Here is a 72,089-nt window from a genome sequence, read left to right as displayed (position 1 = left end):
ATAGGTGTGTAGATATTTGCATGTTCATAGAGATAGCGGTGTAGATATTTCCATGTTCATACAGATAGCGGTGTAGATATTTCCATGTTCATACAGATAGCAGTGTAGATATTTCCATGTTCATACAGATAGCGGTGTAGATATTTCCATGTTCATACAGATAGCGGTGTAGATATTTCCATGTTCATACACTTAGCGGTGTAGATATTTCCATGTTCATACAGATGGCGGTGTAGATATTTACATGTTCATACAGATGGCGTTGTAGATATATCCATCTTCGTACGGATGGCAGTGTAGATATTTCCATGTTCGTACAGGTGTCAGTGTAGATATTTCCATGTTTATACAGACAGCAGTGTAGTTATTTCCATGTTTATAGAGATAGCAGTGTAGATATTTTCATTGATATACAGATAGCTGTGTAGATATTTGCATGTTCATACAGATAGCGGGGTAGATATTTCCATGTTCATACAGATAACGGTGTAGATATTTCCATGTTCATGGAGATAGCGGTGAAGATATTTCCATGTTTATACAGTTTGTGGTGTAGATATTTCCATGTTCATACAGATGGCGGTGTAGATATTTACATGTTCATACAGATGGTGGTGTAGATATTTCCATGTTCGTACAGATGGTGGTGTTGATATTTCCATGTTCATAGAGATGGCGGTGTAGGTATTTCTATGTTTATGCAGATAGCGGTATAGGTATTTCCATGTTTATACAGATGGTGGTGTAGATATTTCCATGTTTATAGAGATTGCGGTCTAGATATTTCCATGTTTATAGAGATAGTGGTGTAGTTATTTCCTAGTTTATAGAGACAGCATTGTAGATATTTCCATGTTTATACAGATAGCGGTGAAGATATTTCCATGTTTATACAGATGGCGGTGTAGATATTTCCATGTTCATACAGATGGCGGTGAAGGTATTTACATGTTCAAACAGATGGCGGTGTAGATATTTCCATGTTCATGGAGATCGCGGTGTAGATATTACCATGCTCATAGACATAGCAGTGTAGATGTTTCCATGTTCATACGGATGGCGGTGTAGATATTTCCACTTTTATATATATAGCAGTGAAGTTGTTTCCATGTTTATAGAGATAGCAGTGTAGATATTTCCATTGATATACAGATAGCGGTGTAGATATTTGCATGTTCATACAGATAGTGGTGTAGATATCTCCATGTTCATACATATAGCGGTGTAGATATTTCCATGTTCATACAGATAACGGTGTAGATATTTCTATGTTCATACAGATGGCGGTGTAGATATTTCCATGTTCATGTAGATGGCGGTGAAGATATGTACATGTTCATACAGATGGCGGTGTAGATATTTCTATGTTTATAGTGATGGCGGAGTAGATATTTCCATGTTCATAGAGATGGTGGTGTAAATATTTCCATGTTCATACAGATGGCAGTGTAGATATTTCCATGTTCATACAGATCGCGGTGTAGATATTTCCATGTTTATAATGATGGCGGTGTAGATGTTTCCATGTTTATACAGAGGGCGGTGTAGATATTTCCATGTTCATAGAGATGGTGGCGTAGATATTTCTATGTTTATGCAGATAGCGGTATAGATATTTCCATATTTATACAGATGGTGGTGTAGATATTTCCATGTTTATAGAGATGGCGGTCTAGATATTTCGATGTTTATAGAGATAGTAGTGTAGTTATTTCCAAGTTTATAGAGATGGCATTGTAGATATTTCCATGTTTATACAGATAGCGGTGAAGATATTTCCATGTTTATACAGATATTGGTGTAGATATTTCCATGTTTATACAGATAGCGGTGTAGGTATTTCCATGTTTATGGAGATAGTGGTGTAGATAATTCCAATTATTTACAGATAGCAGTGTAGATATTTCGAAGTTCATACAGATATCGGGGTAGATATTTCCACTTATATAGGGATGGCGGTGTAGATATTTCCATGTTCATACACATGGCAGTGTAGATATTTGCATGTTTATACAGATGGCGGAGTAGATATTTTCATGTTTACACAGATGGTGGTGTAGGTATTTCCATGTTTACACAGATAGAGGTGTAGACATTTCCATGTTTACACAGATAGCGGTGTGGATATTTCCATGTTTATGCAGATAGCGGTGTAGATATTTCCATGTTTTTACAGATAGCGGTGCGGATATTTCCATGTTTATACAGATAGTTGGGCAGATATTTCCATGTTTATACAGATAGCGGTGTAGATATTTCCATCTTAATACAGATGGCGGTGTAGATATGTCCATGTTCGTATAGATTGCGGTGTAGGTATTTCCATGTTCATATAGATGGCGGTGTAGATATTTCGAAGTTTATAGAGATAGCGCTGTAGTTATTTCCATATTTATAGAGAAATCTGTGTAGATATTTCCATGTATATGCATATAGCTGTGTAGATATTTCCATGTTCATGCAGATAGCAGTGTAGATATTTCCATGTTCATCCGGATGCTGGTGTAGAGTTATCCATGTTCATACAGATGGCGGTGAAGATATTTCCATTTTCATACAGATGGAGGTGTACATATTTCCATGTTCATACAAATGGCGGTGTAGGTATTTCCATGTTCATAGAGATGGCGGTGTAGATATTTCCATGTTTATACAGATAGCAGTGTAGTTATTTCCATGGTTATAGAGATAGCAGTGTAGATATTTCCATTGATATACGGATAGCTGTGTAGATATTTGCATGTTCATACAGATAGCGGTGTAGATATTTGCATGTTCATACAGATAGCGGTGTAGATATTTCCATGTTCATACAGATAGCGGTGTAGATATTTCCATGTTCATACAGATAGCGGTGTAGATATTTCCATGTTCATAGAGATAGCGGTGTAGATATTTCCATGTTCATACAGATGGCGGTGTAGATATTTCCATGTTCATACAGATGGCGGTGTAGATATTTCCATGTTCGTATGGATGGCAGTGTAGATATTTCCATGTTTATACAGGTGGCGGTGTAGATATTTCCATGTTTTTACAGATAGCAGTGTAGTTATTTCCATGTTTATAGAGATAGCAGTGTAGAAATTTCCGTTGATATACAGATAGCTTTGTAGATACTTGCATGTTCATACAGATAGCGGTGTAGATATTTCCATGTTCATACAGATAGCAATGTAAATATTTCCATGTTCATGCAGATAGCGGTGTAGATATTTCCATGTTCATACAGATAACGGTGTAGATATTTCCATGTTTATACAGGTAGCGGTGTAGATATTTCCATGTTCATACAGTTAGCGGTGTAGATATTTCCATGTTCATACAGATGGCGGTGCAGATATTTACATGTTCATACAGATGGCGGTGTAGATATTTCCATGTTCGTACAGATGGCGGTGTAGATATTTCCATGTTCATAGAGATGGTGGCGTAGATATTTCTATGTTTATGCAGATAGCGGTATAGATATTTCCATATTTATACAGATGGTGGTGTAGATATTTCCATGTTTATAGAGATAGTGGTGTAGTTATTTCCAAGTTTATATAGATGGCATTGTAGATATTTCCATGTTTATACAGATAGCGGGGAAGATATTTCCATGTTTATACAGATAGCGGTGTAGACATTTAAATGTTTATACAGATAGCAGTGTAGATATTTCCATGTTTATAGAGATAGTGGTGTAGATAATTCCAATTTTATACAGATAGCAGTGTAGATATTTCCAAGTTAATACAGATAGCGTTGTAGATATTTCCACGTTTATACAGATGGCGGTGTAGATATTTCCATGTCCATGCAGATGGCGCTGTAGATATTTCCATGTTTATATCGATGGCGGTGTAGATATTTTCATGTTTACACAGAAGCGGTGTAGATATTTCCATGTTTACACAGAAAGCGGTGTAGACATTTCCGTGTTTACACAGATAGCGGTGTGGATATTTCCATGTTAATGCAGATAGCGGTGTAGATATTTTCATGTTCATACAGATAGCGTTGCGGATATTTCCATGTTTATACAGATAGTTGGGCAGATATTTCCATGTTTATACAGATAGCAGTGTAGATATTTCCATCTTAATACAGATGTCGGTGTAGATATCTCCATGTTTGTACAGATGGCGGTGTAGATATTTCCATGTTCGTACAGATGGCAGTGTAGCTATTTCTTAGTTTATAGAGATAGCGCTGTAGTTATTTCCATATTTATAGAGAAATCTGTGTAGATATTTCCATGTATATGCAGATAGCTGTGTAGATATTTCCATGTTCATGCAGATAGCGGTGTAGATATTTCCATGTTCATCCAGATGCCGCTGTAGATATATTCATGTTCATACAGATGGCGGTGAAGATATTTCCATGTTCATACAGATGGCGGTGTAGATATTTCCAAGTTCATACAGATAACTGTGTAGATATTTCCATGTTCATACAGTTAGCGGTGTAGATATTTCCATGTTTATACAGTTAGCATTGTAGATATTTCCATGTTCATACAGATGGCGGTGTAAATATTTCCATATTCGTACAGATGGCGGTGTAGATATTTCCATGTTCATAGAGATGGCGGTGTAGATATTTCCATGTTTATGTAGATAGCGGTATAGATATTTCCATGTTTATACAGATGGTGGTGTAGATATTTCCATGTTTATAGAGATAATCGTGTAGTTATTTCCAAGTTTATAGAGACAGCGTTGTAGATATTTCCATGTTTATACAGATAGCGGTGAAGATATTTCCATGTTTATACAGATAGCGGTGTAGATATTTAAATGTTCATACAGATAGCCGTGTAGATATTTCCAAGTTTATAGAGATAGTGGTGTAGATAATTCCAATTTTATACAGATAGCGGTGTAGATATTTCCAAGTTCATACAGATAGCGGTGTAGATATTTCCACGTTTATAGAGATGGCGGTGTAGATATTTCCATGTTCATACAGATGGCGGTGTAGATATTTCCATGTTTATAGAGATGGCGGTGTAGATATTTTCATGTTTCCGCAGATGGCGGTGTAGATATTTCCATGTTTACACTGATAGTGGTGTAGACATTTCCGTGTTTACACAGATAGCGGTGTGGATATTTCCATGTTTATGCAGATAGCGGAGTATATATTTCCATGTTTATACAGATAGCGGTGCGGTTATTTCCATGTTATACAGATAGCGGTGCAGATATTTCTATGTTTATACAGATAGCGGTGTAGATATTTCCATCTTAATACAGATGGCGGTGTACATATGTAAATGTTCGTACAGATGGCAGTGTAGATATTTTGATGTTCATACAGATGGCGGTGTAGATATTTCGAAGTTTATAGATATAGCGCTGTAGTTATTTCCATATTTGTAGAGAAATCTGTGTAGATATTTCCATGTATATGCCGATACCTGTGAAGATATTTCCATGTTCATGCAGATAGCGGTGTAGATATTTGCATGTTCATCCAGATGCCGTTGTAGATATATCCATGTTCATACAGATAGCGGTGAAGATATTTCCATGTTCATACAGATGGCGGTGTAGATATTTCCATGTTCATACAAATGGCGGTGTAGATATTTACATGTTCATAGAGATGGCGGTGTAGATATTTCCATGTTCATACAAATGGCGGTGTAGATATTTCCATGTTCATAGAGATGGCGGTGTAGATATTTCCATGTTTATACAGTTAGCTGTGTAGTTATTTCCATGTTTATAGAGATAGCAGTGTAGATATTTCCATTGATATACAGATAGGTGTGTAGATATTTGCATGTTCATAGAGATAGCGGTGTAGATATTTCCATGTTCATACAGATAGCGGTGTAGATATTTCCATGTTCATACAGATAGCAGTGTAGATATTTCCATCTTCATACAGATAGCGGTGTAGATATTTCCATGTTCATACAGATAGCGGTGTAGATATTTCCATGTTCATACACTTAGCGGTGTAGATATTTCCATGTTCATACAGATGGCGGTGTAGATATTTACATGTTCATACAGATGGCGTTGTAGATATATCCATCTTCGTACGGATGGCAGTGTAGATATTTCCATGTTTGTGCAGGTGTCAGTGTAGATATTTCCATGTTTATACAGACAGCAGTGTAGTTATTTCCATGTTTATAGAGATAGCAGTGTAGATAATTTCATTGATATACAGATAGCTGTGTAGATATTTGCATGTTCATACAGATAGCGGGGTAGATATTTCCATGTTCATACAGATAACGGTGTAGATATTTCCATGTTCATGCAGATAGCGGTGAAGATATTTCCATGTTTATACAGTTTGTGGTGTAGATATTTCCATGTTCATACAGATGGCGGTGTAGATATTTACATGTTCATACAGATGGTGGTGTAGATATTTCCATGTTCGTACAGATGGTGGTGTTGATATTTCCATGTTCATAGAGATGGCGGTGTAGGTATTTCTATGTTTATGCAGATAGCGGTATAGGTATTTCCATGTTTATACAGATGGTGGTGTAGATATTTCCATGTTTATAGAGATTGCGGTCTAGATATTTCCATGTTTATAGAGATAGTGGTGTAGTTATTTCCAAGTTTATAGAGACAGCATTGTAGATATTTCCATGTTTATACAGATAGCGGTGAAGATATTTCCATGTTTATACAGATGGCGGTGTAGATATTTCCATGTTCATACAGATGGCGGTGAAGGTATTTACATGTTCAAACAGATGGCGGTGTAGATATTTCCATGTTCATGGAGATCACGGTGTAGATATTACCATGCTCATAGACATAGCAGTGTAGATGTTTCCATGTTCATACGGATGGCGGTGTAGATATTTCCACTTTTATATATATAGCAGTGAAGTTGTTTCCATGTTTATAGAGATAGCAGTGTAGATATTTCCATTGATATACAGATAGCGGTGTAGATATTTGCATGTTCATACAGATAGTGGTGTAGATATCTCCATGTTCATACATATAGCGGTGTAGATATTTCCATGTTCATACAGATAACGGTGTAGATATTTCTATGTTCATACAGATGGCGGTGTAGATATTTCCATGTTCATGTAGATGGCGGTGAAGATATTTACATGTTCATACAGATGGTGGTGTAGATATTTCTATGTTTATAGTGATGGCGGAGTAGATATTTCCATGTTCATAGAGATGGTGGTGTAAATATTTCCATGTTCATACAGATGGCAGTGTAGATATTTCCATGTTCATACAGATCGCGGTGTAGATATTTCCATGTTTATAATGATGGCGGTGTAGATGTTTCCATGTTTATACAGAGGGCGGTTTAGATATTTCCATGTTTACACAGATTGCGGTGTAGATATTTAAATGTTGATACACACAGCAGTGTAGATATTTCCAAATTTATATAGATAGCGGTGTAGATATTTCCATGTTTATAGAGAGAGTGTTGTAGGTATTTCCATGTTTACACACATATCGGTGTGGATAATTGCATGATTATGCTGAGAGTGCTGCAGATATTTCCATGTTTATACAGATAGCGGTGTAAATATTTGCATGTTAATACAGATGGCCGTGTAGATATTTCCATCTTAATACAGTTCGCATTGTAGATATTTCCATGTTGCTACAGATGGCAGTGTAGATGTTTCCATGTTCATACAAATGGCGGTGTAGATATTTCCATGTTTATAGAGAAAGCATTGTAGTTATTTCCTTGTTTGCGGAGAAAGCTGTGTAGATATTTCCATGTATATGCAGTTAGCTGTGTAGATATTTTCATGTTCATACAGATAGCAGTGGAGATATTTCCATGTTCATTCAGATAGCGGTGTAGATATTTCCATGTTCATACAGATAGCATTGTATATATTTCCATCTTCATACTGGAAGGTGTGTACATATTTCCATGTTCATGCAGATGGCGGTATAGATGCTTCCATGTTCATCCAGATGGCGGTGTAGATATTTCCATGTTCATAGAGATGGCGGTGTAGATATTTTCATGTTTATAGAGATAGTGGTGTAGTTATTTCCATGTTTATAGAGATAGAATTGTAGATATTTCCATTTATGTACAGATAGCTTTGTAGAAATTTCCATGTTCTTACAGATAGCGGTGTACATATTTCCATGTTCATACAGATAGCGGTGTAGAAATTTCCATGTTCATACAGATAGCGGTGTAGATATTTCCATGTTCATCCAGATGGCGGTGAAGATATTTCCATGTTCATACAGATAGCGGTGTAGATATTTCCATGTTCATACAGATGGCGGTGAAGATATTTCCTTGTTCATACAGATGGCGGTGTATATATTTCCAGTTTTATAGAGATAGCGGTGTAGTTATTTCCATGTTCATACAGATAGCGATGTAGATATTTCCATGTTCATACAGATAGCGGTGTAGATATTTCCATGTTCATACAGGTAGCGGTGTAGATATTTCCATGTTCATTCAGATAGCGGTGTAGATATTTCCGTGTTCATACAGATAGCAGTGTAGGTATTTCCATGTTCATACAGATGGTGGTGTAGATATTTCCATGTTTATACAGACAGCGGTGTAGATATTTGCATGTTAATACAGATAGCCGTGTAGATATTTCCATCTTAATACAGATGGCGTTGTAGATATTTCCATGTTCCTACAGATGGCAGTGTAGATGTTTCCATGTTCATACAAATGCCGGTGTAGATATTTCCATGTTTATAGAGATAGTGATTTAGTTATTTCCTTGTTTATAGAGAAAGCTGTGTAGATATTTCCATTTATATGCAGTTAGCTGTGTAGATATTTTCATGTTCATACAGATAGCAGTGTAGATATTTCCATGTTCACTCAGATAGCGGTGTAGACATTTCCATGTTCGTACAGATAGCGGTGTATATATTTCCATCTTCATTCTGGTAGGGGTGTACATATTTCCATGTTCATCCAGATGGCGGTGTAGATATTTCCATGTTCATGCAGATGGCGGTGAAGATATTTCCATGTTCATACAGATGGCGGTGTAGATATTTCCATGTTCATACAAATGGCGGTGTAGATATTGCCATGTTCATAGAGATGGCGGTGTAGTTATTTTCATGTTTACAGAGATAGTGGTGTAGTTATTTCCATGTTCATAGAGATAGCAGTGTAGATATTTCCATATATGTACAGATAGCTTTGTAGATATTTCCATGTTCTTACAGATAGCGGTGTAGATATTTCCATCTTTATACAGATAGCGGTGTAGAAATTTCCATGTTCTTACAGATAGCGGTGTACATATTTCCATGTTCATACAGATAGCGGTGTTGACATTTCCATGTACATACAGATAGCGGTGTAGATATTTCCATGTTCATCCAGATGGCGGTGAAGATATTTCCATGTTCATACAGATGGCGGTGAAGACATTTCCATGTTCATACAGATGGCGGTGTAGATATTTCCATGTTCTTACACATGGCGGTGTAGATATTTCGATGTTCATACGGATGGCAATGTAGGTATTTCCATTTCATACTGATGGCGGTGTAGATGTTTCCATGTTTATAGAGATGGCGGTGTAGATCTTTCCATGCTGATACACATAGCGGTGTAGAGATTTCCACGTTTATAGAGATAGTGGTGTGGATATTTCAAAGTTTATAGAGATAGCGGTGTAGATATTTCCATGTTAATAGAGATGGCGGTGTAGATATTTCCATGTTTATACAGATTTCGGTGCGGGTATTTCTATGTTTATACAGATATTGGTGCAGATATTTGCGTGTTTATACAGACAGTGGTGTAGATGTTTCCATCTTAATACAGATGGCGGTGTGGATATTTCCATGTTCATACAGATGGCGGTGTAGATATTTCCATGTTCACACAGATGGCGGTGTAGATATTTCGAAGATTATAGAGATAGTGGTGTAGTTATTTCCACGTTTATAGAGAAATCTGTGTAGATATTTCCATGTATATGCAGATAGCTGTGTAGATATTTCCATGTTCATGCAGATCGCGGTGTAGATATTTCCATATTCATGAAGATGCCGGTGTAGATATGTCCATGTTCATACAGATGGCGGTGAAGATATTTCCATGTTTATACACATGGGGGTGAAGATATTTCCATGTTCATACAGATGGCGGTGAAGATATTTCAATGTTCATACAAATGGCGGTGTAGATATTTCCATGTTCATAGAGATGGCGGTGTAGATATTTCCATTTCATACAAATGGAGGTGTAGATATTACCATGTTATTAGAGATGGCGGTGTAGGTATTTCCATGTTTGTAGAGATAGCAGTGTAGATATTTCCATTGATATATAGATAGCTGTGTAGATATTTGCATGTTCATACAGATAGCGGTGTAGATATTTCCATGTTCATAGAGATAGCGGTGTAGATATTTCCAGGTTCATACAGATAGCTGTGTAGATATTTCCATGTTCATACAGATAGCGGTGTAGATAATTCCATGTTCAAACAGATAGCGGTGTTGATATTTCCATGTCCATATAGATGGCGGTGTAGTTATTTCCACGTTTGTAGAGATGGCGTTGTAGATATTTCTATGTTTATACAGAGGGCGGTTTAGATATTTCCATGTTTACACAGATAGCGGTGTAGATATTTCCATGTTGATACACATAGCGGTGTAGGAATTTCCAAGTTTATAGAGAAAGCGGTGTAGATATTTCTACGTTTATAGAGACAGCATTGTAGATATTTCCATGTTTATACAGATAGAGGTATAGACATTTCCATGTGTATACACTTGGCGGTGTAGTTATTTCCATCTTTATAGAGATGGCAGTGTCGATGTAACCATGTTCATACAAATGACGGTGTAGATATTTCCATGTTTATAGAGATAGCAGTGTAGTTATTTCCTTGTTTATAGAGAAAGCTGTGTAGATATTTCCATGTTCATACAGATGGTGGTGTAGATATTTCCAAGTTTATAGAGATAGCAATGTAGTTATTTCCATGTTTATAGAGAAAGCTGTGTAGATATTTCCATGTATATGCAGATAGCTGTGTAGATATTTCCAAGTTCATACAGATAGCGGTGTAGATAATTCCACCTTTACAGAGATGGCGGTGTAGATATTTCTATGTTCATACAGATGGCGGTGTAGATATTTCCATGTTTATACAGATGGTGGTGTAGATATTTCTATGTTTATAGAGATGGCGGTGTACATATTTCCATGTTTATACAGAAAGCGGTGTAGATATTTCCATGTTTACACAGACAGCGGTGTAGACCTTTCCATGTTTACACAGATAGCGTTGTAGATATTTACGTGTTTATAGAGATAGTTGTGTAGTTATTTCCATGTATATACAGATAGCGCATAAGATATTTCCTTGTTTACACAGATAGCGGTGTGGATATTTCCATGTTTATACAGATAGCGGTGTAGACATTTCCATCTTAATACAGATGGCGGTGCAGATATTTCCATGTTCCTACAGATGGCGGTGTAGGTATTTCCGTGTTCATACAGACGGCGGTGTAGATATTTTGAAGTTTATAGAGATAGCGGTGTATTTATTTCCTTCTTTATAGAGAAAGCTGTGTAGATATTTCCATGTATATGCAGATAGCTGTGTAGATATTTCCATGTTCATGCAGATAGCGGTGTAGATATTTCCATGTTCATCCAGATGCCGGTGTAGATATATCCATGTTCATACAGATGGCGGTGAAGATATTTCCATGTTCATACAGATGGTGCTGTAGATATTTCCATGTTCATACAAATGGCGGTGTAGGTACTTCCATGTTCATAGAGGTGGCGGTGTAGATATTTCCATGTTCATACAAATGGCGGTGTAGGTATTTCCATGTTCATAGAGATGGCAGTGTAGATATTTCCATGTTTATACAGATAGCAGTGTAGTTATTTCCATGTTTATAGAGATAGCAGTGTAGATATTTCCACTGATATACAGATAGCTGTGTAGATATTTGCATGTTCATACAGATAGCGGTGTAGATATTTCCATGTTCATACAGTTAGCTGTGTAGATATTTCCATTTTCATACAGATGGCGGTGTAGGTATTTCCATGTTCATACAGATGGTGGTGAATATATTTCCATGTTCATACAGATGGCGCAGTAGATATTTCCATGTTTATAGAGATAGCGGTGTAGTTATTTCCATGGTTATAGAGATAGCGGTGTAGGTACTTCCATGCATATAGAGATAGCTGTGTAGATATTTCCATGTTGATACAGATAGCGTTGTAGATATTTCCGTATTCATACAGATAGCGGTGTAGATATTTCCATGTTCATGCAGATAGCGGAGTAGGTTTTTCCATGTTCATACAGATTGCGGTGTAGATAATTCCACCTTTATAGAGATGGCGGTGTAGATATTTCCATGTTCATACAGATAACGGTGTAGATAATTCCATGTTCATACAGATAGCGGTGTAGATATTTCCATGTTCATACAGTTAGCGGTGTAGATATTTCCATGTTCATACAGATGGAGGTGTAGATATTTCCATGTTCATACAGATGGCGGTGTAGATACTTCCATGTTCGTACAGATGGCGGTGTAGATATTTCCATGTTCATAGAGATGGCCGTGTAGATATTTCCAATTTTATGCAGATAGCGGTATACCTATTTCCATGTTTATACAGATGGTGGTGTACATATTTCCATGTTTATATACGTGGCGGTCTAGATATTTCCATGTTTATAGAGATAGTGGTGTAGTTCTTTCCAAGTTTATAGAGACAGCGTTGTAGATATTTCCATGTTTATACAGATAGCGGTGAAGATATTTCCATGTTTATACAGATATTGGTGTAGATATTTCCATGTTTACACAGACAGCGGTGTAGACCTTTCCATGTTTACACAGATAGCGTTGTAGATATTTACGTGTTTATAGAGATAGTTGTGTAGTTATTTCCATGTATATACAGATAGCGCATAAGATATTTCCTTGTTTACACAGATAGCGGTGTGGATATTTCCATGTTTATACAGATAGCGGTGTAGACATTTCCATCTTAATACAGATGGCGGTGTAGATATTTCCATGTTCCTACAGATGGCGGTGTAGGTATTTCCGTGTTCATACAGACGGCGGTGTAGATATTTTGAAGTTTATAGAGATAGCGGTGTATTTATTTCCTTCTTTATAGAGAAAGCTGTGTAGATATTTCCATGTATATGCAGATAGCTGTGTAGATATTTCCATGTTCATGCAGATAGCGGTGTAGATATTTCCATGTTCATCCAGATGCCGGTGTAGATATATCCATGTTCATACAGATTGCGGTGTAGATATTTCCATGTTTATAATGATGGCGGTGTAGATGTTTCCATGTTTATACAGAGGGCGGTTTAGATATTTCCATGTTTACACAGATTGCGGTGTAGATATTTAAATGTTGATACACACAGCAGTGTAGATATTTCCAAATTTATATAGATAGCGGTGTAGATATTTCCATGTTTATAGAGAGAGTGTTGTAGGTATTTCCATGTTTACACACATATCGGTGTGGATAATTGCATGATTATGCTGAGAGTGCTGCAGATATTTCCATGTTTATACAGATAGCGGTGTAAATATTTGCATGTTAATACAGATGGCCGTGTAGATATTTCCATCTTAATACAGATCGCATTGTAGATATTTCCATGTTGCTACAGATGGCAGTGTAGATGTTTCCATGTTCATACAAATGGCGGTGTAGATATTTCCATGTTTATAGAGAAAGCATTGTAGTTATTTCCTTGTTTGCGGAGAAAGCTGTGTAGATATTTCCATGTATATGCAGTTAGCTGTGTAGATATTTTCATGTTCATACAGATAGCAGTGGAGATATTTCCATGTTCATTCAGATAGCGGTGTAGATATTTCCATGTTCATACAGATAGCATTGTATATATTTCCATCTTCATACTGGAAGGTGTGTACATATTTCCATGTTCATGCAGATGGCGGTATAGATGCTTCCATGTTCATCCAGATGGCGGTGTAGATATTTCCATGTTCATAGAGATGGCGGTGTAGATATTTTCATGTTTATAGAGATAGTGGTGTAGTTATTTCCATGTTTATAGAGATAGAATTGTAGATATTTCCATTTATGTACAGATAGCTTTGTAGAAATTTCCATGTTCTTACAGATAGCGGTGTACATATTTCCATGTTCATACAGATAGCGGTGTAGAAATTTCCATGTTCATACAGATAGCGGTGTAGATATTTCCATGTTCATCCAGATGGCGGTGAAGATATTTCCATGTTCATACAGATGGCGGTGAAGATATTTCCTTGTTCATACAGATGGCGGTGTATATATTTCCAGTTTTATAGAGATAGCGGTGTAGTTATTTCCATGTTCATACAGATAGCGATGTAGATATTTCCATGTTCATACAGATAGCGGTGTAGATATTTCCATGTTCATACAGGTAGCGGTGTAGATATTTCCATGTTCATTCAGATAGCGGTGTAGATATTTCCGTGTTCATACAGATAGCAGTGTAGGTATTTCCATGTTCATACAGATGGTGGTGTAGATATTTCCATGTTTATACAGACAGCGGTGTAGATATTTGCATGTTAATACAGATAGCCGTGTAGATATTTCCATCTTAATACAGATGGCGTTGTAGATATTTCCATGTTCCTACAGATGGCAGTGTAGATGTTTCCATGTTCATACAAATGCCGGTGTAGATATTTCCATGTTTATAGAGATAGTGATTTAGTTATTTCCTTGTTTATAGAGAAAGCTGTGTAGATATTTCCATTTATATGCAGTTAGCTGTGTAGATATTTTCATGTTCATACAGATAGCAGTGTAGATATTTCCATGTTCACTCAGATAGCGGTGTAGACATTTCCATGTTCGTACAGATAGCGGTGTATATATTTCCATCTTCATTCTGGTAGGGGTGTACATATTTCCATGTTCATCCAGATGGCGGTGTAGATATTTCCATGTTCATGCAGATGGCGGTGAAGATATTTCCATGTTCATACAGATGGCGGTGTAGATATTTCCATGTTCATACAAATGGCGGTGTAGATATTGCCATGTTCATAGAGATGGCGGTGTAGTTATTTTCATGTTTACAGAGATAGTGGTGTAGTTATTTCCATGTTCATAGAGATAGCAGTGTAGATATTTCCATATATGTACAGATAGCTTTGTAGATATTTCCATGTTCTTACAGATAGCGGTGTAGATATTTCCATCTTTATACAGATAGCGGTGTAGAAATTTCCATGTTCTTACAGATAGCGGTGTACATATTTCCATGTTCATACAGATAGCGGTGTTGACATTTCCATGTACATACAGATAGCGGTGTAGATATTTCCATGTTCATCCAGATGGCGGTGAAGATATTTCCATGTTCATACAGATGGCGGTGAAGACATTTCCATGTTCATACAGATGGCGGTGTAGATATTTCCATGTTCTTACACATGGCGGTGTAGATATTTCGATGTTCATACGGATGGCAATGTAGGTATTTCCATTTCATACTGATGGCGGTGTAGATGTTTCCATGTTTATAGAGATGGCGGTGTAGATCTTTCCATGCTGATACACATAGCGGTGTAGAGATTTCCACGTTTATAGAGATAGTGGTGTGGATATTTCAAAGTTTATAGAGATAGCGGTGTAGATATTTCCATGTTAATAGAGATGGCGGTGTAGATATTTCCATGTTTATACAGATTTCGGTGCGGGTATTTCTATGTTTATACAGATATTGGTGCAGATATTTGCGTGTTTATACAGAGAGTGGTGTAGATGTTTCCATCTTAATACAGATGGCGGTGTGGATATTTCCATGTTCATACAGATGGCGGTGTAGATATTTCCATGTTCACACAGATGGCGGTGTAGATATTTCGAAGATTATAGAGATAGTGGTGTAGTTATTTCCACGTTTATAGAGAAATCTGTGTAGATATTTCCATGTATATGCAGATAGCTGTGTAGATATTTCCATGTTCATGCAGATCGCGGTGTAGATATTTCCATATTCATGAAGATGCCGGTGTAGATATGTCCATGTTCATACAGATGGCGGTGAAGATATTTCCATGTTTATACACATGGGGGTGAAGATATTTCCATGTTCATACAGATGGCGGTGAAGATATTTCAATGTTCATACAAATGGCGGTGTAGATATTTCCATGTTCATAGAGATGGCGGTGTAGATATTTCCATTTCATACAAATGGAGGTGTAGATATTACCATGTTATTAGAGATGGCGGTGTAGGTATTTCCATGTTTGTAGAGATAGCAGTGTAGATATTTCCATTGATATATAGATAGCTGTGTAGATATTTGCATGTTCATACAGATAGCGGTGTAGATATTTCCATGTTCATAGAGATAGCGGTGTAGATATTTCCAGGTTCATACAGATAGCTGTGTAGATATTTCCATGTTCATACAGATAGCGGTGTAGATAATTCCATGTTCAAACAGATAGCGGTGTTGATATTTCCATGTCCATATAGATGGCGGTGTAGTTATTTCCACGTTTGTAGAGATGGCGTTGTAGATATTTCTATGTTTATACAGAGGGCGGTTTAGATATTTCCATGTTTACACAGATAGCGGTGTAGATATTTCCATGTTGATACACATAGCGGTGTAGGAATTTCCAAGTTTATAGAGAAAGCGGTGTAGATATTTCTACGTTTATAGAGACAGCATTGTAGATATTTCCATGTTTATACAGATAGAGGTATAGACATTTCCATGTGTATACACTTGGCGGTGTAGTTATTTCCATCTTTATAGAGATGGCAGTGTCGATGTAACCATGTTCATACAAATGACGGTGTAGATATTTCCATGTTTATAGAGATAGCAGTGTAGTTATTTCCTTGTTTATAGAGAAAGCTGTGTAGATATTTCCATGTTCATACAGATGGTGGTGTAGATATTTCCAAGTTTATAGAGATAGCAGTGTAGTTATTTCCATGTTTATAGAGAAAGCTGTGTAGATATTTCCATGTATATGCAGATAGCTGTGTAGATATTTCCAAGTTCATACAGATAGCGGTGTAGATAATTCCACCTTTACAGAGATGGCGGTGTAGATATTTCTATGTTCATACAGATGGCGGTGTAGATATTTCCATGTTTATACAGATGGCAGTGTAGATATTTCTATGTTTATAGAGATGGCGGTGTACATATTTCCATGTTTATACAGAAAGCGGTGTAGATATTTCCATGTTTACACAGACAGCGGTGTAGACCTTTCCATGTTTACACAGATAGCGTTGTAGATATTTACGTGTTTATAGAGATAGTTGTGTAGTTATTTCCATGTATATACAGATAGCGCATAAGATATTTCCTTGTTTACACAGATAGCGGTGTGGATATTTCCATGTTTATACAGATAGCGGTGTAGACATTTCCATCTTAATACAGATGGCGGTGCAGATATTTCCATGTTCCTACAGATGGCGGTGTAGGTATTTCCGTGTTCATACAGACGGCGGTGTAGATATTTTGAAGTTTATAGAGATAGCGGTGTATTTATTTCCTTCTTTATAGAGAAAGCTGTGTAGATATTTCCATGTATATGCAGATAGCTGTGTAGATATTTCCATGTTCATGCAGATAGCGGTGTAGATATTTCCATGTTCATCCAGATGCCGGTGTAGATATATCCATGTTCATACAGATGGCGGTGAAGATATTTCCATGTTCATACAGATGGTGCTGTAGATATTTCCATGTTCATACAAATGGCGGTGTAGGTACTTCCATGTTCATAGAGGTGGCGGTGTAGATATTTCCATGTTCATACAAATGGCGGTGTAGGTATTTCCATGTTCATAGAGATGGCAGTGTAGATATTTCCATGTTTATACAGATAGCAGTGTAGTTATTTCCATGTTTATAGAGATAGCAGTGTAGATATTTCCACTGATATACAGATAGCTGTGTAGATATTTGCATGTTCATACAGATAGCGGTGTAGATATTTCCATGTTCATACAGTTAGCTGTGTAGATATTTCCATTTTCATACAGATGGCGGTGTAGGTATTTCCATGTTCATACAGATGGTGGTGAATATATTTCCATGTTCATACAGATGGCGCAGTAGATATTTCCATGTTTATAGAGATAGCGGTGTAGTTATTTCCATGGTTATAGAGATAGCGGTGTAGGTACTTCCATGCATATAGAGATAGCTGTGTAGATATTTCCATGTTGATACAGATAGCGTTGTAGATATTTCCGTATTCATACAGATAGCGGTGTAGATATTTCCATGTTCATGCAGATAGCGGAGTAGGTTTTTCCATGTTCATACAGATTGCGGTGTAGATAATTCCACCTTTATAGAGATGGCGGTGTAGATATTTCCATGTTCATACAGATAACGGTGTAGATAATTCCATGTTCATACAGATAGCGGTGTAGATATTTCCATGTTCATACAGTTAGCGGTGTAGATATTTCCATGTTCATACAGATGGAGGTGTAGATATTTCCATGTTCATACAGATGGCGGTGTAGATACTTCCATGTTCGTACAGATGGCGGTGTAGATATTTCCATGTTCATAGAGATGGCCGTGTAGATATTTCCAATTTTATGCAGATAGCGGTATACCTATTTCCATGTTTATACAGATGGTGGTGTACATATTTCCATGTTTATATACGTGGCGGTCTAGATATTTCCATGTTTATAGAGATAGTGGTGTAGTTCTTTCCAAGTTTATAGAGACAGCGTTGTAGATATTTCCATGTTTATACAGATAGCGGTGAAGATATTTCCATGTTTATACAGATATTGGTGTAGATATTTCCATGTTTACACAGACAGCGGTGTAGACCTTTCCATGTTTACACAGATAGCGTTGTAGATATTTACGTGTTTATAGAGATAGTTGTGTAGTTATTTCCATGTATATACAGATAGCGCATAAGATATTTCCTTGTTTACACAGATAGCGGTGTGGATATTTCCATGTTTATACAGATAGCGGTGTAGACATTTCCATCTTAATACAGATGGCGGTGTAGATATTTCCATGTTCCTACAGATGGCGGTGTAGGTATTTCCGTGTTCATACAGACGGCGGTGTAGATATTTTGAAGTTTATAGAGATAGCGGTGTATTTATTTCCTTCTTTATAGAGAAAGCTGTGTAGATATTTCCATGTATATGCAGATAGCTGTGTAGATATTTCCATGTTCATGCAGATAGCGGTGTAGATATTTCCATGTTCATCCAGATGCCGGTGTAGATATATCCATGTTCATACAGATGGCGGTGAAGATATTTCCATGTTCATACAGATGGTGCTGTAGATATTTCCATGTTCATACAAATGGCGGTGTAGGTACTTCCATGTTCATAGAGGTGGCGGTGTAGATATTTCCATGTTCATACAAATGGCGGTGTAGGTATTTCCATGTTCATAGAGATGGCAGTGTAGATATTTCCATGTTTATACAGATAGCAGTGTAGTTATTTCCATGTTTATAGAGATAGCAGTGTAGATATTTCCACTGATATACAGATAGCTGTGTAGATATTTGCATGTTCATACAGATAGCGGTGTAGATATTTCCATGTTCTTACAGTTAGCGGTGTAGATATTTCCATTTTCATACAGATGGCGGTGTAGGTATTTCCATGTTCATACAGATGGTGGTGAATATATTTCCATGTTCATTCAGATGGCGCAGTAGATATTTCCATGTTTATAGAGATAGCGGTGTAGTTATTTCCATGGTTATAGAGATAGCGGTGTAGGTACTTCCATGCATATAGAGATAGCTGTGTAGATATTTCCATGTTGATACAGATAGCGTTGTAGATATTTCCGTATTCATACAGATAGCGGTGTAGATATTTACATGTTCATGCAGATAGCGGAGTAGGTTTTTCCATGTTCATACAGATTGCGGTGTAGATAATTCCACCTTTATAGAGATGGCGGTGTAGATATTTCCATGTTCGTACAGATAACGGTGTAGATAATTCCATGTTCATACAGATAGCGGTGTAGATATTTCCATGTTCATACAGTTAGCGGTGTAGATATTTCCATGTTCATACAGATGGAGGTGTAGATATTTCCATGTTCATACAGATGGCGGTGTAGATACTTCCATGTTCGTACAGATGGCGGTGTAGATATTTCCATGTTCATAGAGATGGCCGTGTAGATATTTCCAATTTTATGCAGATAGCGGTATATCTATTTCCATGTTTATACAGATGGTGGTGTACATATTTCCATGTTTATATACGTGGCGGTCTAGATATTTCCATGTTTATAGAGATAGTGGTGTAGTTCTTTCCAAGTTTATAGAGACTGCGTTGTAGATATTTCCATGTTTATACAGATAGCGGTGAAGATATTTCCATGTTTATACAGATATTGGTGTAGATATTTCCATGTTTATACAGATAGCGGTGTAGGTATTTCCATGTTTATGGAGATAGTGGTGTAGATAATTCCAATTATTTACAGATAGCAGTGTAGATATTTCGAAGTTCATACAGATAGCGGGGTAGATATTTCCACGTATATAGGGATGGCGGTGTAGATATTTCCATGTTCATACAGATGGCAGTGTAGATATTTGCATGTTTATACAGATGGCGGAGTAGATATTTTCATGTTTACACAGATGGCGGTGTAGGTATTTCCATGTTTACACAGATAGCGGTGTAGACATTTCCATGTTTACACAGATAGCGGTGTGGATATTTCCATGTTTATGCAGATAGTGGTGTAGATATTTCCATGTTTTTACAGATAGCGGTGTGGATATTTCCATGTTTATACAGATAGTTGGGCAGATATTTCCATGTTTATACAGATAGCGGTGTAGATATTTCCATCTTAATACAGATGGCGGTGTAGATATGTCCATGTTCGTATAGATTGCGGTGTAGGTATTTCCATGTTCATATAGACGGCGGTGTAGATATTTCGAAGTTTATAGAGATAGCGCTGTAGTTATTTCCATATTTATAGAGAAATCTGTGTAGATATTTCCATGTATATGCATATAGCTGTGTAGATATTTCCATGTTCATGCAGATAGCAGTGTAGATATTTCCATGTTCATCCGGATGCTGGTGTAGATTTATCCATGTTCATACAGATGGCGGTGAAGATATTTCCATTTTCATACAGATGGAGGTGTAGATATTTCCATGTTCATACAAATGGCGGTGTAGGTATTTCCATGTTCATAGAGATGGCGGTGTAGATATTTCCATGTTTATACAGATAGCAGTGTAGTTATTTCCATGGTTATAGAGATAGCAGTGTAGATATTTCCATTGATATACGGATAGCTGTGTAGATATTTGCATGTTCATACAGATAGCGGTGTAGATATTTGCATGTTCATACAGATAGCGGTGTAGATATTTCCATGTTCATACAGATAGCGGTGTAGATATTTCCATGTTCATAGAGATAGCGGTGTAGATATTTCCATGTTCATACAGATGGCGGTGTAGATATTTCCATGTTCATACAGATGGCGGTGTATATATTTCCATGTTCGTATGGATGGCAGTGTAGATATTTCCATGTTCATAAAGGTGGCGGTGTAGATATTTCCATGTTTTTACAGATAGCAGTGTAGTTATTTCCATGTTTATAGAGATAGCAGTGTAGATATTTCCGTTGATATACAGATAGCTTTGTAGATACTTGCATGTTCATACAAATAGCGGTGTAGATATTTCCATGTTCATACTGATAGCAATGTAAATATTTCCATGTTCATACAGATAGCGGTGTAGATATTTCCATGTTCATACAGATAACGGTGTAGATATTTCCATGTTTATACAGGTAGCGGTGTAGATATATCCATGTTCATACAGTTAGCGGTGTAGATATTTCCATGTTCATACAGATGGCGGTGTAGATATTTACATGTTCATACAGATGGCGGTGTAGATATTTCCATGTTCGTACAGATGGCGGTGTAGATATTTCCATGTTCATAGAGATGGTGGCGTAGATATTTCTATGTTTATGCAGATAGCGGTATAGATATTTCCATATTTATACAGATGGTGGTGTAGATATTTCCATGTTTATAGAGATGGCGGTCTAGATATTTCGATGTTTATAGAGATAGTAGTGTAGTTATTTCCAAGTTTATAGAGATGGCATTGTAGATATTTCCATGTTTATACAGATAGCGGGGAAGATATTTCCATGTTTATACAGATAGCGGTGTAGACATTTAAATGTTTATACAGATAGCAGTGTAGATATTTCCATGTTTATAGAGATAGTGGTGTAGATAATTCCAATTTTATACAGATAGCAGTGTAGATATTTCCAAGTTAATACAGATAGCTTTGTAGATATTTCCACGTTTATACAGATGGCGGTGTAGATATTTCCATGTCCATACAGATGGCGCTGTAGATATTTCCATGTTTATATCGATGGCGGTGTAGATATTTTCATGTTTACACAGATGGCGGTGTAGATATTTCCATGTTTACACAGAAAGCGGTGTAGACATTTCCGTGTTTACACAGATAGCGGTGTGGATATTTCCATGTTAATGCAGATAGCGGTGTAGATATTTTCATGTTCATACAGATAGCGGTGCGGATATTTCCATGTTTATACAGATAGTTGGGCAGATATTTCCATGTTTATACAGATAGCAGTGTAGATATTTCCATCTTAATACAGATGGCGGTGTAGATATCTCCATGTTTGTACAGATGGCGGTGTAGATATTTCCATGTTCGTACAGATGGCAGTGTAGCTATTTCTTAGTTTATAGAGATAGCGCTGTAGTTATTTCCATATATATAGAGAAATCTGTGTAGATATTTCCATGTATATGCAGATAGCTGTGTAGATATTTCCATGTTCATGCAGATAGCGGTGTAGATATTTCCATGTTCATCCAGATGCCGCTGTAGATATATTCAAGTTCATACAGAAGGCGGTGAAGATATTTCCATGTTCATACAGATGGCGGTGTAGATATTTCCAAGTTCATACAGATAACTGTGTAGATATTTCCATGTTCATACAGTTAGCGGTGTAGATATTTCCATGTTCATACAGTTAGCATTGTAGATATTTCCATGTTCATACAGATGGCGGTGTAAATATTTCCATATTCGTACAGATGGCGGTGTAGATATTTCCATGTTCATAGAGATGGCGGTGTAGATATTTCCATGTTTATGTAGATAGCGGTATAGATATTTCCATGTTTATACAGATGGTGGTGTAGATATTTCCATGTTTATAGAGATAATCGTGTAGTTATTTCCAAGTTTATAGAGACAGCGTTGTAGATATTTCCATGTTTATACAGATAGCGGTGAAGATATTTCCATGTTTATACAGATAGCGGTGTAGATATTTCCATGTTTATACAGATAGCCGTGTAGATATTTCCAAGTTTATAGAGATAGTGGTGTAGATAATTCCAATTTTATACAGATAGCGGTGTAGATATTTCCAAGTTCATACAGATAGCGGTGTACATATTTCCACATTTATAGAGATGGCGGTGTAGATATTTACATGTTCATACAGATGGCGGTGTAGATATTTCCGTGTTTATAGAGATGGCGGTGTAGATATTTTCATGTTTCCGCAGATGGCGGTGTAGATATTTCCATGTTTACACTGATAGCGGTGTAGACATTTCCATGTTTACACAGATAGCGGTGTGGATATTTCCATGTTTATGCAGATAGCGGAGTAGATATTTCCATGTTTATACAGATAGCGGTGCGGTTATTTCCATGTTTATACAGATAGCGGTGCAGATATTTCTATGTTTATACAGATAGCTGTGTAGATATTTCCATCTTAATACAGATGGCGGTGTAGATATGTAAATGTTCGTACAGATGGCGGTGTAGATATTTTGATGTTCATACAGATGGCGGTGTAGATGTTTCGAAGTTTATAGAGATAGCGCTGTAGTTATTTCCATATTTATAGAGAAATCTGTGTAGATATTTCCATGTATATGCCGATAGCTGTGAAGATATTTCCATGTTCATGCAGATAGCGGTGTAGATATTTGCATGTTCATCCAGATGCCGGTGTAGATATATCCATGTTCATACAGATAGCGGTGAAGATATCTCCATGTTCATACAGATGGCGGTGTAGATATTTCCATGTTCATACAAATGGCGGTGTAGATATTTACATGTTCATAGAGATGGCGGTGTAGATATTTCCATGTTCATACAAATGGCGGTGTAGATATTTCCATGTTCATAGAGATGGCGGTGTAGATATTTCCATGTTTATACTGTTAGCTGTGTAGTTATTTCCATGTTTATAGAGATAGCAGTGTAGATATTTCCATTGATATACAGGTATGTGTGTAGATATTTGCATGTTCATAGAGATAGCGGTGTAGATATTTCCATGTTCATACAGATAGCGGTGTAGATATTTCCATGTTCATACAGATAGCAGTGTAGATATTTCCATCTTCATACAGATAGCGGTGTAGATATTTCCATGTTCATACAGATAGCGGTGTAGATATTTCCATGTTCATACACTTAGCGGTGTAGATATTTCCATGTTCATACAGATGGCGGTGTAGATATTTACATGTTCATACAGATGGCGGTGTAGATATATCCATCTTCGTACGGATGGCAGTGTAGATATTTCCATGTTCGTACAGGTGTCGGTGTAGATATTTCCATGTTTATACAGATAGCTTTGTAGTTATTTCCATGTTTATAGAGATAGCAGTGTAGATATTTTCATTGATATAAAGATAGCTGTGTAGATATTTGCATGTTCATACAGATAGCGGGGTAGATATTTCCATGTTCACACAGATAACGGTGTAGATATTTCCATGTTCATGCAGATAGCGGTGAAGATATTTCCACGTTTATACAGTTTGTGGTGTAGATATTTCCATGTTCATACAGATGGCGGTGTAGATATTTCCATGTTCATACAGATGGTGGTGTAGATATTTCCATGTTCGTACAGATGGTGGTGTTGATATTTCCATGTTCATAGAGATGGCGGTTTAGGTATTTCTATGTTTATGCAGATAGCGGTATAGGTATTTCCATGTTTATACAGATGGTGGTGTAGATATTTCCATGTTTATAGAGATTGCGGTCTAGATATTTCCATGTTTATAGAGATAGTGGTGTAGTTATTTCCAAGTTTATAGAGACAGCATTGTAGATATTTCCATGTTTATACAGATAGCGGTGAAGATATTTCCATGTTTATACAGATTGCGGTGTAGATATTTCCATGTTCATACAGATGGCGGTGAAGGTATTTACATGTTCAAACAGATGGCGGTGTAGATATTTCCATGTTCATGGAGATCGCGGTGTAGATATTACCATGCTCATAGACATAGCAGTGTAGATGTTTCCATGTTCATACGGATGGCGGTGTAGATATTTCCACTTTTATATATATTGCAGTGAAGTTGTTTCCATGTTTATAGAGATAGCAGTGTAGATATTTCCATTGATATACAGATAGCGGTGTAGATATTTGCATGTTCATACAGATAGTTTTGTAGATATCTCCATGTTCGTACATATAGCGGTGTAGATATTTCCATGTTCATACAGATAACGGTGTAGATATTTCTATGTTCATACAGATGGCGGTGTAGATATTTCCATGTTCATGTAGATGGCGGTGAAGATATTTACATGTTCATACAGATGGCGGTGTAGATATTTCTATGTTTATAGTGATGGCGGAGTAGATATTTCCTTGTTCATAGAGATGGTGGTGTAAATATTTCCATGTTCATACAGATGGCAGCGTAGATATTTCCATGTTCATGCAGTTCGCGGTGTAGATATTTCCATGTTTATAATGATGGCGGTGTAGATGTTTCCATGTTTATACAGAGGGCGGTTTAGATATTTCCATGTTTACACAGATTGCGGTGTAGATATTTAAATGTTGATACACACAGCGGTGTAGATATTTCCAAATTTATAGAGATAGCGGTGTAGATATTTCCATGTTTATAGAGACAGTGTTGTAGATATTTCCATTTTTACACACATATCGGTGTGGATAATTGCATGATTATGCTGAGAGTGCTGCAGATATTTCCATGTTTATACAGATAGCAGTGTAGTTATTTCCATGTTTATAGAGATAGCAGTGTAGATATTTCCACTGATATACAGATAGCTGTGTAGATATTTGCATGTTCATACAGATAGCGGTGTAGATATTTCCATGTTCATACAGGTAGCGGAGTAGATATTTCCATTTTCATACAGATGGCGGTGTAGGTATTTCCATGTTCATACAGATGGTGGTGAATATATTTCCATGTTCATACAGATGGCGCAGTAGATATTTCCATGTTTATAGAGATAGCGGTGTAGTTATTTACATGGTTATAGAGATAGCGGTGTAGGTACTTCCATGCATATAGAGATAGCTGTGTAGATATTTCCATGTTGATACAGATAGCGTTGTAGATATTTCCGTATTCATACAGATAGCGGTGTAGATATTTCCATGTTCATGCAGATAGCGGAGTAGGTTTTTCCATGTTCATACAGATTGCGGTGTAGATAATTTCACCTTTATAGAGATGGCGGTGTAGATATTTCCATGTTCATACAGATAACGGTGTAGATAATTCCATGTTCATACAGATAGCGGTGTAGATATTTCCATGTTCATACAGTTAGCGGTGTAGATATTTCCATGTTCATACAGATGGAGGTGTAGATATTTCCATGTTGATACAGATGGCGGTGTAGATACTTCCATGTTCGTACAGATGGCTGTGTAGATATTTCCATGTTCATAGAGATCGCCGTGTAGATATTTCCAATTTTATGCAGATAGCGGTATAGCTATATCCATGTTTATACAGATGGTGGTGTACATATTTCCATGTTTATATACGTGGCGGTCTAGATATTTCCATGTTTATAGAGATAGTGGTGTAGTTCTTTCCAAGTTTATAGAGACAGCGTTGTAGATATTTCCATGTTTATACAGATAGCGGTGAAGATATTTCCATGTTTATACAGATATTGGTGTAGATATTTCCATGTTTACACAGACAGCGGTGTAGACCTTTCCATGTTTACACAGATAGCGTTGTAGATATTTACGTGTTTATAGAGATAGTTGTGTAGTTATTTCCATGTATATACAGATAGCGCATAAGATATTTCCTTGTTTACACAGATAGCGGTGTGGATATTTCCATGTTTATACAGATAGCGGTGTAGACATTTCCATCTTAATACAGATGGCGGTGTAGATATTTCCATGTTCCTACAGATGGCGGTGTAGGTATTTCCGTGTTCATACAGATGGCGGTGTAGGTATTTTGAAGTTTATAGAGATAGCGGTGTATTTATTTCCTTCTTTATAGGGAAAGCTGTGTAGATGTTTCCATGTATATGCAGATAGCTGTGTAGATATTTCCATGTTCATGCAGATAGTGGTGTAGATATTTCCATGTTCATCCAGATGCCGGTGTAGATATATCCATGTTCATACAGATGGCGGTGAAGATATTTCCATGTTCATACAGATGGTGCTGTAGATATTTCCATGTTCATACAAATGGCGGTGTAGGTACTTCCATGTTCATAGAGGTGGCGGTGTAGATATTTCCATGTTCATACAAATGGCGGTGTAGGTATTTCCATGTTCATAGAGATGGCAGTGTAGATATTTCCATGTTTATACAGATAGCAGTGTAGTTATTTCCATGTTTATAGAGATAGCAGTGTAGATATTTCCACTGATATACAGATAGCTGTGTAGATATTTGCATGTTCATACAGATAGCGGTGTAGATATTTCCATGTTCTTACAGTTAGCGGTGTAGATATTTCCATTTTCATACAGATGGCGGTGTAGGTATTTCCATGTTCATACAGATGGTGGTGAATATATTTCCATGTTCATTCAGATGGCGCAGTAGATATTTCCATGTTTATAGAGATAGCGGTGTAGTTATTTCCATGGTTATAGAGCTAGCGGTGTAGGTACTTCCATGCATATAGAGATAGCTGTGTAGATATTTCCATGTTGATACAGATAGCGTTGTAGATATTTCCGTATTCATACAGATAGCGGTGTAGATATTTCCATGTTCATGCAGATAGCGGAGTAGGTTTTTCCATGTTCATACAGATTGCGGTGTCGATAATTCCACCTTTATAGAGATGGCGGTGTAGATATTTCCATGTTCATACAGATAACGGTGTAGATAATTCCATGTTCATACAGATAGCGGTGTAGATATTTCCATGTTCATACAGTTAGCGGTGTAGATATTTCCATGTTCATACAGATGGAGGTGTAGATATTTCCATGTTCATACAGATGGCGGTGTAGATACTTCCATGTTCGTACAGATGGCGGTGTAGGTATTTCCATGTTCATAGAGATGGCCGTGTAGATATTTCCAATTTTATGCAGATAGCGGTATAGCTATTTCCATGTTTATACAGATGGTGGTGTACATATTTCCATGTTTATATACGTGGCGGTCTAGATATTTCCATGTTTATAGAGATAGTGGTGTAGTTCTTTCCAAGTTTATAGAGACTGCGTTGCAGATATTTCCATGTTTATACAGATAGCGGTGAAGATATTTCCATGTTTATACAGATATTGGTGTAGATATTTCCATGTTTATACAGATAGCGGTGTAGGTATTTCCATGTTTATGGAGATAGTGGTGTAGATAATTCCAATTATTTACAGATAGCAGTGTAGATATTTCGAAGTTCATACAGATAGTGGGGTAGATATTTCCACGTATATAGGGATGGCGGTGTAGATATTTCCATGTTCATACAGATGGCAGTGTAGATATTTGCATGTTTATACAGATGGCGGAGTAGATATTTTCATGTTTACACAGATGGCGGTGTAGGTATTTCCATGTTTACACACATAGCGGTGTAGACATTTCCATGTTTACACAGATAGCGGTGTGGATATTTCCATGTTTATGCAGATAGCGGTGTAGATATTTCCATGTTTTTACAGATAGCGGTGTGGATATTTCCATGTTTATACAGATAGTTGGGCAGATATTTCCATGTTTATACAGATAGCGGTGTAGATATTTCCATCTTAATACAGATGGCGGTGTAGATATGTCCATGTTCGTATAGATTGCGGTGTAGGTATTTCCATGTTCATATAGATGGCGGTGTAGATATTTTGAAGTTTATAGAGATAGCGCTGTAGTTATTTCCATATTTATAGAGAAATCTGTGTAGATATTTCCATGTATATGCATATAGCTGTGTAGATATTTCCATGTTCATGCAGATAGCAGTGTTGATATTTCCATGTTCATCCGGATGCTGGTGTATATTTATCCATGTTCATACAGATGGCGGTGAAGATATTTCCATTTTCATACAGATGGAGGTGTAGATATTTCCATGTTCATACAAATGGCGGTGTAGGTATTTCCATGTTCATAGAGATGGCGGTGTAGATATTTCCATGTTTATACAGATAGCAGTGTAGTTATTTCCATGGTTATAGAGATAGCAGTGTAGATATTTCCATTGATATACGGATAGCTGTGTAGATATTTGCATGTTCATACAGATAGCGGTGTAGATATTTGCATGTTCATACACATAGCGGTGTAGATATTTCCATGTTCATACAGATAGCGGTGTAGATATTTCCATGTTCATACAGATAGCGGTGTAGATATTTCCATGTTCATAGAGATAGCGGTGTAGATATTTCCATGTTCATACAGACGGCGGTGTAGATATTTCCATGTTCATACAGATGGCGGTGTAGATATTTCCATGTTCGTATGGATGGCAGTGTAGATATTTCCATGTTCATACAGGTGGCGGTGTAGATATTTCCATGTTTTTACAGATAGCAGTGTAGTTATTTCCATGTTTATAGAGATAGCAGTGTAGATATTTCCGTTGATATACAGATAGCTTTGTAGATACTTGCATGTTTATACAGATAGCGGTGTAGATATTTCCATGTTCATACAGATAGCAATGTAAATATTTCCATGTTCATACAGATAGCGGTGTAGATATTTCCATGTTCATACAGATAACGGTGTAGATATTTCCATGTTTATACAGGTAGCGGTGTAGATATTTCCATGTTCATACAGTTAGCGGTGTAGATATTTCCATGTTCATACAGATGGCGGTGCAGATATTTACATGTTCATACAGATGGCGGTGTAGATATTTCCATGTTCGTACAGATGGCGGTGTAGATATTTCCATGTTCATAGAGATGGTGGCGTAGATATTTCTATGTTTATGCAGATAGCGGTATAGATATTTCCATATTTATACAGATGGTGGTGTAGATATTTCCATGTTTATAGAGATGGCGGTCTAGATATTTCGATGTTTATAGAGATAGTAGTGTAGTTATTTCCAAGTTTATAGAGATGGCATTGTAGATATTTCCATGTTTATACAGAGAGCGGGGAAGATATTTCCACGTTTATACAGATAGCGGTGTAGACATTTAAATGTTTATACAGATAGCAGTGTAGATATTTCCATGTTTATAGAGATAGTGGTGTAGATAATTCCAATTTTATACAGATAGCAGTGTAGATATTTCCAAGTTAATACAGATAGCGTTGTAGATATTTCCACGTTTATACAGATGGCGGTGTAGATATTTCCATGTCCATACAGATGGCGCTGTAGATATTTCCATGTTTATATCGATGGCGGTGTAGATATTTTCATGTTTACACAGATGGCGGTGTAGATATTTCCATGTTTACACAGAAAGCTGTGTAGACATTTCCGTGTTTACACAGATAGCGGTGTGGATATTTCCATGTTAATGCAGATAGCGGTGTAGATATTTTCATGTTCATACAGATAGCGGTGCGGATATTTCCATGTTTATACAGATAGTTGGGCAGATATTTCCATGTTTATACAGATAGCAGTGTGGATATTTCCATCTTAATACAGATGGCAGTGTAGATATCTCCATGTTTGTACAGATGGCGGTGTAGATATTTCCATGTTCGTACAGATGGCAGTGTAGCTATTTCTTAGTTTATAGAGATAGCGCTGTAGTTATTTCCATATATATAGAGAAATCTGTGTAGATATTTCCATGTATATGCAGATAGCTGTGTAGATATTTCCATGTTCATGCAGATAGCGGTGTAGATATTTCCATGTTCATCCAGATGCCGCTGTAGATATATTCAAGTTCATACAGATGGCGGTGAAGATATTTCCATGTTCATACAGATGGCGGTGTAGATATTTCCATGTTCATACAGATAACTGTGTAGATATTTCCATGTTCATACAGTTAGCGGTGTAGATATTTCCATGTTCATACAGTTAGCATTGTAGATACTTCCATGTTCGTACAGATGGCGGTGTAGATATTTCCATGTTCATAGAGATGGCCGTGTAGATATTTCCAATTTTATGCAGATAGCTGTATAGCTATTTCCATGTTTATACAGATGGTGGTGTACATATTTCCATGTTTATATACGTGGCGGTCTAGATATTTCCATGTTTATAGAGATAGTGGTGTAGTTATTTCCAAGTTTATAGAGACTGCGTTGCAGATATTTCCATGTTTATACAGATAGCGGTGAAGATATTTCCATGTTTATACAGATATTGGTGTAGATATTTCCATGTTTATACAGATAGCGGTGTAGGTATTTCCATGTTTATGGAGATAGTGGTGTAGATAATTCCAATTATTTACAGATAGTAGTGTAGATATTTCGAAGTTCATACAGATAGCGGGGTAGATATTTCCACGTATATAGGGATGGCGGTGTAGATATTTCCATGTTCATACAGATGGCAGTGTAGATATTTGCATGTTTATACAGATGGCGGAGTAGATATTTTCATGTTTACACAGATGGCGGTGTAGGTATTTCCATGTTTACACAGATAGCGGTGTAGACATTTCCATGTTTACACAGATAGCGGTGTGGATATTTCCATGTTTATGCAGATAGCGGTGTAGATATTTCCATGTTTTTACAGATAGCGGTGTGGATATTTCCATGTTTATACAGATAGTTGGGCAGATATTTCCATGTTTATACAGATAGCGGTGTAGATATTTCCATCTTAATACAGATGGCGGTGTAGATATGTCCATGTTCATATAGATTGCGGTGTAGGTATTTCCATGTTCATATAGATGGCGGTGTAGATATTTCGAAGTTTATAGAGATAGCGCTGTAGTTATTTCCATATTTATAGAGAAATCTGTGTAGATATTTCCATGTATATGCATATAGCTGTGTAGATATTTCCATGTTCATGCAGATAGCAGTGTCGATATTTCCATGTTCATCTGGATGCTGGTGTAGATTTATCCATGTTCATACAGATGGCGGTGAAGATATTTCCATTTTCATACAGATGGAGGTGTAGATATTTCCATGTTCATACAAATGGCGGTGTAGGTATTTCCATGTTCATAGAGATGGCGGTGTAGATATTTCCATGTTTATACAGATAGCAGTGTAGTTATTTCCATGGTTATAGAGATAGCAGTGTAGATATTTCCATTGATATACGGATAGCTGTGTAGATATTTGCATGTTCATACAGATAGCGGTGTAGATATTTGCATGTTCATACAGATAGCGGTGTAGATATTTCCATGTTCATACAGATAGCGGTGTAGATATTTCCATGTTCATACAGATAGCGGTGTAGATATTTCCATGTTCATAGAGATAACGGTGTAGATATTTCCATGTTCATACAGATGGCAGTGTAGATATTTCCATGGTCATACAGATGGCGGTGTAGATATTTCCATGTTCGTATGGATGGCAGTGTAGATATTTCCATGTTCATACAGGTGGCGGTGTAGATATTTCCATGTTTTTACAGATAGCAGTGTAGTTATTTCCATGTTTATAGAGATAGCAGTGTAGATATTTCCGTTGATATACAGATAGCTTTGTAGATACTTGCATGTTCATACAGATAGCGGTGTAGATATTTCCATGTTCATACAGATAACGGTGTAGATATTTCCATGTTTATACAGGTAGCGGTGTAGATATTTCCATGTTCATACAGTTAGCGGTGTAGATATTTCCATGTTCATACAGATGGCGGTGCAGATATTTACATGTTCATACAGATGGCGGTGTAGATATTTCCATGTTCGTACAGATGGCGGTGTAGATATTTCCATGTTCATAGAGATGGTGGCGTAGATATTTCTATGTTTATGCAGATAGCGGTATAGATATTTCCATATTTATACAGATGGTGGTGTAGATATTTCCATGTTTATAGAGATGGCGGTCTAGATATTTCGATGTTTATAGAGATAGTAGTGTAGTTATTTCCAAGTTTTTAGAGATGGCATTGTAGATATTTCCATGTTTATACAGATAGCGGGGAAGATATTTCCATGTTTATACAGATAGTGGTGTAGACATTTAAATGTTTATACAGATAGCAGTGTAGATATTTCCAGGTTTATAGAGATAGTGGTGTAGATAATTCCAATTTTATACAGATAGCAGTGTAGATATTTCCAAGTTAATACAGATAGCGTTGTAGATATTTCCACGTTTATACAGATGGCGGTGTAGATATTTCCATGTCCATACAGATGGCGCTGTAGATATTTCCATGTTTATATCGATGGCGGTGTAGATATTTTCATGTTTACACAGATGGCGGTGTAGATATTTCCATGTTTACACAGAAAGCGGTGTAGACATTTCCGTGTTTACACAGATAGCCGTGTGGATATTTCCATGTTAATGCAGATAGCGGTGTAGATATTTTCATGTTCATACAGATAGCGGTGCGGATATTTCCATGTTTATACAGATAGTTGGGCAGATATTTCCATGTTTATACAGATAGCAGTGTAGATATTTCCATCTTAATACAGATGGCGGTGTAGATATCTCCATGTTTGTACAGATGGCGGTGTAGATATTTCCATGTTCGTACAGATGGCAGTGTAGCTATTTCTTAGTTTATAGAGATAGCGCTGTAGTTATTTCCATATATATAGAGAAATCTGTGTAGATATTTCCATGTATATGCAGATAGCTGTGTAGATATTTCCATGTTCATACAGTTAGCGGTGTAGATATTTCCATGTTCATACAGTTAGCATTGTAGATATTTCCATGTTCATACAGATGGCAGTGTAAATATTTCCATATTCGTACAGATGGCGGTGTAGATATTTCCATGTTCATAGAGATGGCGGTGTAGATATTTCCATGTTTATGTAGATAGCGGTATAGATATTTCCATGTTTATACAGATGGTGGTGTAGATATTTCCATGTTTATAGAGATAATCGTGTAGTTATTTCCAAGTTTATAGAGACAGCGTTGTAGATATTTCCATGTTTATACAGATAGCAGTGAAGATATTTCCATGTTTATACAGATAGCGGTGTAGATATTTCCATGTTTATACAGATAGCCGTGTAGATATTTCCATGTTTATAGAGATAGTGGTGTAGATAATTCCAATTTTATACAGATAGCGGTGTAGATATTTCCAAGTTCATACAGATAGCGGTGTAGATATTTCCACGTTTATAGAGATGGCGGTGTAGATATTTCCATGTTCATACAGATGGCGGTGCAGATATTTCCATGTTTATAGAGATGGCGGTGTAGATATTTTCATGTTTCTGCAGATGGCGGTGTAGATATTTCCATGTTTACACTGATAGCGGTGTAGACATTTCCATGTTTACACAGATAGCGGTGTGGATATTTCCATGTTTATGCAGATAGCGGAGTAGATATTTCCATGTTTATACAGATAGCGGTGCGGTTATTTCCATGTTTATACAGATAGCGGTGCAGATATTTCTATGTTTATACAGATAGCGGTGTAGATATTTCCATCTTAATACAGAAGGCGGTGTAGATATGTAAATGTTCGTACAGATGGCGGTGTAGATATTTTGATGTTCATACAGATGGCGGTGTAGATGTTTCGAAGTTTATAGAGATAGCGCTTTAGTTATTTCCATATTTATAGAGAAATCTGTGTAGATATTTCCATGTATATGCCGATAGCTGTGAAGATATTTCCATGTTCATGCAGATAGCGGTGTAGATATTTGCATGTTCATCCAGATGCCGGTGTAGATATATCCATGTTCATACAGATAGCGGTGAAGATATCTCCATGTTCATACAGATGGCGGTGTAGATATTTCCATGTTCATACAAATGGCGGTGTAGATATTTACATGTTCATAGAGATGGCCTTGTAGATATTTCCATGTTCATACAAATGGCGGTGTAGATATTTCCATGTTCATAGAGATGGCGGTGTAGATATTTCCATGTTTATAGAGATGGCGGTGTAGATATTTTCATGTTTACACAGATGGCCGTGTAGACATTTCCATGTTTACACAGATAGCGGTGTGGATATTTCCATGTTTATGTATAAATCGGTGTACATATTTCCATGTTTATACAGATAGCAGTGTAGTTATTTCCATGTTTATAGAGATAGCAGTGTAGATATTTCCATTGATATACAGATAGCTGTGTAGATATTTGCATGTTCATACAGATAGCGGTGTAGATATTTCCATGTTAATACAGATGGCGGTGTGGGTATTTCCATGTTCATACAGATGGCGGTGTATATATTTCCAGTTTTATAGAGATAGCGGTGTAGTTATTTCCATGTTTATAGAGAATGCTTTGTAGATATTTCCATGTATATCCTGATAGCTGTGTAGTTATTTCCATGTTCATACAGATAGCAGTGTAGATATTTCCCTGTTCATCCAGATAGCGGTGTAGATATTTCCCTGTTCATCCAGATGGCGGTGTAGATATATACATGTTCATACAGATGGCAGTGAAGTTATTTCCATGTTCATACAGATGGCGTTGTAGATATTTCCATGTTCATAGAGATGGCGGTGTAGATATTTCCTTGTTCATAGAGATGGCAGTGTAGATATTTACTTGTTCATACGGATGGCAGTGTAGATATTTCCATGTTCATACAGGTGGAGGAGTACATATTTCCATGTTTATAGAGATGGCGGTGTAGATATTTCCATGTTTATACAGAGGTCGGTTTAGATATTTCTATGTTTACACAAATAGCGGTGTAGATATTTCCATGTTGATACACATAGCGGTGTAGATATTTCCAAGTTGATAGAGATAGCGGTGTAGATATTTCAATGTTTATAGAGATAGCGATGTAGACATTTCCTTGTTTATTCAGATAGCGGTATAGATATTTCCATGTTTATACAGATGGTGTTGTAGATATTTCCATGTTTATAGAGATGGCGGTCTAGATATTTCCATGTTTATAGAGATAGTGGTGTAGTTATTTCCAAGTTTATACAGATAGCGGTGTAGATACTTACATGTTTATAGAGATGGCGGCCTAGATATTTTCTAGTTTATACAGATAGCGGTGTAGATATTTCCTTGTTTATGGAGATAGCGGTGTAGATAATTCCAATTTTATACAGATAGCAGTGTAGATATTTCCATGTTCATACAGATAGCGGTGTAGACATTTCCAAGTCTTTACAGATAGTGGTGAAGGTATTTCCATGTTTATACAGATAGCGGTGTAGATATTTCCATCTCAATACAGATGGTGGTGTAGATATTTCCATGCTCATACAAAAGGCGGTGTAGGTATTTCCAAGTTCATACAGATAGCAGTGTAGATATTTCCATCTTAATACAGATGGCGGTGTAGATATCTCCATGTTCGTACAGATGGCGGTGTAGATATTTCCATGTTCATAGAGATGGCAGTGTAGATATTCCGAAGTTTATAGAGATAGCGCTGTAGTTATTTCCATATTTATAGAGAAATCTGTGTAGATATTTCCATGTATATGCAGATAGCTGTGTAGATATTTCCATGTTCATGGAGATAGCGGTGTAGATATTTCCATTTTCATCCAGATGCCGGTTTCGATATATCCATGTTCATACAGATGTCGGTGTAGATATTTCCATGTTTATAGAGATGGCGGTCTAGATATTTCCATGTTTACAGAGACAGTGGTGTAGTTATTACCAAGTTTATAGTGACAGCGTTTTAGATATTTCCATGTTTATACAAATAGCGGTGAAGATATTTCCATGTTTATACAGATAGCAGTGTAGATATTTCCATGTTTATAGATATAATGGTGTAGATAATTTCAATTTTATACAGAGAGCAGTGTAGATATTTCCAAGATCATACAGATAGCGGTGTAGATATTTCCACGTTTATAGAGATGGCGGTGTAGATATTTCCACGTTTATAGAGATGGCGGTGTAGATATTTCCATGTTCATACATATGGCGGTGTAGATATTTCCATGTTTATAGGGATGGCGGTGTAGATATTTTCATGTTTACACAGATGGCGGTGTAGATATTTCCCTGTTTACACAGATAGCGGTGTAGACATTTCCATGTTTACACAGATAGCGGTGTGGATATTTCCATGTTTATGCAGATAGCAGTGTAGATATTTCCATGGTTATACAGATAGCGGTGCGGATATTTCCATGTTTATACAGATAGCTGGGCAGATATTTCCATGTTTATACAGATAGCGGTGTAGATATTTCCATCTTAATACAGATGGCGGTGTAGATATGTCCATGTTTGTACAGGTGGAGGTGTAGATATTTCCATGTTCATACAGATGTTGGTGTAGATATTTCGAAGTTTATAGAGATAATGCTTTAGTTATTTCCATATTTATAAAGAAATCTGTGTAGATATTTCCATGTATATTCAGATAGCTGGGTAGATATTTCCATGTTCATGCAGATAGCGGTGTAGATATTTCCATGTTCATCCAGATGCCTGTGTACATATATCCATGTTCATACAGATGACGGTGAAGATATTTCCATGTTCATACAGATGGTGGTGTAGATATTTCCACGTTCATACAAATGGCGGTGTAGATATTTCCATGTTCATAGAGATGGCGGTGTAGATATTTCCATGTTCGTACAAATGGCGGTGTAGATATTTCCATGTTCATAGAGATGGCAGTGTAGATATTTCCATATTTATAGAGATAGCAGTGTAGTTATTTCCATGTTTATAGAGATAGCGGTGTAGATATTTCCATGTTCATCCCGATGCCAGTGTACATATATACATTTTCATACAGATGGCGGTGAAGATATTTCCATGTTCATACAGATGGTGGTGTAGATATTTCCATGTTCATACAAATGGCGGTGTAGATATTTCCATGTTCATAGAGATGGCGGTGTAGATATTTCCATGTTCATACAAATGGCAGTGTAGATATTTCCATGTTCATACAGATGGCGGTGTAGATATTTCCATATTTATACAGATAGCAGTGTAGTTATTTCCATGTTTATAGGGATAGCAGTGTAGATATTTTCATTGATATACACATAGCTGTGTAGATATTTGCATGTTCATACAGATAGCGGTCTAGATATTTCCATGTTCATACAGATAGCGGTGTATATATTTCCATGTTGATACAGATAGCGGTGTAGATATTTCCATGTTCATATAGATAGCGGTGTAGACATTTCCGTGTTCATACAGATAGCGGTGTAGATATTTCCATGTCCATACAGATGGCGGTGTAGATATTTACATGTTCATACACATGGCGGTGTAGATATTTCCATGCTCATAGAGATTGCCGTGTAGATATTTCCATGTTTATACAGATAGCAGTGATGTTATTTCCATGTTTATAGAGATACCAGTGTGGATATTTCCATTGATATACTGATACCTGTGTAGATATTTACATGTTCATACAGATAGCGGTGTAGTTATTTCCATGTTCATACAGATAGCGGTGTAGATATTTGCATGTTCATACAGATAGCGGTGTAGATATTTGCATGTTCATACAGATAGCGGTGTAGATATTTCCATGTTCATACAGATAGCGGTGTAGATATTTCCATGTTCATACAGATAGCGGTGTAGATATTTCCATGTTCATACAGTTAGCGGTGTAGATATTTCCATGTTCATACAGATGGCAGTATAGATATTTACATGTTCATACAGATGGCGGTGTAGATATTTCCATGTTCAAACAGATAGCGGTGTAGAGATTTCCATCTTCATACAGATAGCGGTGTAGATATTTCCATGTTCATACAGATAGCGGTCTAGATATTTCCAGGTACATACCAATAGCGGTGTAGACATTTCCATGTCCATACAGTTAGCGGTGTAGATATTTCCATGTTCATACAGATGGCGGTGTAGATATTTACAAGTTCATACAGATTGTGGTGTAGATATTTCCATGTTCGTGCGGATGGCAGTGTAGATATTTGCATATTCATACAGGTGGCGGTGTAGATATTTCCATGTTCGTTCAAATGGCGGTGTAGATATTTCCATGTTCACAGAGATGGCGGTGTAGATATTTCCATATTTATACAGATAGCAGTGTAGTTATTTCCATGTTTATAGAGATAGCAGTGTGTATATTTCCATTGATATACAGATAGCTGTGTAGATATTTGTGTCGTCATACAGATAGCGGTGTAGATATTTCCATGTTCGTACAGATAGCGATGTAGATATTTCCATGTTCATACAGATAGCGGTGTAGATATTTCCATGTTCATACAGATAACGGTGTAGATATTTCCATGTTCATACAGATAGCGGTGTAGATATTTCCATGTTCATACAGTTAGCGGTGCAGATATTTCCATGTTCATACAGATGGCGGTGTAGATATTTCCATGTTCATACAGATAGCGGTGTAGATATTTCCATGTTCATACCAATAGAGGTGTAGACATTTCCATGTTCATATATTTAGCGGTGTAGATGTTTCCATGTTCATACAGATGGCGAAGATATTTCCATGTTCATACAGATACCGGTGTAGATATTTCCATGTTCATACAGTTAGCGGTGTAGATATTTCCATGTTCATAGAGATGGCGGTGTAGATATTTCCATGTTTATACAGATAGCTGTGTAGATATTTCCGTGTTTATACAGATAGCAGTGTAGATATTTCCATGTTTATAGGATTGTGTTGTAGATAATTTCAATTTCATACAGAGAGCAGTGTAGATATTTCCAAGTTCATACAGATAGCGGTGTACATATTTCCACGTTTATAGAGATGGCGGTGTAGATATTTCCATGTTCATACAGAGGACGGTGTAGATATTTCCATGTTTATAGGGATGGCGGTGTAGATATTTTCATGTTTACACAGATGGCGGTGTAGATATTTCCATGTTTACACAGATAGCGGTTTAGACATTTCAATGTTTACACAGATAGCGGTGTGGATATTTCCATGTTTATTCAGATAGCAGTGTAGATATTTCCATGTTTATACAGATAGCGGTGTGGATATTTCCATGTTTATTCAGATAGCGGTGCGGATATTTCCATGTTTATACAGATAGTTGGGCAGATATTTCCATGTTTATAGAGATAGCGGTGTAGATAATTCCATCTTAATACAGATGGCGGTGTAGATATGTCCATGTTTGTACAGATGGCGGTGTAGATATTTACATGTTCATACAGATGGCGGTGTATATATTTACATGTTCATACAGATGGCGGTGTAGTTATTTCCATGTTCATACAGATAGCGGTGTAGATATTTCCATGTTCATACAGATAGCGGTGTAGATATTTCCATGTTCATACAGATAGCGGTGTAGATATTTCCATGTTCATACCAATAGCGGTGTAGACATTTCCATGTTCATATATTTAGCGGTGTAGATATTTCCATGTTCATACAGATGGCGAAGATATTTGCATGTTCATGCAGATAGCGGTGTAGATATTTCCATGTTCATATAGTTAGCGGTGTAGATATTTCCACGTTCATAGAGATGGCGGTGTAGATATTTCCATATTTATACAGATAGTAGTGTAGTTATTTCCATGTTTATAGAGATAGCACTGTAGATATTTCCATTGATATATAGATAGCTGTGTAGATATTTCCAAGTTCATACATATAGCGGTGTAGATATTTCCACCTTTATAGAGATGGCGGTGTAGATATTTCCATGTTCTTACTGATGGCGGTGTAGATATTTCCATGTTTATAGAGATGGCGGTGTTGATATTTTCATGTTTACATAGATGGCGGTGTAGATATTTCCATGTTTACACAGATAGCGTTGTAGACATTTCCATGTTTACACAGAAAGTGGTGTGGATATTTCCATGTTTATGCAGATAGCGGTGTAGATATTTCCATGTTTATAAAGATAGCGGTGTGGATATTTCCATATTTATACAGATAGTTGGGCAGATATTTCCATGTTTATATAGATAGCGGTGTAGATATTTCCATCTTAATACAGATGGCGGTGTAGATATGTCCATGTTTGTACAGATGGTGGTGTATATATTTCCATGTTCATACAGATAGCGGTGTAGATACTTCCATGTTCATGCAGATAGCGGTGTAGATATTTCCATGTTCATCCAGATGCCGGTGTAGATATATCCATGTTCATTCAGATGGCGGTGAAGATATTTCCATGTTCATACAGATGACGGTGTAGATATTTCCATGTTCATAAAAATGGCGGTGTAAATATTTCCATGTTCATAGAGATGGCGGTGTAGATATTTCCATGCTCATACAAATGGCGGTGTAGATATTTCCATGTTCATAGAGATGGCGTTGTAGATATTTCCATGTTTATACAGATAACAGTGTACTTATTTCCATGTTTATAGAGATAGCGGTGAAGATAATTTCAATTTTATACAGAAAGCTGGGTAGATATTTGCATGTTCATACAGATAGCGGTGTAGATATTTCCATCTTCATACAAATAGCGGGGTAGATATTTCTATGTTCATACAGATAGCGGTGTAGATATTTCCCTGTTCATACAGATAGCGGTGTAGATATTTCCATGTTCATACCAATAGCGGTGTGGATATTTCCATGTCCATACAGTTAGCGGTGTAGATATTTCCATGTTCATACAGATGGCGGTGTAGATATTTACATGTTTATACAGATAACAGTGTAGTTATTTCCATGTTTATAGAGATAGCAGTGTAGATATTTCCATTGTTATATAGATAGCTTAGTAGATATTTGCATGTTCATACAGATAGCAGTGTAGATATTTCCATGTTTGTACTGATAGCGGTGTAGATATTTCCATGTTCATACAGATAGCGGTGTAGATATTTCGATGTTCATACAGATAACGGTGTAGATATTTCCATGTTCATACAGATGGCGGTGTAGATATTTCCATGTTCCTACAAATGGCGGTGTAGATATTTCCATCTTCATAGAGATGGCGTTGTAGATATTTCCATTTATATACAAATGGCGGTGTAGATATTTCCATGTTCATAGAGATGGTGGTGTAGATATTTCCATGTTTATGCAGATAGCGGTATAGATATTTCCATCTTTATATAGATGGTGGTGTAGATATTTCCATGTTTATAGAGATGGCGGTCTAGATATTTCCATGTTTATAGAGATAGTGGTGTAGTTTTTTCCAAGTTTATAGAGACAGCGTTGTAGATATTTCCATGTTTATACAGATAGCGGTGAAGATAATTCCATGTTTATACAGATAGCGGTGTAGATATTTCCATGTTTATGCAGATAGCAGTGTAGATATTTCCATGTTTATAGAGATAGTGGTGTAGATAATTCCAATTTTATACAGATAGCAGTGTAGATATTTCCAAGTTCATACAGATAGCGGTGTAGATATTTCCACATTTATAGAGATGGCGGTGTAGATATTTCCATGTTTATACAGATGGCGGTGTAGATATTTCCATGTTTATAGGGATGGCGGTGTAGATATTTTCATGTTTACACAGATTGCGGTGTAGATATTTCCATGTTTACACAGATAGCGGTGTAGACATTTCCATGTTTACACAGATAGCAGTGTGGATATTTCCATGTTTATACAAATAGTTGGGCAGATATTTCCATGTTTATACAGAGAGCGGTGTAGATATTTCCATGTTCATACAAATGGCGGTGTAGATATGTCCATGTTTGTACAGATGGCGGTGTAGATATTTCCATGTTCATACAGATGGCGGTGTAGATATTTCGAAGTTTATAGAGATGGCGCTGTAGTTATTTCCATATTTATAGGGAAATCTGTGTAGATATTTCCATGTATATTCAGATTGCTGTGTAGATATTTCCATGTTCATGCAGATAGCGGTGTAGATATTTCCATGTTCATCCAGATGCCGGCGTACATATATCCATGTTCATACAGATGGCGGTGAAGATATTACCATGTTCATACAGATGGTGGTGTAGATATTTCCATGTTCATACAAATGGCGGTGTAGATATTTCCATGTTCATAGAGATGGCGGTGAAGATATTTCCATGTTCATACAAATGGCGGTGTAGATATTTCCATGTTCATAGAGATGGCGGTGTAGATATTTCCATATTTATAGAGATGGCAGTGTAGTTATTTCCATGTTTATAGAGATAGCAGTGTAGATATTTCCATTGATATACAGATAGCGGTGTATATATTTCCATGTTCATACAGATGGCGGTGTAGATATTTCCATGTTCATAGAGCTGGCGGTGTAGATATTTCCATGTTTATGCAGATAGCGGTATAGATATTTCCATGTTTATAGAGATGGTGGTGTAGATATTTCCATGTTTATAGAGATGGCGGTCTAGATATTTCCATGTTTACAGAGATAGTGGTGTAGTTATTTCCAAGTTTATAGAGACAGCATTGTAGATATTTCCATGTTTATACACATAGCGGTGAAGATATTTCCATGTTTATACAGAGAGCTGTGTAGATATTTCCATGTTTATAGATATAATGGTGTAGATAATTTCAGTTTTATACAGAGAGCAGTGTAGATATTTCCATGTTCATACAGACGGTGGTGTAGATATTTACATGTTCATACAGATGGCGGTGTAGATATTTCCATGTTCATACAGTTAGCGGTGTAGATATTTCCACGTTTATAGAGATGGCGGTGTAGATATTTCCATGTTCATACAGATGGCAGAGTAGATATTTCCACGTTTATAGGGATGGCGGTGTAGATTTTTTCATGTTTACACAGATGGCGGTGTAGATATTTCCATGTTTACACAGATAGCGGTGTAGACATTTCCATGTTTACACAGATAGCGGTTCGGATATTTCCAAGTTCATACAATTGTCGGTGTAGATATTTCCATGTTCATACAGATGACGGTGTAGATATTTCCATCTTTATACAGATAGCAGTGTAGTTATTACCATGTTTATAGAGATAGCAGTGTAGATATTTCCATGTTCATACAGACAGCGGTGTAGGTATTTCCCTGTTCATACAGTTAGCGGTGTAGATATTTCCATGTTCATACAGATGGCAGTGTAGATATTTACATGTTCATACAGATGGCGGTGTAGATATTTCCATGTTCGTACGGATGGCAGTGTAGATATTTCCATGTTCATACATGTGGCGGTGTAGATATTTCCATGTTTATACAGATAGCAGTGTAGTTATTTCCATGTTTATAGAGATAGCAGTGTAGATATTTCCATTGATATACAGATAGCTGTGTAGGTATTTGCATGTTCATACAGATAGCGGTGTAGATATTTCCATGTTCATACAGATGGCGGTGTAGATATTTACATATTCGTAGAGATGGCGGTGTAAATATTTCCATGTTCATACAGATGGCAGTGTAGATGTTTCCATGTTCATAGAGATGGCGGTGTAGATATTTCCATGTTTATGCAGGTAGCGGTATAGATATTTCCATGTTTATACTGATGGTGTTGTAGATATTTCCATGTTTGTAGAGATGGCAGTCTAGATATTTCCATCTTTATAGAGACTGTGGTGTAGTTATTTCCAAGTTTATAGAGACAGCGTTGTAGATATTTCCATGTTTATACAGATAGCGGTGAAGATATTTCCATGTTTATACAGATAGCGGTGTAGATATTTCCATGTTTATACAGATAGCAGTGTAGATATTTCCATGTTTATAGAGATAGTGGTGTAGATAATTTCACTTTTATACCGAGAGCAGTGTAGATATTTCCACGTTCATACAGATAGCGGTGTAGATATTTCCACGTTTATAGAGATGGCGGTGTAGATATTTCCATGTTCATACTGATGGTGGTGTAGATATTTCTATGCTCATACAAATGGCGGTGTAGATATTTCCATGTTCATAGAGATGGCTGTGTAGATATTTACATGTTCATACAAATGGCCGTGAAGATATTTGCATGTTCATAGAGATGGCGGTGTTGATATTTCCGTATTTATAGAGATGGCTGTGTAGTTATTTCCATGTTTCTAGAGATAGCAGTGCAGATATTTCCATTGATATACAGATAGCTCTGTAGATATTTGCATGTTCATAGAGATAGCGGTGTAGATATTTGCATGTACATACAGATAGCGGTGTAGATATTTCCATGTTCATACAGATAGCGGTGTAGATATTTCCATGTTCATACAGATAGCGGTGTAGATATTTCCATGTTCATACAGATACCGGTGTAGATATTTCCATGTTCATACATTTAACGGTGTAGATATTTCCATGTTCATACAGATGGCGGTGTAGATATTTAGATGTTCATACAGATGGCGGTGTAGTTATTTCCATATTCATACAGATAGCGGTGTATATATTTCCATGTTCATACAGATAGCGGTGTAGATAGTTCCATGTTCATATAGATAGCTGTGTAGATATTTCCATGTTCATACCAATAGCGGTGTAGACATTTCCATGTTCATATATTTAGCGGTGTAGATATTTCCAAGTTCATACAGATGGCGAAGATATTTCCATGATCATGCAGATAGCGGTGTAGATATTTCCATGTTCATACAATTAGCTGTGTAGATATTTCCATGTTCATACAAATGGCGTTGTAGATATTTCCATGTTCATAGAGATGGCGGTGTAGATATTTCCATATTTATACAGATAGCAGTGTAGTTATTTCCATGTTTATAGAGATAGCAGTGAAGATATTTCCATTGATATACGGATAGCTGTGTAGATATTTGCATGGTCATACAGATAGCGGTGTAGATATTTCCATGTTCGTACAGATAGCGGTGTAGATATTTCCATGTTCATACAGATAGCGGTGTAGATATTTCCATGTTCCTACAGATAACGGTGTAGATATTTCCATGTTCATACAGATAGCGGTGTAGATTTTTCCATGTTCATACAGTTAGCGGTGTAGATATTTCCATGTTCATACAGATGGCGGTGTAGATATTTACATGTTCATACAGATGGCGGTATAGATATTTCCATGTTCGTACAGATGGCGTTGTAGATATTTCCATGTTCATAGAGATGGCGGTGTAGATATCTCCATGTTTATGCAGATAGCGGTATAGATATTTCCATGTTCATAGAGATGGCGGTGTAGATCTTTCCAAGTTTATACAGATAGCAGTGTTGTTATTTCCATGTTTATAGAGATAGCAGTGTGGATATTTCCATTGTTATACAGATAGCGGTGTAGATATTTCCATGTTCATACAGATATTGGTGTAGATATTTCCATGTTCATACAGTTAGCGGTGTAGATATTTCCATGTTCATACAGATAGCGGTGTAGATATTTCCATGTTCATACAGTTAGCGGTGTACATATTTACATGTTCATAGAGATACCGGTGTAGATATTTCCGTGTTCATACAGACGGCGGTGTAGATATTTCCATGTTCATACAGTTAGCGGTGTAGATATTTCCCTGTTCATACAGATGGCGGTGCAGATATTTACATGTTCATACAGATGGCGGTGTAGGTATTTCCATGTTCGTACAGATGGCGGTGTAGGTATTTCCATGTTCATAGACATGGCGGTGTAGATATTTCCATGTTTATGCAGATAGCGGTATAGATATTTCCATGTTTATACAGACGGTGGTGTAGATATTTCCATGTTTATAGAGATGGCGGTCTAGATATTTTCATGTTTACAGAGATAGTGGTGTAGTTATTTACAAGTTTATAGAGTCAGCGTTGTAGATATTTCCATGTTTATACAGATAGCGGTGAATATATTTCCATGTTTATACAGATAGCGGTGTAGATATTTCCATGTTTATACAGATAGCAGTGTAGATATTTCCATGTTTATAGAGATAGTGGTGTAGATAATTTCAATGTATACCAAGAGCAGTGTAGATATTTCCAAGTTCATACAGACAGCGGTGTAGATATTTCCACGTTTATAGAGATGGCGGTGTAGATATTTCCATGTTCATGCAGATGGCGGTGTAGATATTTCCATGATCATACAAATGGCGGTGTAGATATTTCCATGTTTATAGAGATGGCAGTGTAGATATTTCCATGTTCATACAAATGGCGGTGTAGATATTTCCATGTTCATAGAGATGGCGGTATAGATATTTCCATGTTCATGAAGTTAGCGGTGTAGATGTTTCCATGTTCTTACAGATGGCAGTGTAGATATTTACATGTTCATACAGATGGCGTTGTAGATATTTCCATGTTCATACAGATGGCAGTGTAGATATTTCCATGTTCATACAGATAGCGGTGTAGATATTTTCATGTTCATACAGAGAGAGGTTTAGATATTTCCATGTTCATACAGATGGCGGTGTAGATATTTCCATGTTCATTCAGTTAGCGGTGTAGATATTTCCACGTTTATAGAGATGGCGGTGTAGATATTTCCATGTTCATACAGATGGCAGAGTAGATATTTCCACGTTTATAGGGATGGCGGTGTAGATTTTTTCATGTTTACACAGATGGCGGTGTAGATATTTCCATGTTTACACAGATAGCGGTGTAGACATTTCCATGTTTACACAGATAGCGGTGTGGGTATTTCCATGTTCATACAATTGTCGGTGTAGATATTTCCATGTTCATAGAGATGACGGTGTAGATATTTCCATCTTTATACAGATAGCAGTGTCGTTATTACCATGTTTATAGAGATAGCAGTGTAGATATTTCCATGTTCATACAGATAGCGGTGTAGGTATTTCCCTGTTCATACAGTTAGCGGTGTAGATATTTCCATGTTCATACAGATGGCAGTGTAGATATTTACATGTTCATACAGATGGCGGTGTAGATATTTCCATGTTCGTACGGATGGCAGTGTAGATATTTACATGTTCATACAGATGGCGGTGTAGATATTTCCATGTTCGTATGGATGGCAGTGTAGATATTTCCATGTTCATACATGTGGCGGTGTAGATATTTCCATGTTTATACTGATAGCAGTGTAGTTATTTCCATGTTTATAGAGATAGCAGTGTAGATATTTCCATTGATATACAGATAGCTGTGTAGGTATTTGCATGTTCATACAGATAGCGGTGTAGATATTTCCATGTTCATACAGATGGCGGTGTAGATATTTACATATTCGTAGAGATGGCGGTGTAAATATTTCCATGTTCATACAGATGGCAGTGTAGATGTTTCCATGTTCATAGAGATGGCGGTGTAGATATTTCCATGTTTATGCAGATAGCGGTATAGATATTTCCATGTTTATACTGATGGTGTTGTAGATATTTCCATGTTTGTAGAGATGGCAGTCTAGATATTTCCATCTTTATAGAGACTGTGGTGTAGTTATTTCCAAGTTTATAAAGACAGCGTTGTAGATATTTCCATGTTTATACAGATAGCGGTGAAGATATTTCCATGTTTATACAGATAGCGGTGTAGATATTTCCATGTTTATACAGATAGCAGTGTAGATATTTCCATGTTTATAGAGATAGTGGTGTAGATAATTTCACTTTTATACCGAGAGCAGTGTAGATATTTCCACGTTCATACAGATAGCGGTGTAGATATTTCCACGTTTATAGAGATGGCGGTGTGGATATTTCCATGTTCATACTGATGGTGGTGTAGATATTTCTATGTTCATACAAATGGCGGTGTAGATATTTCCATGTTCATAGAGATGGCGGTGTAGATATATACATGTTCATACAAATGGCGGTGAAGATATTTCCATGTTCATAGAGATGGCGGTGTTGATATTTCCATATTTATAGAGATAGCTGTGTAGTTATTTCCATGTTTCTAGAGATAGCAGTGCAGATATTTCCATGTTTATACAGATAGCTCTGTAGATATTTGCATGTTCATAGAGATAGCGGTGTAGATATTTCCATGTACATACAGATAGCGGTGTAGATGTTTCTATGTTCATACAGATAGCGGTGTAGATATTTCCATGTTCATACAGATAGCGGTGTAGATATTTCCATGTTCATACAGATAGCGGTGTAGATATTTCCATGTTCATACAGTTAGCGGTTTAGATATTTCCATGTTCATACAGATGGCGGTGTAGATATTTAGATGTTCATACAGATGGCGGTGTAGTTATTTCCATGTTCATACAGATAGCGGTGTATATATTTCCATGTTCATACAGATAGCGGTGTAGATATTTCCATGTTCATATAGATAGCTGTGTAGATATTTCCATGTTCATACCAATAGCGGTGTAGACATTTCCATGTTCATATATTTAGCGGTGTAGATATTTCCAAGTTCATACAGATGGCGAAGATATTTCCATGATCATGCAGATAGCGGTGTAGATATTTCCATGTTCATACAATTAGCTGTGTAGATATTTCCATGTTCATACAGATGGCGTTGTAGATATTTCCATGTTCATAGAGATGGCAGTGTAGATATTTCCATATTTATACAGATAGCAGTGTAGTTATTTCCATGTTTATAGAGATAGCAGTGAAGATATTTCCATTGATATACGGATAGCTGTGTAGATATTTGCATGGTCATACATATAGCGGTGTAGATATTTCCATGTTCCTACAGATAGCGGTGTAGATATTTCCATGTTCATACAGATAGCAGTGTAGATATTTCCATGTTCATACAGATAACGGTGTAGAAATTTCCATGTTCATACAGATAGCGGTGTAGATATTTCCATGTTCATACAGTTAGCGGTGTAGATATTTCCATGTTCATACAGATGGCGGTGTAGATATTTACATGTTCATACAGATGGCGGTATAGATATTTCCATGTTCGTACAGATGGCGTTGTAGATATTTCCATGTTCATAGAGATGGCGGTGTAGATATCTCCATGTTTATGCAGATAGCGGTATAGATACTTCCATGTTTATACAGATGGTGGTGTAGATATTTCCATGTTTATAGAGATGGCGGTGTAGATATTTCCATGTTCATGCAGTTAGCGGTGTAGATATTTGCATGTTCTTACAGATGGCAGTGTAGATATTTACATGTTCATACATATGGCGGTGTAGATATTTCCATGTTCATACAGATGGCAGTGTAGATATTTCCATGTTCATACATATAGCAGTGTAGATATTTCCATGTTCATACAGATAGCGGTTTAGATATTTCCATGTTCATACAGTTAGCGGTGTAGATATTTCCACGTTTATAGAGATGGCGGTGTAGATATTTCCATGTTCATACAGATGGCAGTGTAGATATTTCCACGTTTATAGGGATGTCGGTGTAGATATTTTCATGTTTACACAGATGGCGGTGTAGATATTTCCATGTTTACACAGATAGCGGTGTAGACATTTCCATGTTTACACAGATAGCGGTGTGGATATTTCCATGTTTATACAGATAGTTGGGCAGATATTTCCATGTTTATACAGATAGCGGTGTAGATATTTCCATCTTAGTAAAGAAGGCGGTGTAGGGATGTCCATGTTTATACAGATGGTGGTGTAGATATTTCCATGTTCATGCAGATGGCTGTGTAGATATTTCGAAGTTTATAGAGATAGCGCTGTAGTTATTTCCATATTTATAGAGAAATCTGTGTAGATATTTCCATGTATATTCAGATAGCTGTGTAGATATTTCCATGTTCATGCACATAGCGGGGTAGATATTTCCATGTTAATCCAGATGCCGGTGCACATATATCCATGTTCATACAGATGGCGGTGAAGATATTTCCATGTTCATACAGATGGCGGTGTTGATATTTCCATGTTCATACTAATGGCTGTGTAGATATTTACATGTTCATAGAGATGGCGGTGTAGATATTTCCATGTTCATACAAATAGCGTTGTAGATATTTCCATGTTCATAGAGATGGCGGTGTAGATATTTCCATGTTTATACAGATAGCAGTGTAGTTATTTCCAAGTTTATAGAGACAGCGTTGTAGATAGTTCCATGTTTATACAGATAGCGGTGAAGATATTTCCATGTTTATACAGATAGCGGTTTAGATATTTCCATGTTTATAGAGATAGCAGTGTAGATATTTCCATGTTTATAGAGATAATGGTGTAGATAATTTCAATTATATACTGAGAGCAGTGTAGAAATTTCCAAGTTCATACAGATAGCGGTGTAGATATTTCCACGTTTATAGAGATGGCGGTGTAGATATTTCCATGTTCATACAGACGGCGGTGTAGATATTTCCATGTTTATAGGGATGGCGGTGTAGATATTTTCATGTTTACACAGATGGCGGTGTAGATATTTCCCTGTTTACACAGATAGCGGTGTGGACATTTCCATGTTTACACAGATAGCGGTGTGGATATTTCCATGTTTATGCAGATAGCAGTGTAGATATTTCCATGTTTATACGGATAGCGGTGCGGTTATTTCCATGTTTATACAGGTAGTTGGGCAGAAATTTCCATCTTTATACAGATAGCGGTGTAGATATTTCCATCTTAATACAGATGGTGGTGTAGATATGTCCATGTTTGTACAGATGGCGGTGTAGATATTTCCATGTTCATACAGATGGCGGTGTAGATATTTCAAAGTTTATAGAGATAGCGCTTTAATTATTTCCATATTTATAGAGAAATCTGTGTAGATATTTCCATGTATATTCAGATAGCTGTGTAGATATTTCCATGTTTATAGAGATGGCGGTCTAGATATTTCCATGTTTACAGAGATAGTGGTGTAGTTATTTCCAAGTTTATAGAGACAGCGTTGTAGGTAGTTCCATGTTTATACAGATAGCGGTGAAGATATTTCCATGTTTATACAGATAGCGGTTTAGATATTTCCATGTTTATAGAGATAGCAGTGTAGATATTTCCATGTTTATAGAGATAATGGTGTATATAATTTCAATTATATCCTGAGAGCAGTGTAGAAATTTCCAAGTTCATACAGATAGCGGTGTAGATATTTCCACGTTTATAGAGATGGCGGTGTAGATATTTCCATGTTCATACAGACGGCGGTGTAGATATTTCCATGTTTATAGGGATGGCGGTGTAGATATTTTCATGTTTACACAGATGGCGGTGTAGATATTTCCCTGTTTACACAGATAGCGGTGTGGACATTTCCATGTTTACACAGATAGCGGTGTGGATATTTCCATGTTTATGCAGATAGCGGTGTAGATATTTTCATGTTTACACAGATGGCGGTGTAGATATTTCCATGTTTACACTGATAGTGATGTAGACATTTCCGTGTTTACACAGATAGTGGTGTGGATAATTCCATGTTTATGCAGATAGCGGTGCAGATATTTCCATGTTTATGCAGATAGCGGTGCGGTTACTTCCATTTTTATACAGATAGGGGTGCAGATATTTCCATCTTTATACAGATAGCGGTGTAGATATTTCCATGTTCATCCAGATGCCTGTGTAGATATATCCATGTTCATACAGATGGCGGTGAAGATATTTCCATGTTCGTATAGATGGTGGTGTAGATATTTCCATGTTCATACAAATGTCGGTGTACATATTTCCATGTTCAAAGAGATGGCGTTGTAGATATTTCCATATTTATAGAGATAGCAGTGTAGTTATTTCCATGTTTATAGAGATAGCAGTGTAGATATTTCCATTGATATACAGATAGCTGTGTAGATATTTGCATGTTCATACAGATAGCGGTGTAGATATTTCCATGTTCATACAGTTAGCGGTGTAGATATTTCCATGTTCATACAGATGGCGGTGTAGATATTTACATGTTCATACAGATGGCGGTATAGATATTTCCATGTTCGTACAGATGGCGGTGTAGATATTTCCATGTTCATAGAGATGGCGGTGTAGATATTTCCATGTTTATGCAGATAGCGGTATAGATATTTCCATGTTTATACAGATGGTGGTGTAGATATTTCCATGTTTATAGAGATGGCGGTCTAGATGTTTCCATGTTTACAGAGATAGTTGTGTAGTTATTTCAAAGTTTGTAGAGACATCGTTGTAGATATTTCCATGTTTATACAGATAGCAGTGAAGATATTTCCATGTTTATACAGATAGCAGTGTAGATATTTCCATGTTTATAGAGATAGTGTTGTAGATAATTTCAATTTCATACAGAGAGCAGTGTAGATATTTCCAAGTTCATACAGATAGCTGTGTAGATATTTCCACGATTATAGAGATGGCAGTGTAGACATTTCCATGTTTATAGGGATGGCGGTGTATTTTCATGTTTACACAGATGGCGGTGTAGATATTTCCATGTTTACACTGATAGCGGTGTAGACATTTCCATGTTTACACAGATAGCGGTGTGGATATTTCCATGTTTATGCAGATTGCAGTGTAGATATTTCCATGTTTATACAGATAGCGGTGCGGATATTTCCATGTTTATTCAGATAGCGGTGCGGATATTTCCATGTTTATACAGATAGTTGGGCCAATATTTCCATGTTTATACAGATAGCGGTGTAGATATTTCCATCTTAATACAGATGGCGGTGTAGATATGTCCATGATCGTACAGATGGCGGTGTAGATATTTCCATGTTTATACAGATGGCGGTGTAGATATTTTGAAGTTTATAGAGATAGCGATGTAGATATTTCCATATTTATAGAGAAATCTGTGTAGATATTTCCATGTATCTTCAGATAGCTGTGTAGATATTTCCATGTTCATGCAGATTACGGTGTGGATATTTCCATGTTCATCCAGATGCCGGTGTACATATATCCATGTTCATACAAATGGCATTGAAGATATTTCCTTGCTCATACAGATGGCGGTGTAGGTATTTCCATGTTCATACAAATGGCGGTGTAGATATTTCCATGTTCATAGAGATGGCGGTGTAGATATTTCCAGGTTCTTACAAATGGCGGTGTAGATATTTCCATGTTCATAGAGATGGCGGTGTAGATATTTCCATGTTTATACAGATAGCAGTGTAGTTATTTCCATGTTTATAGAGATACCAGTCTGGATATTTCCATTGATATACAGATACCTGTGTAGATATTTGCATGTTCAGATAGCTGTGTAGATATTTGCATGTTTATACAGATAGCGGTGTAGATATTTCAATGTTCATACAGATAGCTGTGTAGATATTTCCATGTTCATACAGATAGCGGTGTAGATATTTCTATGTTCATACAGTTAGCGGTGTAGATATTTCCATGTTCATACAGATGGCGGTGTAGATATTTACATGTTCATACAGATGGCGTTGTAGATATTTCCATGTTCGTACAGATGGCGTTGTAGATATTTCCATGTTCATAGAGATGGCGGTGTAGATATTTCCATGTTTATGCGGATAGCGGTGTAGATATTTCCATGTTTATACAGATAACAGTGTAGATATTTCCATGTTTATAGAGATAGTGGTGTAGATAATTTCAATTTTATACAGATAGCAGTGTAGATATTTCCAAGTTCATACAGACAGCAGTGTAGATATTTCCACGTTTATAGAGATGGCGGTGTAGATATTTTTATGTTCATACAGGTGGCGGTGTAGATATTTCCATGTTTATAGAGATGGCAGTGTAGATATATTCATGTTTACACAGATAGCAGTGTGGATATTTACATGTTTATGCAGGTAGCGGTGTAGATATTTCCATGTTTATACAGATAGCGGTGCGGATATTTCCATGTTTATACAGATAGTTGGGCAGATATTTCCATGTATATACAGATAACGGTGTAGATATTTCCATCTTAATACAGATGGCTTTGTTGATATGTCCATGTTTGTACAGATGGCAGTGTAGATACTTCCATGTTCATACAGATGGCGGTGTAGATATTTCGAAGTTTACAGAGATAGCGCTGTAGTTATTTCCATATTTATAGAGAAATATGTGTAGATATTGCCATGTATATGCAGATAGCTGTGTAGATATTTCCATGATCATGCAGATAGCGGTGTAGATATTTCCAAGTTCATCTAGATGCCGGTGTAGATATATCCATGTTCATACAGATGTCGGTGAAGATATTTCCATGTTCATACAGATGGCGGTGTAGGTATTTCCATGTTCATACAAATGGCGGTGTAGATAATTCCATGTTCATAGAGATGGCGGTGTAGATATTTCCGAGTTCATACAAATGGCGGTGTAGATATTTCCATGTTCATAGAGATGGCACTGTAGATATTTCCATGTTTATACAGATAGCAGTGTAGTTATTTCCAAGTTTATAGAGATATCAGTGTAGATATTTCCATTGATATACTGATAGCTGTGCAGATATTTGCATGTTCATACAGATAGCGGTGTAGATATTTGCATGTTCATACAGATAGCGGTGTAGATATTTCCATGTTCGTACAGATAGCGGTGTAGATATTTCCATGTTCCTACAGATAGCGGTGCAGGAATTTCCATGTTCATACAGATAACGGTGTAGATATTTCCATGTTCATACAGATAGCGGTGTAGATATTTCCATGTTCATACAGATGGCGGTGTAGATATTTACATGTTCATACAGATGGCCGTGTAGATATTTCCATGTTCATACAGCGGGCGGTGTAGATATTTCCATGTTCACAGAGATGGCGGTGTAGATATTTCCATGTTCACAGAGATGGCGGTGTAGATATTTCCATGTTTATACAGATAGCATTGTAGTTATTTCCATGTTTATAGAGATAGCAGTGTAGATATTTCCATTGATATACTCATAGCTGTGTAGATATTTGCATGTTCATACAGATAGCTGTGTAGATATTTCCATGGTCATACAGTTAGCGGTGTAGATATTTCCATGTTCATACAGATGGCGGTGTAGATATTTACATGTTCATACAGATGGCGGTGTAGATATTTCCATGTTCGTACAGATGGCCGTGTAGATATTTGCATGTTCATAGAGATGGCGGTGTAGATATTTCCATGTTTAGGCAGACAGTGGTATATATATTTCCATGTTAATACAGTTGGTGTTGTAGGTATTTCCATGTTTATAGAGATGGCGGTCTAGAGATTTCCATGTTTATAGAGATAGTGGTGTAGTTATCTCCAAGTTTTTAGAGACAGCGTTGAAGATATTTCCATGTTTATACAGATAGCGGTGAAGTTATTTCCATGTTCATACAGATGGCGGTGTAGATATTTACATGTTCGTACAGATGGCGGTGTAGATATTTCCATGTTCGTAAGGATGGCAGTGTAGATATTTCCATGTTCATACAGGTGGCGGTGTAGATATTTCCATGTTTATACAGATAGCAGTGTAGTTATTTCTATGTTTATAGAGATAGCTTTGTAGATATTTCCATTGTTATACAGATAGCTGTGTAGATATTTCCATGTTCGTACAGATAGCGGTGTAGATATTTCCATGTTCATACAGATAGCGGTGTATATATTTCCATGTTCATACAGATAGCGGTGTAGATATTTCCATGTTCATATAGATAGCTGTGTAGATATTTCCATGTTCATACCAATAGCGGTGTAGACATTTCCATGTTCATATATTTAGCGGTGTAGATATTTCCATGTTCATACAGATGGCGAAGATATTTCCATGATCATGCAGATAGCGGTGTAGATATTTCCATGTTCATACAATTAGCTGTGTAGATATTTCCATGTTCATACAGATGGCGTTGTAGATATTTCCATGTTCATAGAGATGGCGGTGTAGATATTTCCATATTTATACAGATAGCAGTGTAGTTATTTCCATGTTTATAGAGATAGCAGTGTAGATATTTCCATTTATATACGGATAGCTGTGTAGATATTTGCATGGTCATACAGATAGCGGTGTAGATATTTCCATGTTCGTACAGATAGCGGTGTAGATATTTCCATGTTCATACAGATAGCGGTGTAGATATTTCCATGTTCATACAGATAACGGTGTAGATATTTCCATGTACATACAGATAGCGGTGTAGATATTTCCATGTTCATACAGTTAGCGGTGTAGATATTTCCATGTTCATACAGATGGCGGTGTAGATATTTACATGTTCATACAGATGGCGGTATAGATATTTCCATGTTCGTACAGATGGCGTTGTAGGTATTTCCATGTTCATAGAGATGGCGGTGTAGATATCTCCATGTTTATGCAGATAGCGGTATAGATATTTCCATGTTTATACAGATGGTGGTGTAGATATTTCCATGTTTATAGAGATGGCGGTGTAGATATTTCCATTTTCATGCAGTTAGCGGTGTAGATATTTCCATGTTCTTACAGATGGCAGTGTAGATATTTACATGTTCATACATATGGCGGTGTAGATATTTCCATGTTCATACAGATGGCAGTGTAGATATTTCCATGTTCATACATATAGCGGTGTAGATATTTCCATGTTCATACAGATAGCGGTTTAGATATTTCTATGTTCATACAGTTAGCGGTGTAGATATTTCCACGTTTATAGAGATGGCGGTGTAGATATTTCCATGTTCATACAGATGGCAGTGTAGATATTTCCACGTTTATAGGGATGGCGGTGTAGATATTTTCATGTTTACACAGATGGCGGTGTAGATATTTCCATGTTTACACAGATAGCGGTGTAGACATTTCCATGTTTACACAGATAGCGGTGTGGATATTTCCATGTTTATACAGATAGTTGGGCAGATATTTCCATGTTTATACAGATAGCGGTGTAGAGATTTCCGTCTTAGTACAGAAGGCGGTGTAGGTATGTCCATGTTTATACAGATGGTGGTGTAGATATTTCCATGTTCATGCAGATGTGTAGATATTTCGAAGTTTATAGAGATAGCGCTGTAGTTATTTCCATATTTATAGAGAAATCTGTGTAGATATTTCCATGTATATTCAGATAGCTGTGTAGATATTTCCATGTTCATGCACATAGCGGGGTAGATATTTCCATGTTCATCCAGATGCCGGTGCACATATATCCATGTTCATACAGATGGCGGTGAAGATATTTCCATGTTCATACAGACGGCGGTGTTGATATTTCCATGTTCATACTAATGGCTGTGTAGATATATACATGTTCATAAAGATGGCGGTGTAGATATTTCCATGTTCATACAAATAGCGTTGTAGATATTTCCATGTTCATAGAGATGGCGGTGTAGATATTTCCATGTTTATACAGATAGCAGTGTAGTTATTTCCATGTTTCTAGAGATAGCAGTGTAGATATTTCCATTGATATACAGATAGCTGTGAAGATATTTGCATTTTCATACAAATAGCGGTGTAGATATTTCCATGTTCATACAGAGGACGGTGTAGATATTTCCATGTTCATAAAGATAGCGGTGTAGATATTTCCATGTTCATACAGATAGCGGTGTAGATATTTCCATGTTCATACAGTTAGCGGTGTAGATATTTCCATGTTCATACAGATGGCGGTGTAGATATTTACATGTTCATACAGATGGCGGTATAGATATTTCCATGTTCGTACAGATGGAGGTGTAAATATTTCCATATTCATAGAGATGGCGGTGTAGATATTTCCATGTTTATGCAGATAGCGGTATAGATATTTCCATGTTTATACAGATGGTGGTGTAGGTATTTCCATGTTTATAGAGATGGCGGTCTAGATATTTCCATGTTTATAGAGATAGTGGTGTAGTTATTTCCATGTTCATACAGATGGCGGTGAAGATATTTACATGTTTATACAGATGGCGGTGTAGATATTTCCATGTTTGTACGGATGGCAGTGTAGATATTTCCATGTTCATACAGGTGGCGGTTTAGATATTTCCATGTTTATACAGATAGCAGTGTAGTTATTTCCATGTTAATAGAGATAGCGGTGTAGATATTTCCATTGATATACAGATAGCTGTGTAGATATTTGCATGTTCATACAGATAGCGATGTAGATATTTCCATGTTTGTACAGATAGCGGTGTAGCTATTTCCATGTTCATAGAGATAGCGGTGTAGATATTTCTATGTTCATACAGATAACGGTGTAGATATTTCCATGTTCATACAGACAGCGGTGTAGATATTTCCATGTTCATACAGTTAGCGGTGTAGATATTTCCATGTTCATACAGATGGCGGTGTAGATATTTACAAGTTCATACAGATGGCGGTATAGATATTTCCATGTTTATGCAGATAGCGGTATAGATATTTCCATGTTTATACAGATGGTGGTGTAGATATTTCCATGTTTATAGAGATGGCGGTCTAGATATTTCCATGTTTACAGAGATAGTGGTGTAGTTATTTCCAAGTTTATAGAGACAGCGTTGTAGATAGTTCCATGTTTATACAGATAGCGGTGAAGATATTTCCATGTTTATACAGATAGCGGTTTAGATATTTCCATGTTTATAGAGATAGCAGTGTAGATATTTCCATGTTTATAGAGATAATGGTGTAGATAATTTCAATTATATACTGAGAGCAGTGTAGAAATTTCCAAGTTCATACAGATAGCGGTGTAGATATTTCCACGTTTATAGAGATGGCGGTGTAGATATTTCCATGTTCATACAGACGGCGGTGTAGATATTTCCATGTTTATAGGGATGGCGGTGTAGATATTTTCATGTTTACACAGATGGCGGTGTAGATATTTCCCTGTTTACACAGATAGCGGTGTGGACATTTCCATGTTTACACAGATAGCGGTGTGGATATTTCCATGTTTATGCAGATAGCAGTGTAGATATTTCCATGTTTATACGGATAGCGGTGCGGTTATTTCCATGTTTATACAGGTAGTTGGGCAGAAATTTCCATCTTTATACAGATAGCGGTGTAGATATTTCCATCTTAATACAGATGGTGGTGTAGATATGTCCATGTTTGTACAGATGGCGGTGTAGATATTTCCATGTTCATACAGATGGCGGTGTAGATATTTCAAAGTTTATAGAGATAGCGCTTTAATTATTTCCATATTTATAGAGAAATCTGTGTAGATATTTCCATGTATATTCAGATAGCTGTGTAGATATTTCCATGTTCGTGCAGATAGCGGTGTAGATATTTCCATGTTCATCCAGATGCCTGTGTAGATATATCCATGTTCATACAGATGGCCGTGAAGATATTTCCATGTTCGTATAGATGGTGGTGTAGATATTTCCATGTTCATACAAATGTCGGTGTACATATTTCCATGTTCATAGAGATGGCGTTGTAGATATTTCCATATTTATAGAGATAGCAGTGTAGTTATTTCCATGTTTATAGAGATAGCAGTGTAGATATTTCCATTGATATACAGATAGCTGTGTAGATATTTGCATGTTCATACAGATAGCGGTGTAGATATTTCCATGTTCATACAGTTAGCGGTGTAGATATTTCCATGTTCATACAGATGGCGGTGTAGATATTTACATGTTCATACAGATGGCGGTATAGATATTTCCATGTTCGTACAGATGGCGGTGTAGATATTTCCATGTTCATAGAGATGGCGGTGTAGATATTTCCATGTTTATGCAGATAGCGGTATAGATATTTCCATGTTTATACAGATGGTGGTGTAGATATTTCCATGTTTATAGAGATGGCGGTCTAGATGTTTCCATGTTTACAGAGATAGTTGTGTAGTTATTTCAAAGTTTGTAGAGACATCGTTGTAGATATTTCCATGTTTATACAGATAGCAGTGAAGATATTTCCATGTTTATACAGATAGCAGTGTAGATATTTCCATGTTTATAGAGATAGTGTTGTAGATAATTTCAATTTCATACAGAGAGCAGTGTAGATATTTCCAAGTTCATACAGATAGCTGTGTAGATATTTCCACGATTATAGAGATGGCAGTGTAGACATTTCCATGTTTATAGGGATGGCGGTGTATTTTCATGTTTACACAGATGGCGGTGTAGATATTTCCATGTTTACACTGATAGCGGTGTAGACATTTCCATGTTTACACAGATAGCGGTGTGGATATTTCCATGTTTATGCAGATTGCAGTGTAGATATTTCCATGTTTATACAGATAGCGGTGTGGATACTTCCATGTTTATTCAGATAGCGGTGCGGATATTTCCATGTTTATACAGATAGTTGGGCCAATATTTCCATGTTTATACAGATAGCGGTGTAGATATTTCCATCTTAATACAGATGGCGGTGTAGATATGTCCATGATCGTACAGATGGCGGTGTAGATATTTCCATGTTTATACAGATGGCGGTGTAGATATTTTGAAGTTTATAGAGATAGCGATGTAGATATTTCCATATTTATAGAGAAATCTGTGTGGATATTTCCATGTATCTTCAGATAGCTGTGTAGATATTTCCATGTTCATGCAGATTACGGTGTGGATATTTCCATGTTCATCCAGATGCCGGTGTACATATATCCATGTTCATACAAATGGCATTGAAGATATTTCCTTGCTCATACAGATGGCGGTGTAGGTATTTCCATGTTCATACAAATGGCGGTGTAGATATTTCCATGTTCATAGAGATGGCGGTGTAGATATTTCCAGGTTCTTACAAATGGCGGTGTAGATATTTCCATGTTCATAGAGATGGCGGTGTAGATATTTCCATGTTTATACAGATAGCAGTGTAGTTATTTCCATGTTTATAGAGATACCAGTCTGGATATTTCCATTGATATACAGATACCTGTGTAGATATTTGCATGTTCATACAGATAGCTGTGTAGATATTTGCATGTTTATACAGATAGCGGTGTAGATATTTCCATGTTCATACAGATAGCTGTGTAGATATTTCCATGTTCATACAGATAGCGGTGTAGATATTTCTATGTTCATACAGTTAGCGGTGTAGATATTTCCATGTTCATACAGATGGCGGTGTAGATATTTACATGTTCATACAGATGGCGTTGTAGATATTTCCATGTTCGTACAGATGGCGTTGTAGATATTTCCATGTTCATAGAGATGGCGGTGTAGATATTTCCATGTTTATGCGGATAGCGGTGTAGATATTTCCATGTTTATACAGATAACAGTGTAGATATTTCCATGTTTATGGAGATAGTGGTGTAGATAATTTCAATTTTATACAGATAGCAGTGTAGATATTTCCAAGTTCATACAGACAGCAGTGTAGATATTTCCACGTTTATAGAGATTGCGGTGTAGATATTTTTATGTTCATACTGGTGGCGGTGTAGATATTTCCATGTTTATAGAGATGGCAGTGTAGATATTTTCATGTTTACACAGATAGCGTTGTGGATATTTACATGTTTATGCAGGTAGCGGTGTAGATATTTCCATGTTTATACAGATAGCGGTGCGGATATTTCCATGTTTATACAGATAGTTGGGCAGATATTTCCATGTATATACAGATAACGGTGTAGATATTTCCATCTTAATACAGATGGCTTTGTTGATATGTCCATGTTTGTACAGATGGCGGTGTAGATACTTCCATGTTCATACAGATGGCGGTGTAGATATTTCAAAGTTTACAGAGATAGCGCTGTAGTTATTTCCATATTTATAGAGAAATATGTGTAGATATTGCCATGTATATGCAGATAGCTGTGTAGATATTTCCATGATCATGCAGATAGCGGTGTAGATATTTCCAAGTTCATCTAGATGCCGGTGTAGATATATCCATGTTCATACAGATGTCGGTGAAGATATTTCCATGTTCATACAGATGGCGGTGTTGGTATTTCCATGTTCATACAAATGGCGGTGTAGATAATTCCATGTTCATAGAGATGGCGGTGTAGATATTTCCGAGTTCATACAAATGGCGGTGTAGATATTTCCATGTTCATAGAGATGGCACTGTAGATATTTCCATGTTTATACAGATAGCAGTGTAGTTATTTCCAAGTTTATAGAGATATCAGTGTAGATATTTCCATTGATATACTGATAGCTGTGTAGATATTTGCATGTTCATACAGATAGCGGTGTAGATATTTGCATGTTCATACAGATAGCGGTGTAGATATTTCCATGTTCGTACAGATAGCGGTGTAGATATTTCCATGTTCCTACAGATAGCGGTGCAGGAATTTCCATGTTCATACAGATAACGGTGTAGATATTTCCATGTTCATACAGATAGCGGTGTAGATATTTCCATGTTCATACAGATGGCGGTGTAGATATTTACAAGTTCATACAGATGGCCGTGTAGATATTTCCATGTTCATACAGATGGCGGTGTAGATATTTCCATGTTCATAGAGATGGCGGTGTAGATATTTCCATGTTTATGCAGATAGCGGTATAGATATTTCCATGTTTATACAGATGGTGGTGTGGATATTTCCATGTTTATACAGATGGCAGTCTAGATATTTCCATGTTTATACAGATAGCGGTGAAGATATTTCCATGTTTATCCAGATAGCGGTGTAGATATTTCCATGTTTATACAGATAGCAGTGTAGATATTTCCATGCTTATATAGATAGTGGTGTTGATTATTTCAATTTTATACCGAGAGCAGTGTGGATATTTCCAAGTTCATACAGACAGCGATGTAGATATTTCCACGTTTATAGAGATGGCGGTGTAGATATTTCCATGTTCATACTGATGGCGGTGTAGATATTTCCATGTTCATACAAATGGCGGTGTAGATATTTCCATGTTCATAGAGATGGCGGTGTAGATATTTCCATGTTCACAGAGATGGCGGTGTAGATATTTCCATGTTCACAGAGATGGCGGTGTAGATATTTCCATGTTTATACAGATAGCAGTGTAGTTATTTCCATGTTTATAGAGATAGCAGTGTAGATATTTCCATTGATATACTCATAGCTGTGTAGATATTTGCATGTTCATACAGATAGCGGTGTAGATATTTCCATGTTCGTACAGATAGCGGTGTAGATATTTCCATGTTCATACAGATAGCGTTGTAGATATTTCCATGTTCATACAGATAGCGGTGTAGATGTCTCCATGTTCATACAGATAGCGGTGTAGATATTTCCATGGTCATACAGTTAGCGGTGTAGATATTTCCATGTTCATACAGATGGCGGTGTAGATATTTACATGTTCATACAGATGGCGGTGTAGATATTTCCATGTTCGTACAGATGGCCGTGTAGATATTTGCATGTTCATAGAGATGGCGGTGTAGTTATTTCCATGTTTATGCAGACAGCGGTATATATATTTCCATGTTAATACAGTTGGTGTTGAAGGTATTTCCATGTTTATAGAGATGGCGGTCTAGATATTTCCATGTTTTTAGAGATAGTGGTGTAGTTATCTCCAAGTTTTTAGAGACAGCGTTGAAGATATTTCCATGTTTATACAGATAGCGGTGAAGTTATTTCCATGTTCATACAGATGGCGGTGTAGATATTTACATGTTCGTACAGATGGCGGTGTAGATATTTCCATGTTCGTAAGGATGGCAGTGTAGATATTTCCATGTTCATACAGGTGGCGGTGTAGATATTTCCATGTTTATACAGATAGCAGTGTAGTTATTTCTATGTTTATAGAGATAGCTTTGTAGATATTTCCATTGTTATACAGATAGCTGTGTAGATATTTCCATGTTCGCACAGATAGCGGTGTAGATATTTCCATGTTCATACAGATAGCGGTGTATATATTTCCATGTTCATACAGATAGCGGTGTAGATATTTCCATGTTCATATAGATAGCTGTGTAGATATTTCCATGTTCATACCAATAGCGGTGTAGACATTTCCATGTTCATATATTTAGCGGTGTAGATATTTCCATGTTCATACAGATGGCGAAGATATTTCCATGATCATGCAGATAGCGGTGTAGATATTTCCATGTTCATACAATTAGCTGTGTAGATATTTCCATGTTCATACAGATGGCGTTGTAGATATTTCCATGTTCATAGAGATGGCGGTGTAGATATTTCCATATTTATACAGATAGCAGTGTAGTTATTTCCATGTTTATAGAGATAGCAGTGTAGATATTTCCATTTATATACGGATAGCTGTGTAGATATTTGCATGGTCATACAGATAGCGGTGTAGATATTTCCATGTTCGTACAGATAGCGGTGTAGATATTTCCATGTTCATACAGATAGCGGTGTAGATATTTCCATGTTCATACAGATAACGGTGTAGATATTTCCATGTTCATACAGATAGCGGTGTAGATATTTCCATGTTCATACAGTTAGCGGTGTAGATATTTCCATGTTCATACAGATGGCGGTGTAGATATTTACATGTTCATACAGATGGCGGTATAGATATTTCCATGTTCGTACAGATGGCGTTGTAGGTATTTCCATGTTCATAGAGATGGCGGTGTAGATATCTCCATGTTTATGCAGATAGCGGTATAGATATTTCCATGTTTATACAGATGGTGGTGTAGATATTTCCATGTTTATAGAGATGGCGGTGTAGATATTTCCATGTTCATGCAGTTAGCGGTGTAGATATTTCCATGTTCTTACAGATGGCAGTGTAGAAATTTACATGTTCATACATATGGCGGTGTAGATATTTCCATGTTCATACAGATGGCAGTGTAGATATTTCCATGTTCATACATATAGCGGTGTAGATATTTCCATGTTCATACAGATAGCGGTTTAGATATTTCTATGTTCATACAGTTAGCGGTGTAGATATTTCCAAGTTTATAGAGATGGCGGTGTAGATATTTCCATGTTCATGCAGATGGCAGTGTAGATATTTCCACTTTTATAGGGATGGCGGTGTAGATATTTTCATGTTTACACAGATGGCGGTGTAGATATTTCCATGTTTACACAGATAGCGGTGTAGACATTTCCATGTTTACACAGATAGCGGTGTGGATATTTCCATGTTTATACAGATAGTTGGGCAGATATTTCCATGTTTATACAGATAGCGGTGTAGAGATTTCCGTCTTAGTACAGAAGGCGGTGTAGGTATGTCCATGTTTATACAGATGGTGGTGTAGATATTTCCATGTTCATGCAGATGGCTGTGTAGATATTTCGAAGTTTATAGAGATAGCGCTGTAGTTATTTCCATATTTATAGAGAAATCTGTGTAGATATTTCCATGTATATTCAGATAGCTGAGTAGATATTTCCATGTTCATGCACATAGCGGGGTAGATATTTCCATGTTCATCCAGATGCCGGTGCACATATATCCATGTTCATACAGATGGCGGAGAAGATATTTCCATGTTCATACAGATGGCGGTGTTGATATTTCCATGTTCATACTAATGGCTGTGTAGATATTTACATGTTCATAGAGATGGCGGTGTAGATATTTCCATGTTCATACAAATAGCGTTGTAGATATTTCCATGTTCATAGAGATGGCGGTGTAGATATTTCCATGTTTATACAGATAGCAGTGTAGTTATTTCCATGTTTCTAGAGATAGCAGTGTAGATATTTCCATTGATATACAGATAGCTGTGTAGATATTTGCATTTTCATACAAATAGCGGTGTAGATATTTCCATGTTCATACAGAGGACGGTGTAGATATTTCCATGTTCATAAAGATAGCGGTGTAGATATTTCCATGTTCATACAGATAGCGGTGTAGATATTTCCATGTTCATACAGTTAGCGGTGTAGATATTTCCATGTTCATACAGATGGCGGTGTAGATATTTACATGTTCATACAGATGGCGGTATAGATATTTCCATGTTCGTACAGATGGAGGTGTAAATATTTCCATATTCATAGAGATGGCGGTGTAGATATTTCCATGTTTATGCAGATAGCGGTATAGATATTTCCATGTTTATACAGATGGTGGTGTAGGTATTTCCATGTTTATAGAGATGGCGGTCTAGATATTTCCATGTTTATAGAGATAGTGGTGTAGTTATTTCCATGTTCATACAGATGGCGGTGAAGATATTTACATGTTTATACAGATGGCGGTGTAGATATTTCCATGTTTGTACGGATGGCAGTGTAGATATTTCCATGTTCATACAGGTGGCGGTTTAGATATTTCCATGTTTATACAGATAGCAGTGTAGTTATTTCCATGTTAATAGAGATAGCGGTGTAGATATTTCCATTGATATACAGATAGCTGTGTAGATATTTGCATGTTCATACAGATAGCGATGTAGATATTTCCATGTTTGTACAGATAGCGGTGTAGCTATTTCCATGTTCATAGAGATAGCGGTGTAGATATTTCTATGTTCATACAGATAACGGTGTAGATATTTACATGTTCATACAGATGGCGTTGTAGATATTTCCATGTTCGTACAGATGGCGGTGTAGATATTTACATGTTCATACAGATGGCGTTGTAGATATTTCCATGTTCGTACAGATGGCGGTGTAGATATTTCCATGTTCATAGAGATGGCGGTGTAGATATTTCCATGTTTATGCGGATAGCGGTGTAGATATTTCCATGTTTATACAGATAACAGTGTAGATATTTCCATGTTTATAGAGATAGTGGTGTAGATAATTTCAATTTTGTACAGATAGCAGTGTAGATATTTCCAAGTTCATACAGACAGCAGTGTAGATATTTCCACGTTTATAGAGATGGCGGTGTAGATATTTTTATGTTCATACAGGTGGCGGTGTAGATATTTCAATGTTTATAGAGATGGCAGTGTAGATATTTTCATGTTTACACAGATAGCGGTGTGGATATTTACATGTTTATGCAGGTAGCGGTGTAGATATTTCCATGTTTATACAGATAGCGGTGCTGATATTTCCATGTTTATACAGATAGTTGGGCAGATATTTCCATGTTTATACAGATAACGGTGTAGATATTTCCATCTTAATACAGATGGCTTTGTTGATATGTCCATGTTTGTACAGATGGCGGTGTAGATACTTCCATGTTCATACAGATGGCGGTGTAGATATTTCGAAGTTTACAGAGATAGCACTGTAGTTATTTCCATATTTATAGAGAAATATGTGTAGATATTGCCATGTATATGCAGATAGCTGTGTAGATATTTCCATGATCATGCAGATAGCGGTGTAGATATTTCCATGTTCATCTAGATGCCGGTGTAGATATATCCATGTTCAAACAGATGTCGGTGAAGATATTTCCATGTTCATACAGATGGCGGTGTAGATATTTACATGTTCATACAGATGGCCGTGTAGATATTTCCATGTTCATACAGATGGCGGTGTAGATATTTCCATGTTCATAGAGATGGCGGTGTAGATATTTCCATGTTTATGCAGATAGCGGTATAGATATTTCCATGTTTATACAGATGGTGGTGTAGATATTTCCATGTTTATACAGATGGCAGTCTAGATATTTCCATGTTTATACAGATAGCGGTGAAGATATTTCCATGTTTATCCAGATAGCGGTGTAGATATTTCCATGTTTATACAGATAGCAGTGTAGATATTTCCATGCTTATATAGATAGTGGTGTTGATTATTTCAATTTTATACCGAGAGCAGTGTGGATATTTCCAAGTTCATACAGATAGCGATGTAGATATTTCCACGTTTATAGAGATGGCGGTGTAGATATTTCCATGTTCATACTGATGGCGGTGTAGATATTTCCATGTTCATACAAATGGCGGTGTAGATATTTCCATGTTCATAGAGATGGCGGTGTAGATATTTCCATGTTCACAGAGATGGCGGTGTAGATATTTCCATGCTCACAGAGATGGCGGTGTAGATATTTCCATGTTCATACAGATAGCAGTGTAGATATTTCCATGTTCATACAGATAGCGGTGTAGATATTTCCATGTTCATACAGATAGCTGTGTAGATATTTGCATGTTCATACAGATAGCGGTGTAGATATTTCCATGTTCGTACAGATAGCGGTGTAGATATTTCCATGTTCATAGAGATAGCGTTGTAGATATTTCCATGTTCATACAGATAGCGGTGTAGATGTCTCCGTGTTCATACAGATAGCGGTGTAGATATTTCCATGTTCATACAGATAGCGGTGTAGATATTTCCATGTTCATACAGATAGCGGTGTAGATATTTCCATGTTCATACCAATAGCGGTGTAGACATTTCCATGTTCATACATTTAGTGGTGTAGATATTTCCATGTTCATACAGATGGCGGTGAAGATATTTACATGTTCATACAGATGGCGGTGTAGATATTTCCATGTTTGTACGGATGGCAGTGTAGATATTTCCATGTTCATACAGGTGGCGGTTTAGATATTTCCATGTTTATACAGATAGCAGTGTAGTTATTTCCATGTTAATAGAGATAGCGGTGTAGATATTTCCATTGATATACAGATAGCTGTGTAGATATTTGCATGTTCATACCGATAGCGATGTAGATATTTCCATGTTTGTACAGATAGCGGTGTAGCTATTTCCATGTTCATAGAGATAGCGGTGTAGATATTTCTATGTTCATTCAGATAATGGTGTAGATATTTCCATGTTCATACAGACAGTGGTGTAGATATTTCCATGTTCATACAGTTAGCGGTGTAGATATTTCCATGTTCATACAGATGGCGGTGTAGATATTTACAAGTTCATACAGATGGCGGTATAGATATTTCCATGTTTATGCAGATAGCGGTATAGATATTTCCATGTTTATACAGATGGTGGTGTAGATATTTCCATGTTTATAGAGATGGCGGTCTAGATATTTCCATGTTTACAGAGATAGTGGTGTAGTTATTTCCAAGTTTATAGAGACAGCGTTGTAGATAGTTCCATGTTTATACAGATAGCGGTGAAGATATTTCCATGTTTATACAGATAGCGGTTTAGATATTTCCATGTCTATACAGATAGCAGTGTAGATATTTCCATGTTTATAGAGATAATGGTGTAGATAATTTCAGTTTTATACTGAGAGAAGTGTAGAAATTTCCAAGTTCATACAGATAGCGGTGTAGATATTTCCACGTTTATAGAGATGGCGGTGTAGATATTTCCATGTTCATACAGACGGCGGTGTAGATATTTCCATGTTTATAGGGATGGCGGTGTAGATATTTTCATGTTTACACAGATGGCGGTGTAGATATTTCCCTGTTTACACAGATAGCGGTGTGGACATTTCCATGTTTACACAGATAGCGGTGTGGATATTTCCATGTTTATGCAGATAGCAGTGTAGATATTTCCATGTTTATACGGATAGCGATGCGGTTATTTCCAAGTTTATACAGGTAGTTGGGCAGAAATTTCCATCTTTATACAGATAGCGGTGTAGATATTTCCATCTTAATACAGATGGTGGTGTAGATATGTCCATGTTTGTACAGATGGCGGTGTAGATATTTCCATGTTCATACAGATGGCGGTGTAGATATTTCAAAGTTTATAGAGATAGCGCTTTAATTATTTCCATATTTATAGAGAAATCTGTGTAGATATTTCCATGTATATTCAGATAGCTGTGTAGATATTTCCATGTTCGTGCAGATAGCGGTGTAGATATTTCCATGTTCATCCAGATGCCTGTGTACATATATCCATGTCCATACAGATGGCGGTGAAGGTATTTCCATGTTCATATAGATGGTGGTGTAGATATTTCCATGTTCATACAAATGTCGGTGTAGATATTTCCATGTTCATAGAGATGGCGGTGTAGATATTTCCATATTTATAGAGATAGCAGTGTAGTTATTTCCATGTTTATAGAGATAGCAGTGTAGATATTTCCATTGATATACAGATAGCTGTGTAGATATTTGCATGTTCATAGAGATAGCGGTGCAGATATTTGCATGTTCATAGAGATAGCGGTGTAGATATTTCCATGTTCATACAGATAGCGGTGTAGGTATTTCCATGTTCATACAGAGAGCGGTGTAGATATTTCCACGTTCATACAGTTAGCGGTGTAGTTATTTCCATGTTCATACAGATGTCGGTATAGATATTTTCATGTTCATACAGTTGGCGGTGTAGATATTTCCATGTTCATACAGATAGCGGTGTAGATATTTCCATGTTCATACAGATAGCGGTGTAGATATTTCCATGTTCATACAGATAGCTGTGTAGATATTTCCATGTTCATACCAATAGCGGTGTAGATATTTCCATGTTCATTCAGTTAGCGGTGTAGATATTTCCATGTTCATACAGATGGCGGTGTAGATATTTACATGTTCATACAGATGGCGGTGTAGATATTTCCATGTTCGTACGGATGGCAGTGTAGATATTTCCATGTTCATACAGGTGGCGGTGTAGATACTTCCATGTTTATACAGATAGCACTGTAGTTATTTCCATGTTTATAGAGACAGCTGTGTAGATATTTCCATTGATATACAGATAGCTGTGTAGATATTTGCATGTTCATACAGATAGCGGTGTAGATATTTCCATGTTCGTACAGATAGCGGTGTATATATTTCCATGTTCATACAGATAGCGGTGTAGATATTTCCATGTTCATACAGATAACGGTGTAGATATTTCCATGTTCATACAGATAGCAGTGTAGATATTTCCATGTTCATACAGTTAGCGGTGTAGATATTTCCATGTTCATACAGATGGCGGTGTAGATATTTACATGTTCATACAGATGGCGGTATAGATATTTCCATGTTTGTACAGATGGCGGTGTAGATATTTCCATGTTCATAGAGATGGCGGTGTAGATATTTCCATGTTTATGCAGATAGCGGTATAGATATTTCCATGTTTATACAGATGGTGGTTTAGATATTTCCATGTTTATAGAGATGGCGGTCTAGATGTTTCCATGTTTACAGAGATAGTTGTGTAGTTATTTCAAACTTTATAGAGACATCGTTGTAGATATTTCCATGTTTATACAGATA

Source organism: Gorilla gorilla, chromosome 21 (genome assembly GCF_029281585.2).
Source record: "Gorilla gorilla gorilla isolate KB3781 chromosome 21, NHGRI_mGorGor1-v2.1_pri, whole genome shotgun sequence".
Taxonomy (NCBI): domain Eukaryota; kingdom Metazoa; phylum Chordata; class Mammalia; order Primates; family Hominidae; genus Gorilla; species Gorilla gorilla.
Note: the sequence above shows the minus strand (reverse complement) of the source record.